Genomic DNA, 72089 nt, shown 5'->3' with positions numbered 1-72089 from the left:
TAATATCTGCAATAGTTAGGCCTTACAAAGGGGGAGGATCCAGCGGCACGTAGGGTGTCGTTCGTTGGCCCTAAGCAGGATGTTCCGAGGATCAACCTCGTGTTGGTTTTTAGGCCTTGTTTAGGATCGGCTTACGATCACCGTGCGTGGCCGCGAGGCCCAACCTCGGAGTAGGATGATCCGATTATGCGGTGAAAACCCCACATCGTCGTAGATCTCATTAGCTTTACCTTGATCAAGCAGGACCACCATATATTCGGACACCCCGTCCGAATCATGGGTGGATCGGCTCTTTGAGCCGATTCACAGGATAACCCGAGAGCCGATCGAGGCTCGTATTTAACGTTTACGTGTGTGCCCCTGCAGAAACTAAGCGAGGCATCATCCACACCTTCCCGACCAGGTATAGGTCAGGTGGCACGCCCTTGTGATAAACATCGGTGCGTGCGACCGGGAGGCTTTGCGGGCCGTCGCTCAGAGGGACTAGGGCCAGCCGCAGCCCTAGTTGTTCCCGGCTCTACGGTGTTGCCCGTCTCTACCCGCCAGTGGGTTTCTGACGTCAACAGACTCAGGCCAGCAAAGTTCTCAAGTGCCACAGAGCCCATAGTAGCAGATGATTGGCTTCGTTCTGTCAGCAAGGACCTAGTCACCTGCGAGTGCACAGAAGCTGAGAAGATAAGGTTCACGGCGCATCTGCTGGAAGGACCTGCTGCTAGGTGGTGGGAAACCTATCAAATCACCCACCCTATTGAGGAATTAGACTGGGATACCTTCAGGGAAGGCTTTCGTACTGCTCATATTTCATCGGGCATTATGAACCTGAAGAGGGATGAGTTCCGCGGTCTGAGACAAGGAGGGAGGACTTTGAAAGAGTACATGGACGACTTCTGCGCCTTGGCAAGGTACGCTCCTGAGGATATTGACACTGATGCCAAAAGGAAGGAGAAGTTTCTTAATGGACTTAAGGGAGAACTGAAGATACCCTTGTCAGTTGCTTATGCACCCAACTACCAGTCCCTATTGGATCAAGCCATCACCCTAGACAACAACATCAAGAAAGAAGAGAATCGCAAGAGGAAATTTAGCAACAACAAGAATCATACTGAGCCATTTCACAAGAAGCACCATTCTTCTGAAGGAAGTGGAAGCCACAGCTCACACAAACATAATGGTCATTTCAGCAAAGGGAATGGCAACCATTACAGCGGTCATAGGCACAACGGTGGATTCAAGGGAAACCATTCAAATGGTAATCACAATGGTGGTAATGGACACCACAATGGAAACAACGGTCAGCACCGTCATAATTCAGGGGACTTGTCCCATATCACCTGCTTCAAGTGTAAGAAGACTGGACACTTTGCAGATAAATGCACTGAGAAAAAGCCTGATGAAGTTATCAAACCCAATCCATTCCAGAAGGGACAGGCGAACCACCTCAATGTGGAGGAAGTGATGAATGAGCCTGATGCTGTCATGGGTATGTTTCCACTCAACTCCTTTACAGCATTAGTTTTATTTGATACTGGTGCATCTCATTCATTCATATCAAGAGCTTTTGTGAATAAAAATGGAGTACCTACTGAAACTATAGGAAAAACAATTAAAGTAAGTTCTGCGGGTGGAGAAATGATAGTCAACTCTGGATGCCCTCAGTTGATCTTAGAAATTGGTCCATATAAGTTTCCAACCCAATTAGTAATCTTGGAATCCCAAGGATTGGATGTTATCCTAGGAATGGACTGGATGACTATCCATAGGGGAGTCATAGACTGTGTTAGTAGATCGATCACACTCACTACTCCTGAAGGAAAAAGGATTCGATTCAAATCCCAATTGAATGTTGGTGATATTAGGCTAAACAATCTTAAGGGGGTTAGCCTAGATCAAGTGCACATAGTAAAGGAATACCCCGATGTCTTTCCTGAGGAGTTACCAGGAATGCCACCGGATAGAGAAGTGGAGTTTCTTATAGAATTGCTTCCGGGCACTGGCCCTATAGCAAAGAGACCCTATCCCATGTCCACTGATGAATTGAAGGAACTCAAGAAACAGCTGAAGGAACAATTAGCAAAGGGTTTCATTAGAGAGAGTTCGTCCCCATGGGGAGCGCCAGTTTTGTTTGTTGAGAAAAAGGACAAGAGTCAACGTCTGGTTATGGATTACCGATCACTGAACGAAGTAACTATCAAGAACAAATATCCTTTACCCAGAATCAATGATTTGTTTGACCAGTTAGAAGGATCTAGTGTGTTCTCCAAGATCGATCTTCGATCTGGATACTTTCAGCTAAAGATTCGGGAACATGATATTCCCAAGACAGCCTTCGTCACTAGATATGGTTCATATGAGTATACGGTGATGCCTTTTGGCTTAACCAACGCTCCATCATACTTCATGAATATGATGAACAAAGTGTTCATGGAATTCCTAGACAAGTTTGTCGTAGTCTTCATTGACGACATACTTATCTATTCCAAGAGCAAAGAAGAACATGAGCAACACCTTCGCCTAATCTTGGAGAAACTTAGAGAACACAAGTTATATGCCAAGTTTAGTAAATGTGAGTTCTGGCTCAGCGAGGTAGGATTTCTTGGACACGTCATATCCAAGGAAGGTATTGCTGTTGATCCGTCCAAGGTAGCTGCAGTGACGGAATGGGCACCTCCGAAGAATGTCGGAGAAATTTGCAGTTTCCTAGGTTTGGCAGGCTACTACAGAAGATTCATTGAGAATTTCTCAAAGATTGCTAAACCGATGACAGAATTGTTGAAGAAAGAGAAGAAGTTTGCTTGGACTGAAACCTGTGAAGCAAGCTTCCAGGAGTTGAAGAAGAGACTAGTGTCTGCACCAATCCTATGCTTACCTGATCTAGAGAAGGAATTTCAGGTCTACTGTGACGCTTCTCGTCAAGGACTAGGAAGTGTGCTGATGCAAGAAGGCAGAGTAGCAGCTTATGCTTCTAGACAACTCAAGAAACATGAAACTAATTATCCCACTCATGATATCGAGTTAGCTTCAGTAGTTCATGCACTAAAGACCTGGAGACATTATTTGATGGGGAAACGATGTGAAATATTCACTGACCACAAGAGTTTGAAATACATCTTCACTCAGAAGGAGTTGAACATGAGACAAAGGAGATGGTTAGAACTTATAAAAGACTATGATCTGAGTTTGCAGTATCACCCTGGAAAAGCAAACGTAGTGGCTGATGCTTTGAGTCGTAAATCTTATGTAAATTGTCTGTCGACAGAAGTTTTGCCTGAAGATTTGTGCAAGGGTTTGAAGGACCTCAGTTTGGAAGTTGTACCAGAAGGTTATGTAGCGTCACTGATAGTGCAACCTACACTGATGGATAAAATAAAAGAAACCCAGAAGGGAGACGAAGACATAGAGAAGATAAAGGAAAACTTGAAGGAAGATAAGGCCAAAGGTTTTAGTGAAGATGAGCAAGGTACTGTTTGGTTCGGAAGACGAATTTGCGTTGCCAATGACCCTGAACTTAGGAAGCTGATATTCCAGGAAGCTCATGAGACTCCATATTCCATTCACCCCGGTAATACCAAGATGTACATGGATTTGAAGGAGAGATTCTGGTGGAACAACATGAAGCGAGACATCGCAGAATATATAGCCAAGTGTGATGTGTGCAACAGAGTAAAGGCTGAGCACCAAAAACCAGCAGGTTTGTTACAACCGTTGAAGATTCCAGACTGGAAATGGGATCAAATTGGTATGGATTTTATTACTGGATTACCCCGGACAAAATCAGGGTATGATTCTATTTGGGTTATAGTGGATCGTCTGACCAAGGTAGCTCACTTTATACCAGTGAAGACAACTTACACCAGTGCTAAGTTAGCAGAAATCTATATGAAGAGAATTATATGCCTTCACGGCGTTCCTAAGAGTATTGTGTCTGATAGAGGTACTCAATTTACTTCGCATTTCTGGAAGCAACTACATGAGTCCTTAGGAACCAGACTGGAGTTCAGCACAGCTTTTCACCCTCAGACAGATGGTCAGACGGAGAGAGTGAATCAGATCTTAGAAGATATGCTCAGAGCTTGTGTTATAGACTATGGATCCAGTTGGGATGATAGTCTGCCCTATGCAGAATTTTCTTACAACAACAGTTACCAAGCTAGTATTGAAATGTCACCGTTTGAAGCTCTGTATGGAAGGAAATGTACCACACCTTTGCTATGGAGTGGAGTAGGAGAAAGAAGTTTCTTTGGACCTGATATTATTCAAGAATCAGAAGACAAAGTTAGGCTGATCAAGGATAGATTGAAGATAGCACAATCCCGACAGAAGAGCTATGCTGATAATAAGCGCAGAGATGTTTCCTACGAGATTGGAGATAGAGTTTATCTTAGAGTGTCACCCCTTCGAGGTGTCAAGAGATTCGGAATTAAGGGAAAGTTAGCTCCCAGATTTATTGGACCTTTCAAGATCTTGTCCCGTAAAGGAGAAGTGGCCTATGAGATTGAACTACCGGAGATTCTTTCAGCAGTGCACAATGTGTTTCATGTCAGTCAGCTAAAGAAATGTCACCCTGATATGTCAGAAACCCCATTGAAGGACACTGTACCCCTCGAGGAAGTTCAACTTGAGAGTGACCTGACTTATGAGGAGAAACCTATCAAGATCTTGGAGAGAGCCGAAAGGAATACTCATACCAAGAGTATCAAGTTTTGTAAGGTACAGTGGAGTCACCATACTGAAGAGGAAGCTACTTGGGAGCGTGAAGAAAATCTTCGAGAAGATCACCCTCACCTATTTGCTAGCCTTTCCGAAGCCCGAGGACGTGCTTCATCTTAAGGGGGTTAGTCTGTAGCATCCCAATATTTTTCAAAATTTAAAAGTGCATGCATTCATACCATCATTGCATATATAAACATCATGTGAAATGACAAACCCTAAAAATACCCCAAAACCCAAATTCTAACTCACATATATGCCATATTGCTTGATTACTAAACTTATTGATTTTATTTTCAAACAAGTCCCAAATACACTTTTTCTTGTCTTGAAACAATATTTTGAATTTTACAAAATTTTAGAAACTGGTTTGAGCTCATTTGGAGCTATGGTTAAAAAGTTATGGCTTGTGCAAATTTCTGAAAGTATTAAAAAAAAAAAACCGAGCCGACCCGGCCGAAATGGGCCGAGTCAGCCCAGCAGCCGAGCCGCCCGGACCGGGCCCCTCCTCCTCTCTTCTCCCGCTGACGCCAGGCCCCACCTGACAGGCGGGCCCCACCCTGTCAGGGGTCGTCTTCAACCTCAGCCCGGACCTCCCGCGTCCGTTACCGAAAACGGCGACGCCGCCGGCCCACTTTCCCCGGCGTTTTCGCTTCACCTCCTGCCCCTTGAGCCCTCCTATAAAAGCCCCTGCGCCCCTCTTCCATCTTCCCCGCTCACCCCTCTCTATAGCGCCGCCAGGCTGCGGCAATTCCTCGCCGGAGCGAGCTCCCGAGCCGCCACCTCCGACCACACGCTGCGGGCATCCGAGGCCACCCCCGGCCACGCCCCCGCCACCATCGCCTCGGCCTCGGCGAGCTGCACCTCGCCCGCTCCTTCGCCGTCGTTGGAACCCACCGTAGCCGCCGTGCCTTCACCGTCCGAGCCGCGCCGCCTCCTTCACATTGCCGGCAGCTCAAGGTGAGGAACCTCCCCTTTTTCTTTTCTTTTATTTTTTATTTCCTTTCCGCACCGTTGGATCTAGATCCAACCATGCACATCAGCCCCCCATACCGAATCGGTGCCAGCGAATAGGAAATCGCCACGCCAGTCAGCGCCCAGTCAAATCTATTTTAAATTCAAATTTAAATTCCAGTTTTGCTGTCCAACTTGTAAAATCCATATAAAATCAACCGTAGGTTCAGATTTAGCAAATTTTATATCGTTGAAAATCTTGCAACCTGTAGAATCCAACCATGTCATAGTACAGCATATGTTCTGTGATGAATTTTGCACCATAATACAAAACAGAGATTTAACCCTTGGGCACTATACAAATTGTGTAAATTAATCCAGTGGGCCAAATTTTACAAATTTGTAGTCTCTGGAATCCTTAGAACTTTTAGAACACTATGGAACCAGAGTTGATCAACTTTGATACGTGCACAAACTTGCTTCTGCAAATATATTCAAATCAGTATACTGACAATAATTCAAATTCTACAAACTATTTTTGAATGATTCCAATTGCTATAGTCTTGTATTACTGTACCCCATGCATAGATGTTTGGTTTAGATTTTTATAAAACATAAACACTACAGCACCAATTTTAATTGATGTTTATGCATTGTTTAAGTGATTAATAGTGCTATAAATGAAAACCAATTAAAACAAATACAACCAGAGGTCTTTACCAACATTAAGAATACCAGAGGACACTAAATATAACATTGTCACATCATACCTATTTGTGAAATTAATTGGTGCATATCATGCATGCATACATGTCTATGTCTGTGCACTTTGAATGTTATGTTTATTTGGATTCTGTTTGTTTGTTTAGATTGTGAAGGAGGTCAGAGCTACACTTGCGATTGTTGCGAGTGTGTTGGTTGCTTTGATCAAGGCAAGTGACATTCAATCCTACCTATTTTATATTATGCATAAGTGTTTTTCAACTAGTATGCATGATAGGTTTTTGTTTTCAAAAGTAAAGTATATGTGCTATGCTTAGATCCTAGTAGTGTGTAGCCACCCCTTAAACACAACCTACTAGGATTGTCAGAAGTGATTTATAAATAATGCCAATGTTGTTTCATTACTCGGTTGTGGGTGTTTAAAAATTTAAAAAAAAAATTAACAACCTTAATGAAACACCTGGGTGGAATTGGAGTGGCTTGGATTATGTTGAGTGGCTACTCGGGGCTGCATACCTGGTGGATTTAACCATGGTATGTGGTGGTGACCCGAGGGTTAGTACACTTGTGGTTTGCCACCCAGGAACAAAGAGATTGCTATGTCTTCCGTGTTTAGTGTACTTCCAGTGCGGCCTTATGATATTATGGGCTCTGTCTTGATTGAGTAAGATGCGAGGGTTCAACTTGTTGCAAGACATTGGCTGGTAGCAGAATTATAGGTGGGAACGAGTCTTGCGTGTATGGTTGCTCTCTCCTTCTGAAAGGTCTCGTCTCATTCTTCTCTCTGGGTAGAATGGGTCGTAAGGTGAAAGTGCACAACCTCTGCAGAGTTAAAAACTAAGATCTTAGCCGTGTCCCCGGTTATGGACAATTTGAGTTTCTAGACAAGGATGTACGGAATAATCTCATCACCTTTTCTGAATGATTAAAACTTGTGTAGAAACAATCTCAGGACTGGATTTTCTCGGGGCTACATACCTGGCGGATTTAACCATGGTATGTGGTGGTGACCTGAGGATTATCCTAGTTGAGTGGCCCCAGGGCTACATACCTGGCGGATTTAACCATGGTATGTGGTGGTGACCTGGAAGTCATCTCAACTTGGTGCTCATGGTGGATTTAACCATGTGCCCCCCTTTTTTGTAAAACCTTTTCAAGAATTACAAAATGTTTTGTTTTGAAAAACATAGGATAAAATTGGCTTTATGCAAATTAGCCTAAACTCCACTAGCCAAATATCATGTAGATAGTCATGCCCAAAACTGCCACCATATAAGTGTCATTTGCCAGTACATCATTGTACTGACCTCCATTCGTGGGGCTGCATATTCAAACGTGCAGGTTCTTCGGAAGATGAGTACTACTAGGATCTCGAGTCTACATTCCAACATGTCTGCCTGTGGCGCATGAAGATAATGGAGGCTCATTGAAGTTTATGTTTCCGCTGTGTTTGCTCAAACTCTATTATGTGAGCTAGTCCAAGTGACTATGCAGTTTGTAAGACTTTGTTTACCTCCTGAGGATCTACGTTGTAATAAATTGATACTATTGCGATGTTTACTATATTTTGTAATGTGTGTGCTATCAGTGATCCCGGGAATAGCACTATACACAGGTATCTTATCTTTATTAAAAGGTAGGGTGCTACAATGATGATGAGAGATGGACCGGGGTTCCCAGCTATCTACACTAGTGGTAACTCTCCAATAACAAGTGTTGGGTGAACAAATTACAGTCGGGCAATTGATAGGATTGAAATAGCATTAAGACAGAACATCAAGATCATTAATCATGTAGGCATGTTTTCCATATATAGTCATACGTGCTCGCAATGAGAAACTTGTACAACATCTTTTGTCCTACCGATCGGTGGCAGCACGGGCCTCTAGGGAATCTATCGGAAATTAAGGCACTCCTTTTAATAGAGCACCGGAGCAAAGCATTAACACTCCGTGAAAACATGTGATCCTCATATCTAAGCCTTCCCCTCCAGTTGTCCCAATTTCGTCACTTTGGGGCCTTTGGTTCCGGACATAGACATGTGCATACAACTTGTAGATACAATCTAAGCAATAAGTATAGAGCTTAAATCTAAGATCATGCCACTCGGGCCCTAGTGACAAGCATTAAACACAACAAGATTGCAGCAACAATAACTTCATAAACTTCGTAGATAGACAATCATAATGTAACAATCCATCGGATCCCGACAAACACAACACCGATTACATCAGATGAATCTCAATCATGTAAGGCAGCTCATGAGATCATTGTATTGACGTACATGGGGAGAGAATACCAATTAGCTACAGCTAGAACCCGTAGTCCATGGGGGAACTACTCACGGAGCATGATGGAGGCGGTGGCGTTGATGGAGATGGCTTCCGGGGGCACTTCCCCGTCCCGGCAGGGTGCCGGAACAGAGACTTCTGTCCCCCGATTTGGAGTTTTGCGATGGTGGCGGCGCCCCTGGAGTCTTTCTGGAGTTTTGTCAATTGGTATCGCGTTTTTAGGTCGGGACGGCTTAAATAGGCGAAGAGGCGGAGTCGGAGGGGCCACGGGGGCTCCTCACACTAGGCCGGCGCGGCCAGGGTGGAGCCCGCGCGGCCCACACGTGTGGGGCCCCCGGGCACCCCTCCGGTCCCCCTCCGACTTTCCGGAAGGTTCCGGGAAAAATAAGATGTTGGGTCTTCGTTTCGTCGAATTCCGAGAATATTGCCCGAACAGCCTTTCTGGAACCAAAAACAACAGAAAACAGCAGCTGGCCCTTCGGCATCTCGTTAATAGGCTAGTTCCGGAAAATGCATAAAAACATTATAAAGTGCAAGCAAAACATGTAAGTATTGTCATAAAATTAGCATGGAACATCAGAAATTATAGGTACGTTGGAGACGTATCAGCATCCCCAAGCTTAGTTCCTGCTCGCCCTCGAGTAGGTAAACGATAAAAAGAGTAATTTCTGTAGTGACATGCTACTTACATAATCTTGATCATACTATTATAAAGCATATGAGATGAATGCAGTGACTCAAGGCAATGATCTATAGTTGCTAACAAATAGATAACATATAGTAAAACTTTTCATGAATAGTACTTTCAAGACAAGCATCAAAAGTCTCGCATAAGAGTTAACTCATAAAGCAATAAATTCAAAGTAAAGGCATTGAAGCAACACGAGAGGAAGATTTAAGTTTCAGCAGTTGCTTTCAACTTTTAACATGCATATCTCATGGATAATTGTCAACACAAAGTAATATGATGAATGCAAATAAGCAAGTATGTAAGAATCAATGCACAGTTGACACAAGTGTTTGCTTCTAAGATGGAAGGAAGTAGGTAAACTGACTCAACATAAAGTAAAAGAAAGTCCATTCGCAGAGGGAAGCAGGGATAAAATCATGTGCTAGAGCTTTTTAAGTTTTGAAATCATATAGAGAGTATAAAAGTAAAGTTTTGAGAGGTGTTTGTTGTTGTCAACGACTGATAGTGGGCACTCTAACTACCTCATCAACCAGACTTTCAAGAGCGGCTCCCATGAAGGACGTTATCTCTACCAGCAAGGTAGATCATCCCTCTTCTCTTTTGTTTACACATGTATTTTAGTTTTATTATTTATGGATGACACTCCCCCCAACCTTTTGCTTACACAAGCCATGGCTAACCGAATCCTCGGGTGCCTTCCAACATTCACATACCATAAAGGAGTGTCTATTTGCAAAATTAAGTTGCTTACTGATAGATCAGGGCAAAACACGTGAAGAGAATTATTAATGCAAGTTAATTAATTGGGGCTGGGAACCCCATTGCCGGCTCTTTTTGCAAAATTATTGGATAAGCGGATGTGCCACTAGTCCATTATGAAAGTCTGTCAAGAGTAAATGACAAGATTGAAAGATAAACACCACATATTTCCTCATGAGCTATAAAACATCAACACAAATTGAGAAGCATTTTGAAGGTTTAAAGGTAGCACATGAAGTATTTACTTGGAATGGCAGGAAATACCACATAGTAGGTAGATATGGTGGACACACATGGCATAGGTTTTGGCTCAAGGTTTTGGATGCACGAGAAGTCCTCTCAGACAAGGCTTTGGCTAGCAAGGTTGTTTGAAGCAAACACAAGTATGAACCGGTACAGCAAAACTTACATAAGAACATATTGCAAGCATTATAAAACTCTACACTGTCTTCCTTGTTGCTCAAACACTTTTACCAGAAAATATCTAGACCTTAGAGAGACCAATCATGCAAGCCAATTTCAACAAGCTCTACGGTATTTCTCCACTAATAGGTTTAAACTACATGATGCAAGAGTTTAATCATGATCTACTTGAGAGCTCAAAACAATTGCCAAGTATCAAATTATCCAAGACAATATGAAGCATTTTCTTTTTCCAACCAAATAGCAATAAATGCAATAGCTTCCAACTTTTATCATTGAACATTAAAAGTAAAATGAAGAACACAAGTGTTCATATGAAAAAGCGGAGCGTGTATCTCTCCCACATAAGGATTGCTAGGATCCAATCTTATTCAAACAAAAACAAAAATAAAAGCACACAGACGCTCCAAGTAAAGCACATAAAATGTGACCGAATAAAAATATAGTTTCAATAGAAGAACCTGATAAGTTGATGAAGAAGGGGATGCCTTGGGCATCCCCAAGCTTAGACGCTTGAGTCTTCTTAAAATATGCAGGGATGAACCACGGGGGCATCCCCAAGCTTAGACTTTTCACTCTTCTTGATCATATATCATCCTCCTCTCTTGACCCTTGAAAACTTCCTTCACACCAAACTTCTCATAAACTTCATTAGAGGGGTTAGTACTCAAAAAACTTTAATCCACCTTGACCCTGTAGTGACACATTGCAAGTACTCAATAAAACATTAGCTACAGCTCTCCACGTCTAGAAAGCCTCACTTAAAGTCCACAAGAGACAATGCAAAAAAACAGAGACAGAATCTGTCAAAACAGAACAGCTAGTAAACACAAATTTTTAAGAGGTACTTCCGTTGCTCAAATCAGAAAACGCAAAACTAATGAAAGTTGCGTACATATCTGAGGATCACTCACGTAAATTGGCAGATTTTTCTGAGTTACCTACAGAGAATCATACCCAGATTCGTGACAGCGAGAAATCTGTTTCTGCGCAGAAATCCAAATCTAGCATCACCCTTCTATTAGAGACTTCACTTGGCACAACATTGCAATAAAATAAAGATAAGGAGAGGTTGCTACAGTAGTAACAACTTCCAAAACACAACAAAACAGTAGCAAAATAAACACATGGGTTATCTCCCAAGAAGTGCTTTCTTTATAGCCATTAAGATGGGCTCAACAGTTTTAATGATGCACTCGCAAGATATAAGAGTTGAAGCAAAGGAGAGCATCAAAAAGCAAATTCAAAACACATTTAAGTCTAACCCACTTCCTATGCATAGGAATCTTGTACACAAATAAATTCATGAAGAACAAAGTGACAAGCATAAGAAGGTAAAACAAGAGTAACTTCAAAATTTTCAGCATATAGAGAGGTATTTTAGTACCATGCAAATTTCTACAACCATATTTTCCTCTCTCATAATAATTTTCAGTAGCTTCATGAACAAACTCAACAACATAACTATCACATAAAGCATGTCTTTCATGATCCATAAACACATAATTTTTATCAAGCTCAGAAATAATAGGATTAAAACTTTCAAACCCACTTTTATCATTAATGTAACAAGATGATTGATCAATCTCAAAAGATATGGGACTCATAGATAAAGTCAAGAACTCTCCAATCCCATTTTCATTAGTAGTACAATTAATAGTATCAAGTAACATAGGACCATCATCTATAGATTTATCATAAAAATTTCCCAAGCAAAACTCTTTAGTACCATTGTTACCACCAGAATTTAGCCAGAGCAGGAGGTGGGCCGTGACCGAAGATGGGCTTAGAAGACATGTATATGAAGTGTCTCTGAACCGGCCTTGTGCGTGAATTTGGGCTAGATTGCCCGTGTATCTGTATATTATGGTAGATTTAGAATTAAGAGATAGAGTATAGCTCGTACACGGTTAGGATTATTCCTAAATTAGAAAGTCCACGGACTATAAATATGTATCTAGGGTTATTGAGAAGGAGGACGATCACGTTCACAACAAACCAATCTAGGCGCATCGCCACCCCTTGTTTCGAGGGTTTCTCCCGGGTAAGCAACATGCTTGCCTAGATCGCATCTTGCGATCTAGGCAGTATCAGTTTATTCGTTATTGGTGTTGCTCGTGCTGAAGCCTTTTTGATGGCGAGCAACACCCTTATCATAGATTTTTTGGGGCTTACGTCGATGTGTTTATGTTATGCTTGCTTAGCTACGTTGCCCCTCAATATCTAGCTGCCCTTACACCTATCTTGGGTGTAAGGGCAGCATCTTGCTTTATCTTTGTTTAGTAGATCCGATCTGTTATAGTCGTTCCTTGTTCTACAAGGATTAGTTTGATACGGGTTGAACGATCCGGTAGTGCGTAAGGTGTGGTTTATTAAGCCCTAAAGGGATTGTTCCGGGGATCACTTCATGTTGGTTTTTAGGCCTCGTTAGGGCTGGTTTTCCATCATCGTACGTGTCTGCTAGGCTCAATTACGCGTAGGATGTTTCGGTTATGCAGTGAAAACCCTAGACTATCGTAGATTAGCTTAGCTCGATATTGATAAAGCATGGTCCCCATGTCATCGTAAATCTAACATGAACCATGGGGCAATCGACTCTTTGAGCCGATCCACAGAACAACTTAAGAGCCGATCGGGGCACGTATTTAATGTTTACGTTTTTGCCATGCAGGAAACTAGATGAAGCAATCCATCACCTTCCTGACCAGGTATAGGTCAGGTGGCACGCCCTCGCAACCGCCAGGACGTGCGCCAGAGGCATTGCGGGCCGTCGCCGAGGGACCGGGATCCACCAGCGAGTCCCGGGAGCCTCCCGGCTCTACGGTGTTGCCCGTCGCTGCTCGCCGGTGGGTTTCGACGGCAACACATTCGGCACGCCCGGTGGGACTCTCTACGAGCAACCACGTCGACATCTGCAGCAACCATGTCCAAATCTGCGGATGAGGTGGTGGGCGAACCGATCACGTACGCAGATCTGCCTGAAGAGCACAAGAAGAAGTATGATGAGATGAAAGCCATCTTGGAAGCCGATCTCATCGGCTCCTTCATGAAGACCCGTTCACATGGCATCAGGTGGAAAGGGTTCTCCCCCGAAGGTGCTCTTGATGAAGTAGACTTGTCTACCCCTTCAGAGGAACGCACCAGAGCTCTGCGCCAGGAACTTAATTACATGGTGGCTCATTCTCTACACCGTCATTCAGAGAGCTTGGTTAACGCCTTTGAGCGCGTTGCGGTTTGTGTGGTACAGGAAATCATGAAGCATCAGTACTCTCCATCAGGACCTACCCTAGGGACTCACCAGGGAGAGATACCGTTCCAAATCAAACCACCGCTACCATTCGCGTTTGCAGCTCCAGAGCCATAGGGTTCACCGGCGTACGTCGTCTACAAGGTGGGAGGCGATCTTGGCGATTGCCAATTCCTGTATGAGCCGCCTAAAGAGATCCCGCATGGATACGTGTGCACATACGTGCCGGACCGCAATACCTTGGCGCGCACGAACCAGGGTGCACCATCAGGGATTCTTGGAGCAGACGCCGATAAACATGCATGGCTAGCTAAATACGCCACAGGAACGAGTCATGAGAGCTCGGTCCCTGGAGCTCATACCATGGAACACATCAGCACCATCTTGAGAGACCAGTTCGGCATCCTGCCGAAGAGGAAGGCAATCGGCTAGTCCAAGCCGTACCCCGATGAGTATGATTTGATCCCGCTGCCACCAAAGTATCGGCTCCCTGAATTCTCAAAGTTCAATGGATCAGACGGATCTAGCTCAATAGAACACGTGAGCCGATATTTGGCACAGTTGGGCATGATTTCAGCATCGGACCTGTTACGTGTAAGGTTTTTTGCACAATCTCTCACGGGACCAGCCTTTGGGTGGTACACCTCATTGCCACCAAACTCAGTCCGGACATGGAAGCAGCTGGAAGAACAGTTTCATGTCCAATACCACTCAGAGGATACCGAGGTTGGCATTGCCGATCTCACGCAAGTGCGGCAGAAGCGGGGAGAAACGGTGTCAGAATACATTCAGCGCTTCAAGGCTGTCAGAAACCGATGTTATTCGATTCGTTGAACTGAGAAAGAAGCAGTCGATCTGGCAGCATCGGGACTCGCAACGCCGATCAAGGATCTGACGTTCCAAGTAGAGTACAGTTCATTGGCGCACATGGTCCAGAAACTAACATCGTATGAACGGCGCCACCCTGAATTGTACCAGGACAAGTTCAAGCGTCCAGTAGGCCTGGTCGAGACAGAGGAAGCTGAAGATTCTGCAGAAGACCTGGAAGTAGCCGTAGCTGAATGGGCTCGGGGGGCAACTCCCGTATCCTGCAAATGGGTAAAACCACAAGGGCCTGCGAAAGGGTTTGACTTCGATGTGACCAAGGCTGAGCAGATATTTGATTTATTGCTGAAGGAAAAACAGCTGAAGTTACCTGAAGGCCATAAAATCCCTACGGCGCAAGAAATCAACAGGAGACCATACTGCAAGTGGCATCAATCATCCACCCATACCACCAACGACTGCAAAGAGTTTCGTCGGCAGATCCAAATGGCAATAGAGCAAGGCCGATTGATCTTTGGACAGTTTACCATGAAGGTGGATACACATCCGTTCCCTGGCATCAACATGGTGGAACTCAACCACCACACGGGGCATCCATCGCGTTTCTCATTTGATATTAACATGGTAGGGCCTGTGCGACACCATGGCAAGGATAAAGAGGAAAGCAGCCATGCCCGTGACAAAGAGAAGGAGGAGGCCGACCAACGTGATCGGCCCCGATATGATGATAGGCGGTACCTCACCGAAGAACAAGTGAGAAGTGTGCGATATCAACGGCCATTTTCTGCACATCTCCTTAACAAGTATGAGCGTCAGTATGACCATCGTCAGCGGTACGACAGAGAAGATGAAAGATATCGTTGGTCTGACATGGACAATGGAAGGTATCGTCGGTATAATAGAGACGACGAAGGACCTGAGCGCCGCGCTAAGGGGAGCTCGAGGGAGCAGGAAGACATGGATAGACACTGGGACTGTCCTTTCTTTAAGCATTGCTGGGATGCAGGAATGAGCCGATTGCCTACAATCGACAATTGCCTAGAGTGCAGACGGCAGAAGAAGGACACACGAGAAGTTTCAGTTTTCAAGCGTCTAGGGCCTCTCCCACCACAGAATAAACGAGCTGAGTCATCTCAAGATGAAGACTTTGAGGAGTCAGAAGATGAAGAAGAGGATAAATACCACCGACCAAGGTGGTGTCCTGATGGACTCAGCCACTCCCAGAAGCGTAGGGTTCAGCGGCTACGTAGCTTGGAGGAAGCCGAGGCGCAATACCTGCACACGTTGAGGAAAGCGTGGCCCGATCTGGCCGTGAAGATTCAGCAAACTTTGGACGAGGAGAATCGTTCACAAAAGAAAGTATGGCGCCCCAAACGAGTAAAAGCCAATGTGGGTACATCGGCTGGCACAAACATGGTGTTCATACTTCCCGTGGAGTTTCGAGCTCCAGAAACTGATGAAGTGCCGATAGCACAGTTGGACTGCGGTCCACGGCCAGTTATCTTTGAAAAGCCACGAGAGAAGGGCTACAAACACTTGAAGGCCCTGTACCTGAAAGGTTATATCAATGGGCAGCCCGTTGGCAGGATGCTGGTTGAGACGGGAGCGGCAGTCAACATAATGCCATACTCCATGTTACGGCGTTTGGGACACTCTAACGCAGATCTGATCAAAACCAACGTCACACTAAGCGACTTCAACGGCCAAGCATCAGAGACGCAAGGCGTTCTGAACGTGGATTTAACCGTAGGCCGAAAGACCATCCCTACATCGTTCTTCATCGTCGACAGCAAAAGCACCTACGCTGTCCTGCTAGGGAGGGATTGGATTCACGCCAACTGCTGCATCCCATCCACAATGCACCAGTGCCTGATACAATGGGATGGAGATGACGTGGAGGTCGTGCATGCAGACGACTCGATCGAGGTCTCAATAGCCGGCATGAACATTTGGGACTCGGAAGGCCAAGGGCCGCTCTCTGGAATCAGCTTGGACGGCTGTGAGCGCATCGAGGTGACAAAAAACGGGGTGAGGCTGGTCTTATCCACCGGCCTGACCGAGTAGCAAGAGCAACATCAACCAACGCACGTGGCAAGGCCGATCCCTGCGATCGGCCCCAAAAAATAAAAAGCGAGGATCTCACCTCAAGCATGTCACGTAGCCGTAGTAGAGAGACTCCCTCCTGTAGTGGAGTGCAGATAAGTTGTGAACCTTCATTGAGCAATACAATCAACATGGAGGCCGATTCCAGCAATCGGCCAAAATTATCCACACCATACGTTTTGCCTGTGTTCAACATCGATCTAGCAGGCGACGGAAAGCTAGGGTATGGGTTTACATCAGCTGATGAGCTAGAAGAGGTCGACATTGGTCCTGGGGATAAGCCACGACCAACATTTATCAGCAAAAAAGTTGGATTCGCATCTAAGGGGCCGGATGATAGCTCTGTTGAAAGAATACCCAGATTGTTTTGCCTGGGACTACACAGAAATGCCCGGGTTAGACAGGAGCATCATTGAACATCGGCTCCCTCTTAAGAAAGGATTTCGGCCGTTCCAACAGCGAGCACGACAGATGAAGGCCGAAATTTTAGAAGAAGTCAGGAAAGAGATCGAGAAGATGTTGAGCGCCGGGTTCATCAGGCCATGCAGGTACGCTGAATGGATATCTAATATCGTACCTGTAGAGAAAAAGGATGGCCGATGGCGTGTCGCATAGATTTTCGGGATCTCAACAGAGCCACTCCAAAGGATGAGTACCCAATGCCGGTAGCCGAGGCATTGATCAATGCGGCCGCTGGGCATAAGGTTTTAAGCTTCATGGATGGCAATGCCGGTTACAACCAAATTTTTATGGCTCCAGAAGATATACACAAGACTGCATTCAGAGTACCAGGTGCGGTAGGCTTGTTTGAATATGTAGTCATGACATTTGGGCTGAAAAATGCCGGTGCAACATACCAAAGAGCCATGAATTACATCTTTCATGATCTGATCGGCAAGTTGGTGGAAATTTACATTGATGACGTGCTGGTCAAGTCTGTCTCAGTCGAAGGACACTTGGGAGATTTGCGACGCATCCTGGACTGAACTAGAAAGTTCGGCCTGAGAATGAATCTAAAGAAGTGTGCTTTTGGTGTGACGGCGGGTCAATTCCTGGGCTTCTTGGTTCATGAACGTGGAATTGAGATCGGCCTGAAAAGTCAGGAGGCAGTGCGAACAATGAAGCCACCTACCACAAAGAAAGAGCTCCAGTGTCTCATCGGCAAAATCAACTTCGTCAGAAGATTTATCTCCAACCTGTCAGGGCGTATCGAGCCATTCATGGGTTTGGTAAAGATTAAAGCTGATGAGGAGTTTCGCTGGGGGGGCAGAGCAACAGCGAGCGTTTGATGAGATTAAAGAATATCTAACGAAGCCACCCGTGTTGGTTCCGCCTCGACAGAGACAGGACCGTTCTTCGTTTACCGTCGATGAGCTGACACTTCCATCGCTGCAGTAGTGGTGCAAGTCTATGATGGTCTGGAGAGAGTCGTTTTCTACCTCAGCAGAAGGATGTTGGATGCAGAGACTAGGTACCCTGAGATCGAGAAATTGTGCCTCTGCCTATTTTTTACCTGCACCAAGCTTCGTCACCTCTTTCTGACGGCAGAAATCATCATCATCTGCAAATCAGACGTCGTCAAACACATGCTGTCGGCTCCTGTGTTGAAAGGCCGACTCGGTAAGTGGATGTTTGCATTATCGGAATTTGATCTCCGGTATCAACCTGCGAAAGCGAGTCAAGGGACGAGCGTTGGCCGATCTTATTGTTGAACGAATCAACACCGATATAGCAGCACTGTCTGTACGTGCATGGGCCATGTTCTTCGACGGATCGGCTTGTGATGAGGGTTGCGGCATCGGCATCCTACTCGTGTCGCCCCGGGGGGCAGCCTATTCCTTCTCCATCAGGCTATCTACTCCTTGCACCAATAATGCCGCTGAGTATGAAGCAATACGCAAGGGGATGGAGTTGCTTATTGAAGCCGGGGCAGAAGAAGTGGAACTATTTGGAGACTCAAAGTTGGTGATCTCCCAGCTCACGGAAGAATACAAGTGTGAGAGCGAGTCGCTCTTCCCGTTATGGATGCATTGCCGCGAGCTGATGACACAGTTTAGGTACATAAACTTCAACTGGGTCCCGAGGTCGCAGAATACTGAGGCGAACGATCTCGCACAGATGGCGCCAGGCTATAAGGATATAGTAGAAGGAGTCGATGTCCAGATACATTTCATGGAGCCAGATGATTGGAGAGCCGATATCTTCAATTACTTGAAAGATTCGGCTCGGGGGGCACCTAAACGGATAAGGTACAAGGCCATGAAGTATGTCCTTATTGGAGATGACATGTTCTACGGGACCTTGGAAGGGTTACTTCTCAAATGTTTGGGAACAGCCGAGGCAAATCGGCTCTTACACGAGGTACATGAAGGCGCTTGTGGAACTCATCAATCGGCTCATAAGATGAAGTGGTTGATCAGGCGATCAGGGTTTTATTGGCCCACCATGCTTGAGGACTGTTTTAATTACTATAAAGGGTGTCAAGCATGTCAGAAGTTTGGGAGCATTCAGATGGTACCTGCGTCAGCAATGAACCCTATCATCAAGCCTTGGCCATTTCGAGGATGGGGCATGGATATGATCGGCAAAATTCATCCTCCATCGAGCAAAGGCCATGAGTGGATTTTGGCCATTACAGATTATTTTACTAAATGGGTGGAGGCCGTCCCTATGAAGTCAGTGGCATCAAAAGATGTCATCAATTTTGTGAAGGAGCATGTCATTCATAGATTCGGGGTTCCCCAGACTATCACGACCGATGGAGGTTCGGTCTTCATTTCTCGCGAGTTTAGAGAGTTCTGCGAAGGCATGGGAATTAAGCTGATCCGATCTTCTCCATACTATGCTCAAGCAAATGGGCAGGCTGAGGCGTCCAACAAAAGCCTTATCAAGCTGATTAAGAGGAAAATCGACGAGTATCCTAGACGTTGGCACGAGGTATTATCGGAGGCTTTGTGGGCTTATCGCATGTCATGTCATGGAGCGGTGAAAACTTCGCCATACCATCTGGTCTACGGACAAGAAGCCGTGTTACCCTGGGAAATCACGGCTGGCTCAAGGCGGATTACGTTTCAGAATTATTTAACAACTGAAGAATATGCTGCCCTGATGAGTGATAGCATTGAGGAAGTCACGGAGCTTAGACTTTGGTCGCTGGAGAAGATTAAAGAGAACAAAGCCAAGGTAGCTCGTGCATATAATAAGAAGGTGAAACCAAAAGAGTTCCACGTTGGCAATCTAGTATGGGAAGCTGTGTTGCCATTGGGGACTAAAGATAAAGTATATGGTAAATGGTCTCCAAATTGGCACGGACCGTACAGAGTCGATCAAGTGTTGAAGGGCAATGCATACATGCTCGAGGAGCTGAGCGGCGAGAAGTTCCCAGTGGCCGTCAATGGCCAGCATCTCAAGAAGTATTTCCCAAGTATAGGGGTGATGGACAGTGGAATATGGGGGCCGGTGCATGAAATCGGCCGGTGAAAAGAAAACATGTGTGTAAAGCAACAGGATGCTAGGTACAGCCGATGCACGGACATCGACTTAAGAACAAAACAGCCGATGCACAACCATCGACTTTAGAGGTACAAAAAACTACGATGCGTTTAATGGTGAAAGACCAATACTTTGCTATCGGTCCTTGGAGCGTTGACCTATTTTGACAATCGGAAGAGTTACTTTGACAATCGGAAGAATCGAGCTGCACAATTGGAAAAGTACTCTTCATTGATCGAAAGGGGGATTTTACAAGAAAGAGCCGATTGCTCTCAAAAGGGTAGTCTGCTCTCAAGGGAGCCGATTGCTACTACTAGTTCTATGCTAGTGGGCCCTAGCCTAGGGGCCATCGCTGCCCTCGTCGTCGCCGTCGTAGCTGTCGTCGGCGTTGCTGCCGGCGGGCTCCTCGTCACTACTGCCGTAGCCCTCGGCAGGGGCCTCTTCCTCGTCGTCATCGTCGTCGTCGTCGTCGGCATCCGACCCGGCGCGGAAGCGCTTCGCCGGCGGCTCGTCGGAGGAGGTGTCATCCTCCTCTTCCTCCTCCTCGTCGGATGAGGAGAAGCCCTCCCAGGAGAAGAGGTCGTCGTCACTCTCCTCCTCCAACCCCCCATCCACAAGGAATTGGAGATTGTCCTCCCCGTCGATCAGGGAGGCGTCATCCTCTGACCTGTCGGTGAAGACCCAATCCCTCTCGTCCCACCATTCTGGGGCGAGGGCTTCGTACGCTGCCATCAGGTCAAATTCCTGCTCCGGTTCGCTGGAGGAGGAGGATTGGAAGGATAGGCCTGAGGAGGCAGAGGAGGAGGAGGAATCCATGGTGGAAGGAGGGCTTTCGAGTACTTCAGAGGATGAGGAGGCGATGAGGAAGCGAACTGCTCGACGTGGCTAAATAAAGGGGATGTAGTGGAGATTTAATGCTGCGGCAATTTCCGAGGACGTGGTGCCAAAAAACTGTCAAATCGTGCAGGGGAGTTGAGAAGGCAAGGCATCATGATGAAAGGATATCGCGACGGTTCCGCTCCGCCACGACATGACCCTACGAAGAAAAACAGAGTGGTTTTGAAATTATCATTGCAAAAACCAGGGGGGCATGTGTTACCACCAGAATTTAGCCAGAGCAGGAGGTGGGCCGTGACCGAAGATGGGCTTAGAAGACATGTATATGAAGTGTCTCTGAACCGGCCTTGTGCGTGAATTTGGGCTAGATTACCCGTGTATCTGTATATTATGCTAGATTTAGAATTAAGAGATAGAGTATAGCTCGTACACGGTTAGGATTATTCCTAAATTAGAAAGTCCACGGACTATAAATATGTATCTAGGGTTATTGAGAAGGAGGACGATCACGTTCACAACAAACCAATCTAGGCGCATCGCCACCCCTTGTTTCGAGGGTTTCTCCCGGGTAAGCAACATGCTGCCTAGATCGCATCTTGCGATCTAGGCAGTATCAGTTTATTCGTTATTGGTGTTGCTCGTGCTGAAGCCTTTTTGATGGCGAGCAACACCCTTATCATATATTTTTTGGGGCTTACGTCGATGTGTTTATGTTATGCTTGCTTAGCTACGTTGCCCCTCAATATCTAGCTGCCCTTACACCTATCTTGGGTGTAAGGGCAGCATCTTGCTTTATCTTTGTTTAGTAGATCCGATCTGTTATAGTCGTTCCTTGTTCTACAAGGATTAGTTTGATATCTGCATGGTTAGGCCTTACAAACGGGTTGAACGATCCGGTAGTGCGTAAGGTGTGGTTTATTAAGCCCTAAAGGGATTGTTCCGGGGATCAACTTCATGTTGGTTTTTAGGCATCGTTAGGGCTGGTTTTCCATCATCGTACGTGTCTGCTAGGCTCGATTACGCGTAGGATGTTCCGGTTATGCAGTGAAAACCCTAGACTATCGTAGATTAGCTTAGCTCGATATTGATAAAGCATGGTCCCCATGTCATCGTAAATCTAACATGAACCATGGGGCAATCGGCTCTTTGAGCCGATCCACAGAACAACTTAAGAGCCGATCGGGGCTCGTATTTAATGTTTACGTGTTTGCCATGCAGGAAACTAGATGAAGCAATCCATCACCTTCCTGACCAGGTATAGGTCAGGTGGCACACCCTCGCAACCGCCAGGACGTGCGCTAGAGGCATTGCGGGCCGTCGCCCGAGGGACCAGGATCCACCAGCAGTCCTGGGAGCCTCCCGGCTCTACGGTGTTGCCCGTCGCTGCTCGCCGGTGGGTTTCTGACAGCAACAACCATGCATTTCGACATCAGGAACAAACAAAGCATTATCATAAGATTTATCAAAATAGCATGGATTATCATAGATAACAGTAGCATAATTATTCTCACAAGTCTTACTCATAGGGAATATTGCAAGAGAATCCACAGGAACATAACATTCATCCTCCTTTGGTAAGCATGGAGGACAATCAAATAGTGTAAGAGATAAAGAGTTACTCTCATTAGAAGGTTGGCATGGGTAGCTAATCCATTCTTCCTCCTTTTGTTCATCACTCTCCTCTTCTTTTTCATCCAATGAGCTTTCGGGTTCATCAATTTCCTCCTCTTTTTCATCCAATGAGCTTTCGGGTTCATCAATTTCTTCTTCCACCGGTTCCTCGCAAATTGTGAGTGCATTCTTGTGCATTAATGAGTCTCTCTTTATAATCAATGATATAAGGATTATCACCGTAGCTTTCTATGCAAAAATTAAGGATAGAAGAGACATAATCTTTAAGGTCCTTACAAACAACACAAGTTTCATAATTTCTAGCAATGAAGGATTCAATCTCAGAAGCTCCCATAAACAAAACAAATTGTTCTACTTCTTCGAACCCAAAATGAATAGAGCTATTCCAATTATAGTTCTTAATTAAAACTTCGTCACTAAAGCCACATTGAAATTTAAGATGTTTAGTATCCTGTTTAGAGCAACAGTTTATATCATGGCGTTTAAGCAAGATTTTAGCAATTGTATTCAATTTTTCTATCACAGCACTCATAACTTTTCCCGTTCTTGATTCTCCATAATTATTATATAATTCAATAAGCTCCAAATAGGTTGTAGGTTCTTCCATAACAACAGTTTTTAATTTTTCGGTTTTTCAAATTTTTATGGATTTTTGGGGTACATGAGGAAGGTAAAACAAAAGAAAAGCAAACTAGACAAAAGTAAACTAAGCAAAATAATACTAGACAGAAATAAACTAAGCACAAATAAACTAGACAAAAGTAAACTAAGCAAAACAAAATAAAATAAAATAGAGAGAGAGGTGGAGTGTACTCCCCAGGTGAACTTATGAGTAGAGCTATGCCTCCCCGGCAACGGCGCCGTGAAAATAGTCTTGATAACCCACAAGTATAGGGGATCGCAACAGTCTTCGAGGGAAGTAAAACCCAAATTTATTGATTCGACACAAGGGGAGGTAAAGAATACTTATAAGCCTTAACAACTGAGTTGTCAATTCAGTTGCACTCGCAAAAGTACTAGCAACAGGGGTGATGTGAAAGCAGCAGTAATATGGGAGCAATAATAAAAGTAACACAGCAGCAGTAACAGTAGTATGAGAGCAATGGCACCAGAAAATAGTTGATACTACTTCCAATGACATGTAGAACAAGTATATGATGATGAGAGATGGACCGGGGTTCCCAGCTATCTACACTAGTGGTAACTCTCCAATAACAAGTGTTGGGTGAACAAATTACAGTCGGGCAATTGATAGGATTGAAATAGCATTAAGACAGAACATCAAGATCATTAATCATGTAGGCATGTTTTCCATATATAGTCATACGTGCTCGCAATGAGAAACTTGTACAACATCTTTTGTCCTACCAGCCGGTGGCAGCCGGGCCTCTAGGGAATCTCTGGAAATTAAGGCACTCCTTTTAATAGAGCACCGGAGCAAAGCATTAACACTCCGTGAAAACATGTGATCCTCATATCTAAGCCTTCCCTCCAGCTTGTCCCAATTTCGTCACTTTGGGGTCTTTGGTTCCGGACATAGACATGTGCATACAACTTGTAGATACAATCTAAGCAATAAGTATAGAGCTTAAATCTAAGATCATGCCACTCGGGCCCTAGTGGCAAGCATTAAACACAACAAGATTGCAGCAACAATAACTTCATAAACTTTGTAGATAGACAATCATAATGTAACAATCCATCGGATCTCGACAAACACAACACCGATTACATCAGATGAATCTCAATCATGTAAGGCAGCTCATGAGATCATTGTATTGAAGTACATGGGGAGAGAATACCAACTAGCTACAGCTAGAACCCGTAGTCCATGGGGGAACTACTCACGGAGCATGATGGAGGTGGTGGCGTTGATGGAGATGGCTTCCGGGGGCACTTCCCCGTCCCGGCAGGGTGCCGGAACAGAGACTTCTGTCCCCCGAATTGGAGTTTCGCGATGGTGGCGGCGCCCCTGGAGTCTTTCTGGAGTTTCGTCAATTGGTATCGCGTTTTTAGGTCGGGACGGCTTAAATAGGCGAAGAGGCGGAGTCGGCGGGGCCACGGGGGTTCCTCACACTATGCCGGCGCGGCCAGGGTGGAGCCCGCACGGCCCACATGTGTGGGCCCACAGGGCACCCCTCCGGTCCCCCTCTGACTTTCTGGAAGGTTCCGGGAAAAATAACATGTTGGGTCTTCGTTTCGTCGAATTCCGAGAATATTGCCCGAACAGCCTTTCTGGAACCAAAAACAACAGAAAACAACAACTGGCCCTTCGGCATCTCGTTAATAGGTTAGTTCCGGAAAATGCATAAAAACATTATAAAGTGCAAGCAAAACATGTAAGTATTGTCATAAAACAAGCATGGAACATCAGAAATTATAGGTACGTTGGAGACGTATCAGCATCCCCAAGCTTAGTTCCTGCTCGCCCTCGAGTAGGTAAACAATAAAAAGAGTAATTTCTGTAGTGACATGCTACTTACATAATCTTGATCATACTATTATAAAGCATATGAGATGAATGCAGTGACTCAAGGCAATGATCTATAGTTGCTAACAAATAGATAACATATAGCAAAACTTGTCATGAATAGTACTTTCAAGACAAGCATCAAAAGTCTCGCATAAGAGTTAACTCATAAAGCAATAAATTCAAAGTAAAGGCATTGAAGCAACACGAGAGGAAGATTTAAGTTTCAGCGAGCTTGCTTTCAACTTTTAACATGCATATCTCATGGATAATTGTCAACACAAAGTAATATGATGAATGCAAATAAGCAAGTATGTAAGAATAAATGCACATTTGACACAAGTGTTTGCTTCTAAGATGGAAGGAAGTAGGTAAACTAACTCAACATAAAGTAAAAGAAAGGCCATTCGCAGAGGGAGGCAGGGATTAAATCATGTGCTAGAGCTTTTTAAGTTTTGAAATCATATAGAGAGTATAAAAGTAAAGTTTTGAGAGGTGTTTGTTGTTGTCAACGACTGATAGTGGGCACTCTAACTACCTCATCAACCAGACTTTCAAGAGCGGCTCCCATGAAGGACGTTATCTCTACCAACCAAGGTAGATCATCCCTCTTCTCTTTTGTTTACACATGTATTTTAGTTTTATTATTTATGGATGACACTCCCCCAACCTTTTGCTTACACAAGCCATGGCTAACCGAATCCTCGGGTGCCTTCCAACATTCACATACCATGAAGGAGTGTCTATTTGCAAAATTAAGTTGCTTACCGATAGATCGGGGCAAAACACGTGAAGAGAATTATTAATGCAAGTTAATTAATTGGGGTCGGGAACCCCATTGCCGACTCTTTTTGCAAAATTATTGGATAAGCGGATGTGCCACTAGTCCATTATGAAAGTCTGTCAAGAGTAAATGACAAGATTGAAAGATAAACACCACATATTTCCTCATGAGCTATAAAACATCAACACAAATTGAGAAGCATTTTGAAGGTTTAAAGGTAGCACATGAAGTATTTACTTGGAATGGCAGGAAATACCACATAGTAGGTAGATATGGTGGACACACATGGCATAGGTTTTGGCTCAAGGTTTTGAATGCACGAGAAGCATTTCCTCTCAGTACAAGGCTTTGGCTAGCGAGGTTGTTTGAAGCAAACACAAGTATGAACCGGTACAGCAAAACTTACATAAGAACATATTGCAAGCATTATAAAACTCTACACTGTCTTCCTTGTTGCTCAAACACTTTTACCAGAAAATATCTAGACCTTAGAGAGACCAATCATGCAAGCCAATTTCAACAAGCTCTACGGAGCATGATGGAGGCGGTGGCGTTGATGGAGATGGCTTCCGGGGGCACTTCCCCGTCCCGGCAGGGTGCCGGAACAGAGACTTCTGTCCCCCGAATTGGAGTTTCGCGATGGTGGCGGCGCCCCTGGAGTCTTTCTGGAGTTTCGTCAATTGGTATCACGTTTTTAGGTCAGGGCGGCTTAAATAGGCGAAGAGGCGGAGTCGGAGGGGCCACGGGGGCTCCTCACACTAGGCCGGCGCGACCAGGGTGGAGCCCGCGCGGCCCACACGTGTGGGGCCCCTGTGGCACCCCTCCGGTCCCCTCTCGACTTTCTGGAAGGTTCCGGGAAAAATAAGATGTTGGGTCTTCGTTTCGCCGAATTCCGAGAATATTGCCCGAACAGCCTTTCTGGAACCAAAAACAACAGAAAACAGCAACTTGCCCTTCGGCATCTCGTTAATAGGTTAGTTCTGGAAAATGCATAAAAACATTATAAAGTGCAAGCAAAACATGTAAGTATTGTCATAAAACAAGCATGGAACATCAGAAATTATAGGTACGTTGGAGACGTATCACCGCTAACTAAAGCCATGATCCATGGTGGAAGTTTCAGTTTGGACAATCAATCCTCAATCTCTTATGAGAATATTATCTGTTGTTGAATGCTTATGCATTAAAGAGGAGTCCATTATCCGTTGTCTATGTTGTCCCGGTATGGATGTCTAAGTTGAGAATAATCAAAAACGAGAAATCAAATGCGATCTTTCTCCTTAGACCTTTGTACAGGCGGCATAGAGGTACCCCTTTGTGACACTTGGTTGAAACATATGTTATGAAATGATAATCCATGTAAATCCAAGCTAATTAGGACAAGATGCGAGCACTATTGGTAATCTATGCATGAGGCTTGAAACTTATAAGATGTCTTATACATAACACATATGATTTATTACTACCGTTGACAAAATTGTTTCTATGTTTTCAAAATGAAAAGCTCTAGCACAAAAATAGTAATCCATGCTTCCCTCTGCGAAGGGTCTTTCTTCTACTTTATTGTTGAGTCATTTTACCTACTTCTTTCTATCTTAGAAGCAAACACTTGTGTAAACTGTGTGCATTGATTTTTACATGTTTACCTATTGCACTTGTTATATTACTTTGTGTTGACAATTATCCATGAGATAAACATGTTGAAGTTGAAAGCAACTGCTGGAACTTATATCTTCCTTTGTGTTGCTTCAAAGCTTTCTACTAATAATTTATTGCTTTATGAGTTAACTCTTATGCAAGTCTTATTGATGCTTGTCTTGAAAGTACTATTCATGAAAAGTCTTTGCTATATGATTTAGTTGTTTATTCATTGTCTTTACCATTGCTTCGAATCGCTGCATTCATCTCATATGCTTTACATTAGTATTGATCAAGATTATGATAGCATGTCACTTCAGAAATTATCCTTGTTATCGTTTACCTACTCGAGGGCGAGTAGGAACTAAGCTTGGGGATGCTTGATACGTCTCAAACGTATCTATAATTTCTTATGTTCCATGCTACTTTTATGATGATACTCACATGTTTTATACACACTTTATGTCATTATTATGCATTTTCCCGGCACTAACCTATTGACGAGATGCCGAAGAGCCGCTGTCGTTTTCTGCTCGTTTTTGGTTTCAGAAATCCTACAAAGGAAATATTCTCGGAATTGGACGAAATCAACGCCCAGGGTCTTATTTTTCCACGAAGCATCCAGAAGACCGAAAGGGATACGAAGTGGGGCGACGAGGCGCCGCCACCATAGGGCCGCATGACCATAGGGGGGCCCGCGCCGCCCTATGGTGTGGGCCCCTCGCGCCGCCTCCAACCCTGCCCTTCCGCCTACTTAAAGCCCTCGTCGCGAAAACCCCTGTACCGAGAGCCACGATACGGAAAACCTTCCAGAGACGCCGCCGCCGCCAATCCCATCTCGGGGGATTCAGGAGATCGCCTCCGGCACCCAGCCGGGGAGGGGAATCATCTCCCGGAGGACTCTTCATCACCATGATCGCCTCCGGATTGATGTGTGAGTAGTTCACCCCTGGACTATGGGTCCATAGCAGTAGCTAGATGGTTGTCTTCTCCTCATTGTGCTATCATGTTAGATCTTGTGAGCTGCATATCATGATCAAGATCATCTATTTGTAATGCTACATGTTGTGTTTGTTGGGATCCGATGAATATGGAATAGTATGTCAAGTTGATTATCAATCTATCATATATATGTTGTTTATGTTCTTGCATGCTCTCCGTTGCTAGTAGAGGCTCTGCCAAGTTGATACTTGTGACTCCAAGAGGGAGTATTTATGCTCGATAATGGGTTCATGCCTCCATTGAATCTGGGACGAGTGACGAAAAGTTCTAAGGTTGTGGATGTGCTGTTGCCACTAGGGATAAAACATCAATGCTTTGTCTAAGGATATTTGTGTTGATTACATTACGCACCATACTTAATGCAATTGTCTGTTGTTTGCAACTTAATACTGGAAGGGGTTCGGATGATAACCTGAAGGTGGACTTTTTAGGCATAGATGCATGCTGGATAGCGGTCTATGTACTTTGTCGTAAGGGATTTCTATTTTCGTGCCCTCGGGTCCTTAGTTGTGCTCAGTTTTCCCCAGCTCCTTAGTTTTTCCTCAGTTTTCCCCAAGACCTTGTCTGAAACCCGCAGAAGGAGCTCGGACGGAAGGGATCCGTTAAGTTGGCCGTTCCGTGCTGATGAGTGGGGTCGTGTCGTTTGTGGGGTCGCGTCGTGTGGGGCTGGTAGGAAAGAACCGCGTGGGACAGGACGAGACCATGTTTGTGTGGCTGTAGCGTGTGGGGCCATAGCGTGTGGGGCCGTAGCGTGTGGAGCCGTGTGGGTCCGGGACGTGGGCACGAGTGGTTTCTGTCTCTTTCGCCCGGATTAGCAGTTTTCAATGTACCTTTTTCCTCTCTCTCGCTCGATCTCATTCATATTTGATAGCCCAAATTGATAGCAAATCTAGAGCAGCTTCTCCTTCTGTTTTTTAACGACATTCATTTCTTTATGCCTTCGTTTTTACCCAATCGGTAGGAAATCTAGGGCACAAATCCAGAAAAAATATAGGATAAGCTGCATACGAGCAGCCAACATAGCATAGATATATTCACGACGGATCCAACAGTAGTACCGATAGAACCCTACAACATAAGCTACATTTTACATGAATTTAAGCTGCTCTACGTGATAGAGCAGTCACATACGAGAGTGCGAGAGGCATGTTCAACGCCTCCAGGTTGCGCCTGTGACTCGCTTGGAGGTTGCGGAGGTGAATCCCAAGTGCTTTGTGTTTGGCCATGAACGCATGCACGTTCACCGTCGTTCCAACTCTAGCGCCACATCTGCCAATGGATTCAGCATGGTTCACCAGGCAGTTGAAGTCGGTGGCGCGGAGCTTCCTGTTGCAGAAGGGGCATGATACGTCCAATTTGCATCACTATTTTATATCATAATTTGTTGTTATTCATTGATATATTTCATATTTGGAGATAATACTTATGTTATTTCATCTATTTTGCATGTTTCATGATTATTGGAGGATCGCGCACCGGAGACAGGATTCTGCTGGAAAAAGCACCGTCAGAATACAATATTTCGGAAGATCAACAGTTGACGGAAATTATACGAAAATTCCTATTTTTCCAGATGACGAAGGGAGCCAGAAGGGGGAGCTGAGGAGGGCCGCCATGGGCCCCCCTCACAGGCCGGCGCGGGCCCTGCCCTGGCCGCGCCGCCCTGTGAGGAGGGGGCCCACAGCCCCCTCTCGCCTCCTTTTCTTCGCGCACGCCTTCGTCCCGAAAACCTAAGCCAGAGGGGTACGTCGAAAAGAGCCACAGCCGCCTCTGCGGGGCGGAGATCACCAGAGAGAAAAGAGCTCTCCGGTGGGCAGGCTGAGATCTGCCTGGGAAATTCCCTCCCGGAGGGGGAAATCGACGCCATCGTCACCGTCATCGAGCTGGACATCATCTCCATCACCATCACCATCATCTTCATCATCATCACCGCCGTCTCCACCGCTGCACACCGTCACCGCTGTAACAATTTGGGTTTGATCTTGATTGTTTGATAGGGGAAACTCTCCCGGTGTTGATTTCTACTTGTTATTGATGCTATTGAGTGGAACCGTTGAACCAAGGTTTATGTTCAGATTGTTATTCATTATCATATCACCTCTGATCATGTTCCATATGATGTCTCGTGAGTAGTTCGTTTAGTTCTTGAGGACATGGGTGAAGTCTAAATGTTAGTAGTGAAGTATGGTTGAGTAATATTCAATGTTATGATATTTAAGTTGTGGTGTTATTCTTCTAGTGGTGTCGTGTGAACGTCGACTACACGACACTTCACTTTTATGGGCCTAGGGGAATGCATCTTGTACTCGTTTGCCAATTGCGGGGTTGCCGGAGTGACAGAAACCCGAGCCCCCGTTGGTATATCGATGCAGGGAGGGATAGCAGGATCTCGCAGTTTAAGGTCGTGGTTAGATTTATCTTAATTACTTTCTTGTAGTTGCGAATGCTTGCAAGGGGTATAATCACAAGTATGTATTAGTCCTAGGAAGGGCGGTACATTAGCATAGGTTCACCCACACAACACTTATCAAAACAATGAAGATTAATTAGCCGTATGTAGCGAAAGCACTAGACTAAAATCCCGTGTGTCCTCGAGAACGTTTGGTCATTATAAGTAAACAAACCGGCTTGTCCTTTGTGCTAAAAAGGATTGGGCCACTCGCTGCAATTATTATTCTCGCACTTTACTTACTCGTACTTTATTCATCTGTTACATCAAAACCCCCTGAATACTTGTCTGTGAGCATTTACAGTGAATCCTTCATCGAAACTGCCTGTCAACACCTTCTGCTCCTCGTTGGGATCGACATTCTTACTTATCGAAGATACTACGATACACCCCCTATACTTGTGGGTTATCAAGACTATTTTCTGGCGCCGTTGCCGGGGAGTGAAGCGCTATTGGTAAGTGGAATTGGTAAGGGAAATTTCTACTGTTTGTGCTGATTTTATTTCTGCTTGCTGCTATAATTCATTATGGAGAGATCTTCTCTTGAGTGTTTATTTGGGAAATCTACTACTACTGCAAAGGTAGTGGATGAGGCGCCGGTAAGGAAGAAATACCATACAAAATACCTATGAAAATTATTGAACGTGTAGTGGGTAACCGTTATACAGGGGATGGAACTGTCCACCCTGGAGATCATTTACTGTTCTTACATGAATTATGCGGTTTATTCAAGTGTGCAGGTATTGCTATGGATGAAGTGAGGAAGAAACTATTCTCTATATCGCTGTCTGGTAAAGCGGCGCATTGGTATAAATTACTGTTAATGGGGATTCTCTTGAATGGAATGATATTGTGCCCCAACTTTATTCTAAGTTCTATCCTCCAAGTGAGATTCACAAAGATCGGAATCGCATATATAATTTTTGGCCTCATGAAGGAGAGAGTATTGCCCAAGCGTGGGGGAGATTGAAGTCTTTAATGCTCAAATGCCCCATTCATGAGCTTCCTGGTAATATTATTATTGATAATTTCTATGCAAGACTTTCTTTTCAAGACAAGACCTTGCTCGGATACTTCTTGTTCTGGATCATTTACACGCAACAAGGAAGAGTTTAAAAGGGACCTTCTTAATCGGATCCAAGAAAATACTCGAAGGATGGGAGAACGACAAGGATAGAGAATCAGGTATAAATTATGATTATAAATGCATTGAAGCTTTTATGGATACTCGATAAATTTTGTAATATGAGTGCTACTTATGGTCTTGATTCTCAAGTTGCTGCAAATCTTTATAAGGCTTTTGCTTCTCATTATGAATTGCCTAAGAAGAACTTTGATAAGTATCATGAACCGTATAAAGATAAAATTGATTCATCTATAAATAAATGTGTTGTAGTTGAAACCGTTGATCATGTTATTCCCGAAGCTTATATTGAAAAAACTCCTTTCCCCGCTAAAATGAAGGAGTACTCGTTATAAATAGTGCGGTTCATAAAAGTGAAAAGAAACCTGTAGAACCTGAAGAACAAATAAAAGTTGAACCTGCTGTTGCATTTATTAAAGATCTTGTGACTGAAAATGTAGAGGATGGTCATATTATTTTCTGTGAAGATGCCTCTAATATTGTTTCGCATCCTAATAAGTCTAGGAAATCTAGTGTTCCTATGCTATCTGTTAGAATTGGTGATCATTGTTATTATGGTTTATGTGATATTGGTGCAAGTATTAGTGCTATTCCTTATGAGTTTTACACGGAGATTATGCACGAAATTGGTTCTTGTGAACTTGAAGATATTGATGTGGTTATTCGGCTGGCTAATAGAGAAACTATCTCTCCAATTGGTATTATTCGAGATGTGGAAGTTCTATGTGGTAAGATTAAATATCCCGCCGACTTTTTGGTACTTGGTTCTCGCTGCTAGTAAATATTGTCCTATCATTTTTGGTAGACCTTTTCTAAATACTTGTGGAGCTATTATAGATTGCAAGAAAGAGAAAATTTTGACTAAATTTGCTGGTGAATCTTATGAGTTTAACTTCTCTAAATTTACCAAAACTCCTTATAAAATTGATTCGCCTAATAGTGATTTTAAAGTTGAGCAAGTGTGCATCTATTGCTCTTGCTCCTAGTAATCCTTTGAAGCAACATTTGGAGAATAGTGAGAGTGAAGTTTTCAGGGAAGAAAGAGACGAACTTGATGAAATTTTCCTTTGTCAACCTATTCTTAAGCATGATTTACCAGTGGAAGATCTGGGTACAACACCACCACCAAAGGAAGATCCTGTCTTTGATTTAAAACCATTACCTGATAATCTTAAATATGCTCATATTGATGATAAGAAAATATATCCTGTTATTATTAGTTCTAAGCTTTCGGAGTTTGAAGAAGAAAGGTTATTGGAAATATTGAAGAAACACCGAGGTGCTATTGGCTACACTCTTGATGACTTGAAGGGGATTTCTCCCTCTATTTGCCAACACGCCATTAATATGGAAGATGATGCGAAGCCTGTTGTTGAACCTCAGCGTCGTCTAATTCCTAAGATGAAGGATGTGGTAAGAAATGAGGTATTAAGACTCCTTGAAGCTGGTATTATATATCCTATTGCTGATAGTAGATGGGTTAGTGTTATCACCAGAATTTGACCGGATCAGAGGTGGGCCGCGATTGAAGATGGGCTTGAAGAATATACATGGAAGAAATACATGAATCAGCCTTATGTGCAAAGTTTGGGCTAGTTTGCCCGTGTATCTGTAATATAGTAGGATACTTGTCGGTTAGATAGAGTTTGGCTCGTGCCCGGTTGGGATTATTCCCACGTTAGAAAGTCTACGGACTATAAATATGTATCGAGGGTTTATGGAATAAACAACAATCACGTTCATCACAAACCAATCTAGGCGCATCGCCAACTCCCTTGTCTCGAGGGTTTCTTCCGGGTAAGCATCATGCTGCCTAGATTGCATCTTGCGATCTAGGCAGCGCACATTTATTCGTTATCCATGCGTTGCTCGTGCTGAAGCCTTGTTGATGGCGAGCAACGTAGTTATCATAGATGTATTAGGGTTAGCATTGTTTCATCGTATCATACGCTTCCGTCCATGCAACCCTTAGACATCTAGCCGCCCTTACACCTATCATGGGTGTAAGGGCGGCACCCCGCTTGATCGATATTTAGTAGATTCGATCCGTTATGATTGCTCCTTGTTCTTCAAGGATTAGTTTAATATCTACATAGTTAGGCCTTACAAACGGGTTGAAGGATCCAGTGGCGCGTAGGGTGTAGTTTGCTAGCCCTAGACAAGGATGTTCCGGGGATCAACTTCATGTTGGTTTTTAGGCCTTGTCTAGGGTCGGTTTACGATCACCGTGCGTGGCCGCCAGGCTCAATCACGAGTAGGATGTTCCGATTATGTGGTGAAAACCCTAAATCGTAGTAGGTCGTTTTAGCTTTATTTTGATCAAGCAGGACCACCATGTGACCGTATACCTCATACGGATAATGGGTGGATCGGCTCCTTGAGCCGATTCACGAGATAACCCGAGAGCCGATCGAGGCTCGTATTTAATGTTTACGTGTATGCCATGCAGGAAACTAAGCGAGGCAAATCCATCACCTTCCCGACCGGGTATAGGTCGGTGGCACGCCCTTGCACCAGCATCGGACGTGCGTGCCGAGTCTTTGCGGGCCGTCGCTCGAGGGACCAGGGCCAGCCGCAGTCTTGGAAGCCTCCCGGCTCTACTGTGTTGCCCGTCGCTGCTCGCCGGTGGGTTTCTGACCGCAACACATTCTGGCACGCCCGGTGGGACCATCTTCGACATCAACTGCGTCGCCATCTACATCTGTGATGGCGGAAGGTACTCCGGTCACGTACGAGGATCTGACTGATGATCTCAAGAAGAAGTATGACGAGGTCAACGCTATCCTCGAAGCCGACCTCATCGGCTCTTTCCAGAGAACCCGCTCACACGGCATCAGGTGGAAGGGGTTCTCGCCTGAAGGCGCGCTCGATGGAGTGGACCTGTCTACCCCTTCGGAAGAACGCACCAGGTCTCCGCGTCGGGAGATTAATTTCATGGTGGCTCATTCGCTGCACCGCCATTCCGAGAGCCTCGGTGAACACTTTGGAGCGTGTCGCCCTTCGGGTGATCCAGGAAATCATGAGCCATCGCATTCTCCGTCGGGACCAGCTCTAGGGACTCACCAAGGAGAGATTCCACTCCGAGCCCCGACCACCGCCGCCGTTCGCGTTGGCAGCACCGCAGGTGCCGAGTTCACCGGCATACGTCGTCTACAAGATCGGTGGTGACCCTAGTGATTACCAGTTCTTGTATGAGGCGCCTAAGGAGATCCCTCACGGATACACGTGCACATACGTGCCGGACTCGCGGCAGTCTGGGTTCTCTCAAACCGGACCGCAACAAGCAGGGACTTCTAGAACAGACAGGAGGAACTTCGGAACGGATCTTGAGAAGCGTGACGTGGCTAGCTAAGTATGCCACTCCGACGAACCTCCAGAGCTCAACTCCTGCAGTTTGCTCAGAGCTTGAGAAGCAAGCGTGGCTGGCTAAGTATACCACTCCAGCGAATCTTCAGAGTTCGACTCCTGCAGCCATCACCGCGGATCAGATCAGTACAATCTTAAGAGACCAGTTCGGCATGGTGCCGAAAAGGAGGGCAATCGGCTATTCCAAGCCGTACCCCAACGAGTACGATTTGATCCCACTACCACCCAAATATCGGCTCCCCGAATTCTCCAAGTTTAGTGGGTCAGATGGCTCCAGCTCAATCGAGCATGTGGGCCGATATTTGGCGCAGCTGGGCACGATCTCAGCATCAGATGAACTACGTGTGAGGTTCTTCGCACTATCCCTCACAGGATCGGCTTTTGGGTGGTACACATCGTTGCCACCAGACTCAATCCGGACTTGGAAGCAGGTGGAAGAACAGTTCCACCTACAGTATCATTCAGAATCTTCCGAGCCTGGCATTGCCGATCTGGCACAAGTGCGACAGAAGCGCGGAGAAACGGTGTCAGAATACATCCAGCGCTTCAGGACTGTTAGGAACCGATGCTATTCGGCTCGTGTGACCGAAAAGAAGCAGATCGAGTTGGCGGTGGTGGGTCTTGCATCACCGATCAAGGATGTGGCCTCCCAAGCGCAGTACCCTTCACCGGCGCATATGGTGCGTAAGCCGTCGTTATATGAACAGCGCCACCCGGAGGTATACCGGGATAAATTCAAGCGTGCGGTGGTCCCGGTTGAGGCGGATGAAGATGAAGGCTCTGCGGGAGATCAAGAGGTAGCAATGGCTGAATGGACTCGGGGGCAAGCCCCGTGTCCTGCAAGTGGGTTAAGCCACAAGGTCCTCCAAGAGGGTTTGAGTTCGACGTGACTAAAGCTGAGCAAATTTTCGACCTCTTACTTAAGGAGAAGCAGCTAAAGTTACCCGAAGGCCACAAAATCCCCACGGCACAGGAGCTGAACGGAAAGCCATACTGCAAGTGGCATAACACGTTCACCCATACCACCAACGACCGCAGGGTGTGGCGTCGCGAGATCCAAATGGCGATAGAACAAGGGCGGTTAATTTTTAGCCAGTACACCATGAAAGTCGACACGCACCCCTTCCCCGCCGTTAACATGGTGGAGTGCACTTACCCTGGGAGGTGCTAGCCAGGTTTCTCGTTCAGCATCAACATGGTAGGACCTGGGCACCACTCTGGTAAGGACGGAGACGAGGGCAGCTGCTCTCATAACAAGGACAAAGAGGAAGCCGCTCCACGCGATCGGCTCTGGCACGATGGCAAGCGCTACGTCACAGAGGAAGAAGTGAAGAATGTGCGATATCAGCGACCTCTCTCTGATCACCTCCTCAACAAATACGTGAGTCAATACGACCAACACCGGCGATATGACGACGACGACGAAAGAGATCGTCTGGCTAGCAGAGACGCCAGGAGAGACCGCCGGCATGATCGCGACGAGGAGAGATATGAGCGCCATGCCAAGGAGAAGTCAAGGGAACAAGACGACGTGGATAGGCACTGGGACTGTCCTTTCTTCAGACACTGCTGGGATTCAGGAATGAGCCGATTGCCTACAATCGGCAACCGCCCGTAATGTAAAGAGAAGAAGAAGGGTGCAGGAGACGTGTCGCATTCAAACGTCTAGGGCCGCTCCCATCTCAGAACAAGTACGCCGAGTCCTCTCGGGTGGAAGATCTCGATGAATTAGAAGACGACGATGAAGAAGAAGAAGATAAGTACCACCGGCCAAGGTGGTGCCCTGATGGACTCAGCCGTTCCCAAAAGCGTAGGGTTCAGCGGCTACGTGGTTTGGAGGAAGCTGAAAGGTTATACCTGCACACGTTAAGGAAGGCGCGGCTCGATCCGGCCGCGAAAATTCAGCGAACTCCGGACGGAGAAGGTCGACCACAAAAGAAAGAGTGGCGTCCCAAACAAAGGAAAGCCGATGATGAGACATCGGCTGGCACAAACATGGTGTTCATCCTTCCAAGCGGAGTTTTGTGCTCTAGGATTGGACGGAGCGCCCGTGGCACAACTTGACTGCGGCCCACGGCCGGTTATCTTTGAGAAGCCACGAGAAAGAAGCTACAAACACCGAAGGCCCCGTACCTACGAGGTTATATCAATGGGCGGTCCGTCAACAAGATGCTGGTGGACACCGGAGCGGCAGTCAACATTATGCCATACTCCATGCTACGTCGGTTGGGACGCTCTAGTTCGGATCTGATCAAGACCAACGTTACACTGAGCGATTTCAACGGCCAAGCATCTGAAGCGCAAGGTGTTCTGAACGTGGATCTGACCGTAGGAAGAAAAACCATCCCTACGACGTTTTTCATTGTTGACAGCAAGAGCACCTATGCTGTCCTGCTAGGGAGAGATTGGATCCACGCCAACTGTTGCATTCCATCCACGATGCACCAATGTTTAATACAGTGAGATCGAGATGAAGTAGAGGTCGTCCACGCAGATGACTCAGCCGAGATTTCAACGGCTGGCATGAACGTTTGGGAGACGGCAGGCCAAGAGCCACTCTCAGGCATCACTTTGGACGACTGCGAGCGCATCGACGTGACGAGAAACGGGGTGAGGCTGGTCTTATCCACCGGCCTGTCCGTGTAACAAGAGCAAAACCTATGGACAAACGTGGCGAGGCCGATCCTTGGGATCGGCCCCAAAGATCTATGGACGAACATTGCAAAACCTTCATTGAGCGATTCAATCAACATGGAGGCCGATTCCAGCAATCGGCCAAAATTATCCTCACCATACGTTCTGCCTGTATTGAACGTCAATCTCACGGGCAACGGGTTCACGTCGGCTGACGAGCTGGAAGAAGTCAACATTGATCATGACGGGGCCGATGTCCAAATACAGTGCTTTGGCTAACTACAGAGCCGATATCTGCAGTTACCTGACAGATTCGGCTCGGGGGGCACCTAATCAGAGGAACATGTGCGATACATGTGCAGGAAAATATTGGGGCCGATAGAAAATCGGCCAGTAAAAAAAAATCATCACAGCCGAGCCGATGCACAGCCATCGACTTTAGAATTACAAGCACAAACTGCCATATGCGCAGGCCCTACTGAAGGAAAGTGTCTAAGGCGTGGAATACATCAGCACGGACGTGATCCACCTCTGCGATCTCAGCCTTGTCGTCATCATCCTTGCCAACTGGCCAGAGCTTCAACTGCAGCGTCACTGGGACGTGGAGGGCATCAGAACTTCCTCGACATCCCCACTAGAAGTTTCATCAGTCTGCAAAGAAGAATGGTGAGCCGATCTGGGCAGCAAAGCGTAAGAGCCGAGCCAGGAGGAGTTTGAGAGCTGTTACGTTTGAAGCTTCTTGGTTCGAGGAAGGGGTTCGCTGATCCTTCCGAGCCCTCTTGGTGCATTGACTCTTGGTGCTTAAGCTTCCTTGCCATGTTTTGATGGGAGCTTGAAGGGCAGCAGGTTCGGGGCTGACCTTTTCTTGGGAGCCGATGGTGGTACATCCGGCTGTTTTGCGTGGTAGTGTCCTCGCAGGTGCCCAAGCTTGAGCCTCGTCGGCCGGACCGCGTCTCCTCACCGGTATTATCTTCGCAGAGGTCCGCAAGAGTAGGATTAAGGGACACTGACAGGCTGTAAGTTTTCCTGGCAGCTACTTGTCTCACTACTGTTCTCGCCCTGACCGAGGCTCGGGGGGCAGCTGACCCTGAAGAATCTGTACTCTTAGAAGCCGATTGGGGTGTCATCGGCTGGCCCTGCATCATAACCTTCTTCAAAGATGGTGAGTTCTTGCAGAAGAGGATCACTGGAGCTGGTGGGAGGAATTTAAGGGCTCCCTTGAAGGAATATCTTCCACATTATCCACCAGATCTCAAAATCATCAGTTGAAGGATAGATTGTGAAGGACCGATGCGTTGCCATCGGCTCATTGAGCATTGGCTAAGTGGGAAATCGGCTAAATTAGCATAAAGGAAATCGGCAAAATCAAAGTAAAGGAAATTCTTCATTGATAATGGGATTCTTTACATAAAGAGCTGATTGCTCTCAAAAGGAAGTGCCAGGGGATACATTGCCCCATCTACTACTGCTGATCCTATGCTAAAGGTCCTATCTATGGGCCGTCATCGCCCTCGTCGTCGCCGTCGTCGCCGCGCCGTCGGCGCTACTACCAGCCGGGTTCGTCGTCGCTGCCGCCGCGGCCGCCGGCAGGGCCCTCGTTGTCCTCGTCTTCCTCGTCAGCGTCGTCGTCGCTGTCGAAGTCGCTGAGGTTCCCCGGCCAGGGGCAGAAGCGCTTGGCCGGCGGTTCATCGGAGGAGGCGTCGTCCTCTTCCTCCTCCTCCTCCTCCCCTTCCTCCTCCTCGGAGGAGGCGAAGTCATCCCAGGAGAGGCGGTCGTCATCGCTCTCCTCCTCCGTTTCCCCGTCGGCAAGGAAGCGGAGGTCACTTTCCCCGTCGGTCGAGGACTGGTCGTCCTCAGACCAGACGGAGAAGTCGTGACTGGACTCGTCCCCGTCTTCGATGGCGCGGCGAATGTTGGCCTCGTGGGCCTCCTCCGGGTCCCACTCCGGCGTCGGCTCGCGGGAGGAGGAGGACTGGGTGGAAAGACCCGACGAGACAGAGGAGGAAGAAGACATGGTGGCAGAGGAGGGCTTTTGGAGTGCTAATGCGAAGGGGATAAAGAGGTGAAACTGCAGGCTGCGGTTAAAATAGAGGGATATAGTGGAGATTCAATGCCACAGCAGTTTCCGAGGAAGTGGTGCCCAAAGAAAAAAAATTGCCGTGTCACGCGGAGAAGTTGAGAAGGCAAGGCATCATGATGATGGGTATCGCGACGGTTCTCCTCTCGCCACGACATGACCCGGCGAAGGAAAAGCGCAGTGATTTTGGAATTGTCATTTCCAAAACCAGGGGGCATGTGTTATCACCAGAATTTGACCGGATCAGAGGTGGGCCGCGATTGAAGATGGGCTTGAAGAATATACATGGAAGAAATACATGAATCGGCCTTATGTGCAAAGTTTGGGCTAGTTTGCCCGTGTATCTGTAATATAGTAGGATACGTGTCGGTTAGATAGAGTTTGGCTCGTGCCCGGTTGGGATTATTCCCACGTTAGAAAGTCTACGGACTATAAATATGTATCGAGGGTTTATGGAATAAACAACAATCACGTTCATCACAAACCAATCTAGGCGCATCGCCAACTCCCTTGTCTCGAGGGTTTCTTCCGGGTAAGCATCATGCTGCCTAGATCGCATCTTGCGATCTAGGCAGCGCACGTTTATTCGTTATCCATGTGTTGCTCGTGCTGAAGCCTTGTTGATGGCGAGCAACGTAGTTATCATAGATGTATTAGGGTTAGCATTGTTTCATCGTATCATACGCTTCCGTCCATGCAACCCTTAGACATCTAGCTGCCCTTACACCTATCATGGGTGTAAGGGCGGCACCCCGCTTGATCGATATTTAGTAGATCCGATCCGTTATGATTGCTCCTTGTTCTTCAAGGATTAGTTTAATATCTACATAGTTAGGCCTTACAAACGGGTTGAAGGATCCAAGGGCGCGTAGGGTGTAGTTTGCTAGCCCTAGACAGGATGTTCCGGGATCAACTTCATGTTGGTTTTTAGGCCTTGTCTAGGGTCGGTTTACGATCACCGTGCGTGGCCGCCGTGCTCAATCACGAGTAGGATGTTCCGATTATGTGGTGAAAACCCTAAATCGTAGTAGGTCGTTTTAGCTTTATTTTGATCAAGCAGGACCACCATGTGACCGTATACCTCATACGGATAATGGGTGGATCGGCTCCTTGAGCCGATTCACAGGATAACCTGAGAGCCGATCGAGGCTCGTATTTAATGTTTACGTGTATGCCATGCAGGAAACTAAGCGAGGCAAATCCATCACCTTCCTGACCAGGTATAGGTCAGGTGGCACGCCCTTGCACCAGCATCGGACGTGCGTGCCGAGTCTTTCCGGGCCGTCGCTCGGAGGGACCAGGGCCAGCCGCAGTCTTGGAAGCCTCCCGGCTCTACTGTGTTGCCCGTCGCTGCTCGCCGGTGGGTTTCTGACCGCAACAGTTAGTCCTGTGCATTGTGTTCCTAAGAAAGGAGGAATGACTGTTGTGCCTAATGATAATGATGAGCTCATCCCTCAAATAGTAGTTGTAGGTTATAGAATGTGCATTGATTATCGAAAAGTTAATAAGGTTACTAAGAAAGATCATTACCCTTTACCATTTATTGATCAAATGCTAGAAAGGTTATCTAAAAATACTCATTTTTGCTTTCTTGATGGTTATTCCGGGTTTTCACAAATTGTCGTTAAAACTAAAGATCAAGAGAAAACCACTTTCACTTGTCCCTATGGAACTTATGCTTATAGGCGTATGCCTTTTGGTTTATGTAATGCTCCTGCTACTTTTCAAAGATGCATGTCTGCTATTTTTCATGGCTTTTGTGAGAGTATTGTAGAGGTATTCATGGACGATTTTTCCGTCTATGGAAATTCTTTTGATAATTGCTTGCGGAATCTTGATAAAGTTTTGCAGAGATGTGAAGAAACTAACCTTGTTCTTAATTGGGAGAAATGCCACTTTATGGTTAATGAAGGAATAGTATTGGGACATAAAATTTCCGAGAGAGGTATTGAAGTTGATAGAGCTAAAGTTGAAGCAATTGAGAAGATGCCCTATCCTAGGGATGTTAAAGGTATTCGTAGTGTTCTTGGTCATGCTGGGGTTTTATAGGAGATTTATTAAAGACTTCTCCAAGATTTCAAAGCCTCTTACTAATCTTCTTCAAAAATATGTACCTTTTGTTTTTGATGATGATTGTAAGGAAGCTTTTGAAACTCTAAAGAAAGCCTTAACAACTGCTCCTATAGTTGAACCTCCTGATTGGAACTTACCATTTGAAATTATATGCGATGCTAGTGATTTTGCTGTAGGCGTTGTTCTTGGACAGCGAGTAGATAAAAAACTGAATGTTATTCATTATGCTAGCAAAACTCTTGATGCTGCTCAAAGAAATTATGCTACAACTGAAAAAGAACTCGTTAGCTGTAGTCTTTGCTTGTGATAAGTTTAGATCTTATATTGTTGATTCAAAAGTTACAATTCATACCGATCATGCTGCAATTAGATATCTTATGACAAAAAAAGATGCTAAGCCAAGGCTTATTAGATGGGTACTTCTTTTGCAAGAATTTGATTTACATATTGTAGATAGGAAAGGTGCTCGATAATCCCGTTGCCGATAATTTGTCTAGATTGGAAAATATTGCTTATGATCCTCGTTCTCGTTAATGATAGTTTTCCAAATGAACAATTGGTCTGTAATAAAGGTGAGCTCGCGAGACAATCCTTGGTATGCTGATTATGCTAACTTTATTGTTTCCAAGTACTTGCCTCCAACCTTTTCAGCTCAGCAAAGGAGGAAATTCTTTTATGACTTGAGGCATTATTTTTGGGATGACCCACACTTATATAAAGAAGGAGTGGATGGTATTCTGCGAAGGTGTGTTCCCGAATATGAACAACAAGAGATATTGAGTAAATGTCATGGTAGTGCTTATGGAGGACATCACGCCGGAGATAGAACCGCGCAAAAGGTTCTACAATCAGGTTTTTATTGGCCAACTCTCTTCAAAGATGCAAGGAAGTTTATTTTATCTTGTGATGAATGTCAAAGGGTTGGTAATATCTCCGGACGCAATGAAATGCCTATGAATTATACTCTTGTTATTGAACCATTTGATTGTTGGGGATTTGACTTCATGGGACCTTTTCCCTCTTCGAAGGTAACACTCATATACTTGTTGCTCGTTGATTATGTTACTAAATGGGTGGAAGCCATACCTACAAAAAGTGTTGATGGTGAGACCTCTTTAAGAATGCTTTTAGACATTATTTTTCCTAGATTTGGAGTTCCTAGATATATTATGACAGATGGAGGTTCTCATTTTATTCATGGTGGTTTTAGAAAGACTCTTGCTAAATATGGTATTAATCATAGAATTGCTTCCGCTTATCATCCTCAAACTAGTGGGCAAGTAGAACTATCAAATAGAGAAATTAAATCTATCTTGCAAAAGACTCGTTAATAAAACCAGAAAGAATTGGGCTAGTAAATTGAAGGAAGCACTATGGGCTTATAGAACTGCTTATAAAAACCCCATGGGAATGTCACCTTATAAAATGGTTTATGGAAAAGCTTGTCATTTACCTTTAGAACTAGAGCACAAAGCTTATTGGGCTGTTAGAGAACTAAATAAAGATCCTAAACTAGCCGGTAATAAGAGGTTGCTGCAATTAAGTTCTCTAGATGAATGGAGAAGTGAAGCTTATGAAAATGCTAAACTCTTCAAAGAGAAAGTTAAGAAATGGCATGATAGAAGGATTATCAAAAGAGAGTTTAATATTGGGGATAAAGTCCTATTGTATCGGTCTCGTCTCAGATACTTTGCAGGGAAATTACTCTCGAAATGGGAAGGACCATATGTTGTTGAGGAGGTGTATCGTTCAGGAGCAATTAAAATTAGTTCTCTCCAAGGCAATGCCATGCAAGTGGTGAATGGACAAAGACTCAAGCATTATATCTCAGGTGATTCTTATAATGTAGATGTTGATGTTATTCGAGTGGAAACACCGGAGGCTTTCATCAAAGGTCAAATTGACAGTCCGCCAGAACCCGACTTTGAATAGGTAGCACTACAGGTAATAAAAAGTTCGCGATTTACTTTCCGAACAATGTTTTTGCTGTTTTTGGAAAATATGAAAAATTACGAGATCGAAACGGAGTGGAGGAGATGCACGAGGGCGTGCCCCCATAGGCCGGCGCGGGCCCCAGCCTGGCCGCGCCGCCCTATGAGTACACCGCCTCGTCGCCCCTCTCCGACTCTGGTTCGACCTGGTACTTTCCGTTTGTTGTGAAATTTTTTACTATATAATCCCCCGGACCCCTGGAGGTCCGTATATCGTTTTCTCGACGTGTTTTGTTTCGAGCTGTTTCTGCCAGGATCTATTTTCAATCTAGGAGCACCATGGTCTCCAACAACAAGGACAAGGAGCCTTCGGAGGAAGGTATCCAAGACCCCGAGTTGAAGGAAGAAGTCAAGGGGGATGAAGAGGAAGTCGAAGAAGTTCCGCGAGTACGCTCGCGCACCACCATTGCAAGCATCAGAGTGGTGTCAAACCCGTTCAATGCCAAGAAGAGTGCACGGATTAGCACCGGAGGAGGAGTTCCACGTCATTACCTAGCTCCAAAGATATCTTCTTCAGGCACTTACCATCCCTTCCGCAATCTAATCTACAATAATCAAATTGAAAGGACTCCCAAGGCAGCATTGCCTAGCAATTGGAATATAGATCGTTCTAACACTGCAGGAAGGACGAAGCCTGAAGCTGAAGGGTGGGGAAATAACTCCAAGAATTGGGACTCGCCGTCGGACATACTTCTTAATCGCGTCGAGCACAATTCGGAGATGATCCACAACCTCATGTACAAGATTGATGAGCTTCAGGAGCTTGTGGAGAAGCTTGTGAGGAATTCATCACCGCCACCGCCAAAGGAGTAATTCATCATCGGTATTGGCATCCCCTTGGTTTGTTCCAAGCTTGGGGAGTGCCGCGGTATCACATCATCACTACCTTTTTACTTTTTACTATCAAGTAGTGTCATATCTTTACTATTAAATTGCAATAGGTGACTGCCTGGTGTCACAAATGGGCCAAAGATTTGGGCCTAAATCAACGTCTCTCTCCAACTAAAACTTAGGTCGCTATCGCACATAAAGTAGAATCGCATAATCTCTTCGGGTTAAGTGTGTTTCCGTCCGATCGTACCTCTTCGCGAGCAGCGCCTAGCCTGATTCTGTTTCGCGAGTCCTTTTTTTTTGTTTCAGGCAATATAGTCCTTCTCCATTACGAGTCGTGGGAAGTAGTGCCAAGTTAGGAGTTATAATCTATCTTGTACGGCAAGATGTAACTGGATATAAATATATACGAGAAGGCCGCCGGGACAAACGTGCGACAAGCTATGATCAAGATCGAAGGTGAAGCAACAAGCCAAACCTCGTGTTAGGGGCCAACGCCATGGGCGACCTTTCAGCGCGACTACTTCTTTGAGGGTCGCCACCGGGAAACTAAGCTGGGGATTAATTAATTAAGGAGTTGGGGGAAGTGGTGATCGATGAGGGAGGACATTGGCATGGATATGCGGCGGTGGTCCAGCCTGGCCATCCTCAACGACGGCCTCGGGCCACGTGGGTGCGGATGTTGACCATGCCTATGTAGAGCTTGTCGCCAGGAGCGGTACGTGGCGGAGTCGGCGGAGCGATCAACGATTATGGAGCCGGCCGGGCTGATCCAGTGCTCCGGTGGGCGGCCGGTGCAGACACGCCCGAGATGAAGAGCACCGGCACCATCGACGACAAGGAAGGAGTCTCGTCGGACCAGCAACTGCTCATCTTCGTCTTGCACAAAACGCCAGATCTCCTTATCTGTGCGGCGACGTGTGGGAACTTGGCTACCAGCGGTCGGCGAGTCGTTGAAGCCTTGAAAGGCGAGTCGACGGACTGAAGGGAGAAGACTACCATGATTAACTAAATCAACTATGATTGGATCCACACTGCATATCACGAAAATCCGTTGTGGCTCGCCTCAAGCAGCACTTGGCATGGCGTCCCATGGTCCATGGAGGAGAACGACGGATGCAGCTCGCATCGCCGGCCAGCCGGAACCCTGAAGGAACAACGCGCGCGATCGATGGGGAGTTGGAGACTGGGCCAGTGTTTCTCTCCTTCGCAAGCTAGAGAATTCGGGGATCAGTTGGGATCTGCGACAATATTTTTTTCGGGAGAATTGATCAAGAAGACGATGAAGATCGAGTATGGTAGTGGATGAAAACTGAAGGGTGGCTGTCTCTTGCAGCATGCGTTTGCAGGAGCAGCACAAGTGAGCTAAAGCTTCATGTCGAGATTTTTGGTTCATTTTCTCAGCTGTTTGTGCTGCACTTATAGAATCATTATTACTCTACAATACAAGGATGTAAAATCGTTATGCTGCACTGCACTGATTTTGTAATGTCAGTTCAGCTAAGTAGAGATATTCATCCCTTACAAAAAAATTCAACGATGTATTTAATGGTGGCCAGAGTTGTTCAGAGTTGCATTCAACATGTTACTTCCGGAAGCAAAAACTGTAATATGCTGAACATGCAACGATTTCTCACTATTTTTTTTTCCTTCTGTCGCATCATATGACCCTGCTGAATAGCGTGGATCAAAGAGCCATCATTTTGAGGTTGTACTTAATGATATTGAGTAAGTACATAATCATTACTTCAAAGCATTAAATTACTAACAGTAATATTGTAGAAGTGTAAGAAAATATACTCTGAACAACTCTGAATTACTCGGATAGTGCCATGCTCAAGTTCAAATGGTATAACGGTAATTTGTAGTGTGGAAGATACATAATCCAGAATTTGAAACTGGTTTTAAGCTTATTTCCTTTTCTCTTCTTTGGAAGTTCTATATGTATATTTTATTTTTCTGAACCGGTTTCTTCACGGTGCTATATATGACGTCACAAATGAGTAGATCATTTTATGTATACATGCCAACATCAAGAAAGATCACCATCTCTTGAATATGGGTGGATAATAACCGTAGCAATGCACGTGACCAACCAACATCTTCAAGAAGGAATGGACAACAAAGATACTTTTGGGCCTTTTTTTCCATTGGAATCAAGGATTTGGGATGGGAAACAAACCAGTCGTGGGATATTCTTGCGTTTGCTCCGTAGCGAAGCACGGGTTTTGTCCTAGTCATGAGTAGGGAAGTTATCATATAAGATGGGTTGCAGTATGGAAGTATCTCTCCTTTAGTTGGTTGTCTATGTATCCCTTGGTGTGAGTTATCGTTATGAAATATTAATGAGAAGTCTTATCATTTACATATTGCACATCTTATTTTAGTTTGCAATTTCTAGTATATGATTGATCTTGATTTTAGTATTGGTACCACTTTGGGAGCATTGAGTAAATCTATTTGGTTTTGGCAAACTTAGCATTGGTCAATAGTAACAACACCTTGAGGTTTAAGTAGAAAAGAGAAATACATATAGTTGTTTCATTGTCTTCCTTTCTTGTTAGCTCATAGCTTATTATTCTGAAGTTAAAATTGTTTGTGCTTGCAAGAAAGATGCATGATTATGTCTATCACATGTATATTTGTTTGTTTCCCTCAACTCTTATGCTTGCTAATTAACCTTGCTAGCCAAAGACCTGTACTGAGAGGGAATGCTTCTCGTACATCCAAACCTGAACCCAAACCTATGCCATTTGTGTCCACCATATCTACCTACTGCATGGTATTTTCTGCCATTCCAAGTAAGTACTTCATGTGCTACCTTTAAACAATTCAAAATTTATTACTTCTTATTTGTGTCAATGTTTTATAGCTCATGAGGAAGTATGTGGTGTTTTATCTTTCAGTCTTGTTAGGCAGCTTCCACTAATGGACTAGTGGCTTCATCCACTTATCCCATAATTTTGCGAAAAGAGCTGGCAACGGGGTTCCCAGCCCCAATTAATCAACTCTCATTAATAATTCTCTTCACATGTTTTGCCCTGATTCATCAGTGAGCAACTTAATTTTGCAATAGACACTCCTCCATGGTATCAGATTGTTGGGAGGCACCCGAGGATTCGGTTAGCCATGGCTTGTGTAAGCAAAGGTTGGGGGGAGTGTCATCCTTAAATAAACTAAAGTACATGTGTAAACAAAAGAGAAGAGGGATGATCTACCTTGCTGGTAGAGATAACGTCCTTCATGGGAGCCGCTCTTTGGAGGTCTGTTTGGCAAGCAGTCGTTGACAACAACAAACACCTCTCAAAACTTTACTTTTATTCTCTTTATATGATTTCAAAACTGAAAAAGCTCTAGCACATGATTTAATCCCTGCTTCCCTCTGCGAAGGGCCTGTCTTTTACTTTATGTTGAGTGATACGTCTCCAACGTATCGATAATTTCTTGTGTTCCATGCCACATTATTGATGTTATCTACATGTTATATGCACACTTTATGTCATATTCGTGCATTTTCTGGAACTAACCTATTAACAAGATGCCGAAGTGCCAGTTCCCGTTTTCTTGCTGTTTTTGGTTTCAGAAATCCTAGTAACGAAATATTCTCGGAATCGGACGAAATCAACGCCAAAGATCTTAGAATCCCCGGAAGCATCCAGAACACACCAGAGAGGTCAGAGGGGGGCCACAGGCCCACCAAACCATAGGCTGGCGCGGCCAGAGGGGGGGTCGCGCCGCCCTATGGTGTGGCCCCCCTGTCAGCCCTCCCGCGCCGCCTCTTCGCCTATATAAAGCCCCCGGATCGAAAACCCCGAGGCGAAGAACCACGATACGGAAAACCTTCCGGAGCCGCCGCCATCGCGAAGCCAAGATCCGGGGGACAGGAGTCTCTCGTTCCGGCACCCTGCCGGAGCGGGGAAGTGCCCCCGGAAGGCTTCTCCATCGACACCGCTGCCATCTCCACCGCCATCTTCATCACCGCTGCTGCTCCCATGAGGAGGGAGTAGTTCTCCATCGAGGCTCGGGGCTGTACCGGTAGCTATGTGGTTCATCTCTCTCCTATGTAGTTCAATACAATAATCTCATGAGCTGCCTTACATGATTGAGATTCATATGATGATGCTTGTAATCTAGATGTCATTATGCTAGTCAAGTGAGTTTTACTTATGTGATCTCCGGAGACTCCTTGTCCCACGTGTGTAAAGGTGACAGTGTGTGCACCGTGTGGGTCTTTTAGGCCATATTTCACAGAATACTTATTCACTGTTGAATGGCGTAGTGAAGTGCTTATTTATATCTCTTTATGATTGCAGCATGTTTTGTATCACAATTTATCTATGTGCTACTCTAGTGATTTGTTATTAAAGTAGTTTATTCCTCCCGCATGTGTGCAAAGGTGACAAGTGCGTGCACCGTGTTAGTACTTGGTTTATGCTATGATCATGATCTCTTGTAGATTGCGAAGTTAACTATTGCTATGATAATATTGATGTGATCTATTCCTCCTACATATGCATGAAGGTGACAAGTGTGCATGCTATGCTAGTACTTGGTTTAGTCTATTGATCTATCTTACACTAAAGGTTACTAAAATATGAGCATTATTGTGGAGCTTGTTAACTCCGGCATTGAGGGTTCGTGTAATCCTACGCAATGTGTTCATCATCCAACAAAAGTGTAGAGTATGCATTTATCTATTCTGTTATGTGATCAATGTTGAGAGTGTCCACTAGTGAAAGTGTAATCCCTAGGCCTTGTTCCTAAATATCGCTATCGCTGCTTGTTTACTCGTTTCTATCGCGTTACTACTCGCTGCGTTACTACCGCTGCGTTACTATCGCTTGTTTACTCGTCCCGGGCAAAGCACTTTTCTCGGTGTCGTTGCCGTTGCTACTACTTATTCATACCACCCGTATTTCACTATCTCTTCGCCGAACTAGTGCACCTATTAGGTGTGTTGGGGACACAAGAGACTTCTTGCTTTGTGGTTGCAGTGGTTGCATGAGAGGGATATCTTTGACCTCTTCCTCCCCGAGTTCGATAAACCTTGGGTATCCACTTAAGGGAAACTTGCTGCTGTTCTACAAACCTCTGCTCTTGGAGGCCCAACACTGTCTACAAGAATAGAAGCTCCCGTAGACATCAAGCTATTTTCTGGCGCCGTTGCCGGGGAGGAAAGGTAAAAAGGCTCTCATACTACGGTCCCAGGTAAAGTATTTTTCTGGCGCCGTTGCCGGGGAGGAAAGGTAAAAGGTACTCACACTCCGGACCTCGGCTACCAAGCTATTTTCGGTCATCGTAAGTACTCGAAGCTATTTCCTTTAGATCCTGCAATTGCAACTTTTTGTTTCTTGTTTACACTAGTTAGGCATAATGGAAAACAACAAAAAAATTGGTGAGCTTTTTAATCTTTTTCCTGATTTAGAATTGTTTGATGCGAGAATTAAAAAACCTATGGAACCTTATTTGCATCCTAGTAGCGATGTTATTAGTATGAATGCAATTACTGCTAATGCTATGAAGAAGTCTAAGCTTGGGGAAGCTAGTTTTTGTGGTCTTTTTAGCTTCCCATCCTTAGGGGAGAAAATTTGTTCTGATAATGCTTTATCTCCCATATGCGATAACTCTAATAATGCTTCTGATATTTTAAATCCACCTGCTGAAAGTATTCCGTATAAAATACCCATGAAAATTATTGAACGTGTTATGGACAACCACTATAAAGGGGATGGAACCGTCCATCCTAGAGATCATTTACTCGTTTTTGCACGAATTATGTGGGTTATTCAAGTGTGCAGGTATCTCTATGGATGAAGTGAGGAAGAAGCTATTCTCTCGTTTCACTGTCTCGGTAAAGCAGATGCATTGGTATAAATTGTTGGAGAATAGGCATTCTCTTGGTTGGGAGGAAATTGCATCTCTCTTCTATTCTAAATTTTATCCTCCGCATGAAGTGCATATTGATAGGAATTATATTTATAACTTTTATCCTCGTGATGGAGAGAGTATTTCTCAAGCGTGGGGAGATTGAAATCACTAATGCTCAAATGTCCCATTCATGAGCTCCCCCGTAATGTTATTGTTAACAATTTTTATGCGAGGCTTTCAGGACAACACAAGGACTATCTCGGACGCGTGTTCGGAGGGATCTTTCACAAGCAAGGAGGTTGAAGCTAGGTGGGACCTCCTTGATCGGATTGAGGACAACGCTCGAAGGATGGGAGAACAATGAAGGTAAAGAGTCGGTATAAATTATGATTATGAATGCATTGAAGCTTTTATGGATACCGATAAATTTCGAAATATGAGTGCTACTTATGGTCTTGACTCTCAGGTTGCTGCAAATCTTTATAAAGCCTTTGCTTCTCATTTCGAATTGCCTAAAAATAATAAGTATCATGAACCTTTTAAAGAGGCTTGCATGAAGAATGAAATTGTTGTTAATTATTGCAATAAGCATGCTCAAACTCCTAAGAATGCTATTTCCTATAAGCATGTTAACTTTTGTGGAATAAATAGACCTTGTGGAATTAATCAAATCAAAGATGAATATTGTATCCATCATGCTAATGAAAAAACTAGAAAGTGGTTTAGGGCTCTAGATGATCTTGGTAAAAAAGTTTGTGCCCTCTATCCTTTTATTTGTGAAGTTTGCCATGAAGTGGGTCATTTTAATTTTCAATGCTCCTCCAATGATAATTTGAACCCAATGAGTGCTGCAAATTTGTATTGTGATGATGAAATTACTCCTAATCAGCATGATGAACTTACTTTATTTTTGGGGTGTGAAGAACTGTCGAGAAAAATCTCTTTGTTACATATGAGTGATCTTGATATTGATGATGTCCTGCATGGGTGTTTTTCTTATTGCATTGATAATAGCCATACAAATACTTACATACAAAATATTTTAGAAGATGACACCTTGCCAAAATATGATAGGACCGCCGTGTGTTTTCAACTAATTAACGAAAAGGAGGGATCCTCCCAAGTTTCTTCTATTGTTTCGAAAGTAAATCAGGTTATGCGGACAAGCCACCCTTCAAGCCTCTTCTTCCCGAAGAAGGGAACGAGGAGAAGGAAGAGAAAAAGAAGAAGAAGGGAATGAAGAAGAAGAAGAAGAAGAAGGGGAATAAAAAGAAAGAGGTAACATCATATCCCCGCGTATATGAGATAACAATAGGTAACCGTAAGTATGTTGCTCCTAATGATTATTGTGATAATGAATCTGAATATGATGATCTTCCTATGCCCTTTACATACATTAGCAATCATGATTTGAATGAGCACACTACTTTTGATATTGCAAATCTCCGGGAAACTAATTCCGAAAATGATGATGATAATAATTGCCATAGTGCCGATACTATCCATGCTTCCTCCCATAATGATATAGAAAGCTCTAAGCTTGGGGAAGAGGTGTTTGCAAATCCTTTAGCTACTGGTCATTATGTTCTTGATACATCTTCTTCTAATAACAATAATGGTGTGGACACAAATAAACCGATTGTGAAGGATAACTATTCTATTTCTTATGATGACACTATGCCTCCGATCTCTAATGATTATTATAAAGAATGCTATGATATAGGTTCTAACTATCCTTATGAAACTTGTCATAGTCATGATTGGATTACCAAAAACAATCCCCTTAATAGGCAACTTGTTTACCATGTTCAAATTCTTGATAATAATCTTGCTCCAATTACTATTAATGAGAATAACTCTTCTTATGCCAAATTTAATGATACTTCTATGCATATGAACCATGATAAGAATGTTTTAAGTGATGGGTATATTGTGGATTTCATCAATGATGCTACTGAAAGTTATTATGAGAGAGGGAAATATGGTTATATGCATCTTAATAATATTAAGTTTCCCTCTTTATGTTGAGAATCTTGAAGTTACACTTGTTTTATCTTCCTATGCTTGTCACTTTGCTCTTCATGAACTTGTTTATTTACGAGATTCCTATGCATAGGAAGCATGTTAGACTTAAATGTGTTTTGAATTTGCCTCTTGATGCTCTCTTTTGCTCCGAATACAATTTCTTGCGAGTGCATCATTAAAACTCGCCGAGCCCATCTTAACGGCTATAAAGAAAGAACTTCTTGGGAGATAACCCATGTGTTATTTTGCTACAGTACTTTGTTTTATATTTGTGTCTTGGAAGTTGTTTACTACTGTAGCAACCTCTCCTTATCTTAGTTTTGTGTTTTGTTGTGCCAAGTAAAGTCTTTGATAGTAAAGTAAGTACTAGATTTGGATTACTGCGCAGAAACAGATTTCTTTGCTGTCACGAATCTGGGTCTAATTCTCTGTAGGTAAATCAGAAAATTATGCCAATTTACGTGAGTGATCCTCAGATATGTACGCAACTTTCATTCAATTTGAGCATTTTCATTTGAGCAAGTCTGGTGGCCTAATAAAATCCATCTTTGCGGACTGTTCTGTTTTGACAGATTCTGCCTTTTATTTCGCATTGCCTCTTCTGCTATGTTGGATGAATTTCTTTGATCCATTAATGTCCAAGTAGCTTTATGCAATGTCCAGAAGTGTTAAGAATGATTGTGTCACCTCTGAACATGTTAATTTTTATTGTCCACTAACCCTCTAATGAGTTGTTTCGAGTTTGGTGTGGAGGAAGTTTTCAAGGGTCAAGAGAGGAGGATGATATACTACGATCAAGAAGAGTGAAAAGTCTAAGCTTGGGGATGCCCCGGTAGTTCATCCCTGCATATATCAAGAAGACTCAAGCGTCTAAGCTTGGGGATGCCCAAGGCATCCCCTTCTTCATCGATAAATTATCAGGTTCCTTCTCTTGAAACTATATTTTTATTCGGTCACATCTTATGTAATTTACTTGGAGCGTCTGTGTGCTTTTGTTTTTGTTTGTGTTTGAATAAATTGGATTACATCATGCTTGTGTGGGAGAGAGACACGCTCCGCTGGTTCATATGAACACATGTGTTCTTAGCTCATAATATTCATGGCGAAGTTTCCTCTTCGTTAAATTGTTATATGGTTGGAATTGGAAAATGATACATGTAGTAATTACTATAATGTCTTGGGTAATGTGATACTTGGCAATTTTTGTGCTCATGTTTAAGCTCTTGCATCATATACTTTGCACCTATTAGTGAAGAATACATAGAGCATGCTAAAATTTGGTTTGCATAATTGGTCTCTCTAAAGTCTAGATAATTTCTAGTATTTAGTTTTGAACAACAAGGAAGACGGTGTAGAGTCTTATAATGTTTTCAATATGTCTTTTATGTGAGTTTTGCTGCACTCAGCTCATCCTTGTGTTTGTTTCAAATAAGCCTTGCTAGCCTAAACCTTGTATCGAGAGGGAATACTTCTCATGCATCCAAAATACTTGAGCCAACCACTATGCCATTTGTGTCCACCATACCTACCTATACTACATGGTATTTTCCCGCCATTCCAAAGTAAATTGCTTGAGTGCTACCTTTAAAATTCCATCATTCACCTTTGCAATATATAGCTCATGGGACAAATAGCTTAAAAACTATTGTGGTATTGAATATGTAATTATGCACTTTATCTCTTATTAAGTTGCTTGTTGTGCGATAACCATGTTTATCGGGGAACGCCATCAACTCATTGTTGAATTTCATGTGAGTTGCTATGCATGTCCGTCTTGTCCGAAGTAAGGGCGATCTACACCGAGTTGAATGGTTTGAGCATGCATATTGTGAGAGAAGAACATTGGGCCGCTAACTAAAGCCATGATTCATGGTGGAAGTTTCAGTTTTGGACAAACATCCTCAAATCTCTAATGAGAAAAAATTAATTGTTGTCAAATGCTTAAAGCATTAAAAGAGGAGTCCATTATCTGTTGTCTATGTTGTCCCGGTATGGATGTCTAAGTTGAGAATAATCAAAAGCGAGAAATCCAAATGCGAGCTTTCTCCTTAGACCTTTGTACAAACGGCATAGAGGTACCCCTTTGTGAAACTTGGTTAAAGCATATGTATTGCGGTGATAATCCAGGTAGTCCAAGCTGATTAGGACAAGGTGCGGGCACTATTGGTACACTATGCATGAGGCTTGCAACTTATAAGATATAATTTACATGATACATATGCTTTATTACTACCGTTGACAAAATTGTTTCATGTTTTCAAAATCAAAGCTCTAGCACAAATATAGCAATCGATGCTTTTCCTCTATGGAGGACCATTCTTTTACTTTCATTGTTGAGTCAGCTCACCTATTTCTCTCCACCTCAAGAAGCAAACACTTGTGTGAACTGTGCATTGATTCCTACATACTTGCTTATTGCATTTGTTATATTGCTTTGCATTGACAATTATCCATGAGATATACATGTTATAAGTTGAAAGCAACCGCTGAAACTTCATCTTCCTTTGTGTTGCTTCAATACCTTTACTTTGAATTATTACTTTATGAGTTAACTCTTATGCAAGACTTATTGATGCTTGTCTTGAAGTGCTATTCATGAAAAGTCTTTGCTTTATGATTCAGCTTGTTTACCCATGTCATATACATTGTTTTGATCGCCGCATTCACTACATATGCTTTACAAATAGTATGATCAAGTTTATGATGGCATGTCACTCCGTAAATTATCTTTGTTATCGTTTTACCTGCTCGGGACGAGCAGAACTAAGCTTGGGGATGCTGATACGTCTCCAACGTATCGATAATTTCTTGTGTTCCATGCCACATTATTGATGTTATCTACATGTTATATGCACACTTTATGTCATATTCGTGCATTTCGGAACTAACCTATTAACAAGATGCCGAAGTGCCAGCTCTCGTTTTCTCGCTGTTTTTGGTTTCGTAAATCCTAGTAACGAAATATTCTCGAATCGGACGAAATCAACGCCAAAGATCTTAGAATCCCCGAAGCATCCAGAACACACCGGAGAGGTCGGAGGGGGCCACAGGCCCACCAAACCATAGGCCGGCGCGGCCGTAGGGGGGCCGCGCCGCCCTATGGTGTGGCCCCCCGTCAGCCCTCTCCGCGCCGCCTCTTCGCCTATATAAAGCCCCCGGATCGAAAACCCCGAGGCGAAGAACCACGATACGGAAAACCTTCCGGAGCCGCCGCCATCGCGAAGCCAAGATCCGGGGGACAGAGTCTCCGTTCCGCACCCCGCCGGAGCGGGGAAGTGCCCCCGAAGGCTTCTCCATCGACACCGCTGCCATCTCCACCGCCATCTTCATCACCGCTGCTGCTCCCATGAGGAGGGAGTAGTTCTCCATCGAGGCTCGGGGCTGTACCGGTAGATATGTGGTTCATCTCTCTCCTATGTAGTTCAATACAATAATCTCATGAGCTGCCTTACATGATTGAGATTCATATGATGATGCTTGTAATCTAGATGTCATTATGCTAGTCAAGTGAGTTTTACTTATGTGATCTCCTGGAGACTCCTTGTCCCACGTGTGTAAAGGTGACAAGTGTGTGCACCGTGTGGGTCTTTTAGGCCATATTTCACGTAATACTTATTCACCGTTGAATGGCGTAGTGAAGTGCTTATTTATATCTCTTTATGATTGCAGCATGTTTTGTATCACAATTTATCTATGTGCTACTCTAGTGATTTGTTATTAAAGTAGTTTATTCCTCCCGCATGTGTGCAAAGGTGACAATGCGTGCACCGTGTTAGTACTTGGTTTATGCTATGATCATGATCTCTTGTAGATTGCGAAGTTAACTATTGCTATGATAATATTGATGTGATCTATTCCTCCTACATACGCATGAAGGTGACGAGTGTGCATGCTATGCTAGTACTTGGTTTAGTCTATTGATCTATCTTACACTAAAGGTTACTAAAATATGAGCATTATTGTGGAGCTTGTTAACTCCGGCATTGAGGGTTCGTGTAATCCTACGCAATGTGTTCATCATCCAACAAAAGTGTAGAGTATGCATTTATCTATTCTCGTTATGTGATCAATGTTGAGAGTGTCCACTAGTGAAAGTGTAATCCCTAGGCCTTGTTCCTAAATATCGCTATCGCTGCTTGTTTATCGTTTTACTCGCGTTACTACCGCTGCGTTACTACCGCTGCGTTACTACCGCTTGTTTATCGTCCCGGGCAAAGCACTTTTCGGTGTCGTTGCCGTTGCTACTACTTATTCATACCACCTGTATTTCACTATCTCTTCGCCGAACTAGTGCACCTATTAGGTGTGTTGGGGACACAAGAGACTTCTTGCTTTGTGGTTGCAGGGTTGCATGAGAGGGATATCTTTGACCTCTTCCTCCCTGAGTTCAATAAACCTTGGGTATCCACTTAAGGGAAACTTGCTGCTGTTCTACAAACCTCTGCTCTTGGAGGCCCACACTGTCTACAAGAATAGAAGCTCCCGTAGACATCATTGAGTCAGTAAACCTATTTCCCTCCATCTCAAGCAAGCATTTGAGTTATTGTGATCAAACCATTATATTGTGATTTGCTTCATCATGTCTTTACTCTTCTTTGTTTAGTACAAGTTTTATCTGAATGAATATAGCTTTGAAAGTTATCAATGATCAATATGATTGAGTATGCAGGATGAACCACATAAGCTTTAACATGAGAGCACTGCTCAATAGATAAGTATAATCTGTTAACTGTTCTCTGACCAAGAACGAAGTTTGCCATCACCAACTATGATTTCTTATGCACCTTTATTTGTGATTACCTTATACTTGTTTCAAGTTGAATTATATGAGGAAGTTGTTTACTAGAATGTCTTGTGTGAATGAATATGATGCTTCTTGTCCGTATTTTATTTATCGACTCTTCACTCCATAAACATGTGGTCCCGTTTACCGAGTTCCGTTTCGCTTGGGGACAAGCGAAGTCTAAGCTTGGGGGGGAGTTGATACGTCCAATTTGCATCACTATTTTATATCATAATTTGATGTTATTCATTGATATATTTCATATTTGGAGATAATACTTATGTTATTTCATCTATTTTGCATGTTTCATGATTATTGGAGGATCGCGCACCGGAGCCAGGATTCTGGCTGGAAAAAGCACCGTCAGAATGCAATATTTCAGAAGATCAACAGTTGACGGAAATTATACGAAAAGTCCTATTTTTCCAGATGACGAAGGGAGCCAGAAGGGGGAGCCGAGGAGGGCCGCCATGGGCCCCCCTCACAGGCCGGCGCGGGCCCTGCCCTGGCCGCGCCGCCCTGTGAGGAGGGGGCCCACAACCCCCTCTCGCCTCCTTTTCTTCGCGCACGCCTTCGTCCCGAAAACCTAAGCTGGAGGGGTACGTCGAAAAGAGCCACAGCCGCCTCTGCGGGGCGGAGAACACCAGAGAGAAAAGAGCTCTCCGGCAGGCTGAGATCTGCCGGGGAAATTCCCTCCCGGAGGGGGAAATCAACGCCATCGTCACCGTCATCGAGCTGGACATCATCTCCATCACCATCACCATCATCTTCATCATCATCACCGCCGTCTCCACCGCTGCACACCGTAACCGCTGTAACAATTTGGGTTTGATCTTGATTGTTTGATAGGGGAAACTCTCCCGGTGTTGATTTCTACTTGTTATTGATGCTATTGAGTGGAACCGTTGAACCAAGGTTTATGTTCAGATTGTTATTCATTATCATATCACCTCTGATCATGTTCCATATGATGTCTCGTGAGTAGTTCGTTTAGTTCTTGAGGACATGGGTGAAGTCTAAATGTTAGTAGTGAAGTATGGTTGAGTAATATTCAATGTTATGATATTTAAGTTGTAGTGTTATTCTTCTAGTGGTGTCGTGTGAACATCGACTACACGACACTTCAACTTTATGGGCCTAGGGGAATGCATCTTGTACTCGTTTGCCAATTGCGGGGTTGCCGGAGTGACGTAAACCCGAGCCCCGTTGGTATATCGATGCAGGAGGGATAGCAGGATCTCGTAGTTTAAGGTCGTGGTTAGATTTATCTTAATTACTTTCTTGTAGTTGCGGATGCTTGCAAGGGGTATAATCACAAGTATGTATTAGTCCTAGGAAGGGCGGTACATTAGCATAGGTTCACCCACACAACACTTATCAAAACAATGAAGATTAATTAGTCGTATGTAGCGAAAGCACTAGACTAAAATCCCGTGTGTCCTCAAGAACGTTTGGTCATTATAAGTAAACAAACCGGCTTGTCCTTTGTGCTAAAAAGGATTGGGCCACTCGCTGCAATTATTATTCTCGCACTTTACTTACTCGTACTTTATTCATCCGTTACATCAAAAACCCCTGAATACTTGTCTGTGAGCATTTACAGTGAATCCTTCATCGAAACCGCTTGTCAACACCTTCTCGCTCCTCGTTGGGATCGACATTCTTACTTATCGAAGATACTACGATACACCCCCTATACTTGTGGGTCATCGTGGCACTTGTAAATGCCTCGAGCAAAGGGGCCATCGTAATGGCCGGACCGCAGCCTCTCCGAGGACGTGACGAGTCTTGGTGTGGAAGGACTCGTCGTCCACCGTCGACGTCCGCCGCTCTCGCACCCGTCACGTAGCACCAAAGATCGTGCAAAAACACGGAGTCAATTGCAACGATGATGGAACAGAGAGTGAACAAAGATCATGCATGATAATATGGGCTCGAAAAAAGAGGTAGCCTCGCTACATTGGACACACTTATATCCAGGATTTGAGTCAAGAAACCAAAGATCATGCACAACAAATTTGTACACACCAATTGTTTACTCGACCAAACCTCGAATCAATTTGTGCCCAAATATTCATCATCATCGGCACAAATCTTAAACAAAGGCAAATCACAAGCACTAATAACGCAAGATCTAACACAAAAGGATTGAACTAGGAACAGACGCACCCTAATAACGCTAGATCTAACACAAATGGATTGAACTAGGAACAGACGAACCCTAATAACGCTAGATCTAACACAAAAGGATTGAAATGGGATAAGAACAAGGGAGCAAAGGGTTACCTCCGGCTCGTCGTCGACGATGCCGGTGTCGTAGGGGTTCTCCGGCGCGTCGTACGGCACCGGTTCGTACGGGTCCCAAGCGACGGGGCCCGGACGGTGGCGGCGGCCGATGCGCCGGCGGCCGATGCGCCGGCTGCTACGTTGGAAGCAGCGACGAGTGGGCCCGGACGGGGGCAACGGGCCGATGCGCCGGCGGCTGATGCGCCGGCTGCTACGTTGGAAGCAGCGACAGGGGCCTGGACGGGGGCAGCGGCCGATGCGCCGGCGGCTGATGCACCGACAATGGGCATCTCATTCTTCTCCATCGCCGGCGGTTTTCTTCGGGGTTTTTTCTTTGGTTGTAGAGAAGATGGTGGGACAGGAGAGGCGGTTGCAGTGAAAACGTGCGTCGAGGGAGAGGAAAAGGGCTCTATAAAGACGAAGGTGGCGTGTACCGCAACACGCGTCCGCTATGCACGGCTGCAGCGTGCACCGCGACACGAGTCTAACCCCGGGACGTTTGGTGTACTCGGTTATAACCTCGGGCCTTATACAGAAATTTTATCTCGTACTCGCTTTCCCCTCGAGTACTTAGACCGGCAAGTGCAATATACTCAGTTTTACCCTCAAGTAGCTAGTCAACGAGAGTCAACATATGAGATTAACATATCTAATTGAGGCATTTCATGCGCAAAAAATTCAAAAAAATAAAAACATAGTGGCACCTACTCATGGAGTCTTCCTACGCAACCCGCCACCAAGAAAACCTTAACAAACATATATAAATCAAGTTTTACCACAAATTGCCACTTCTCAGAATCACTAGTGTAGCTATGAAGATGCATGGTTTTCCACTCAAACCCCTTTGCAAAACATCTTCCCCAAAAACATAGTTTGTCTAAATGATGCCATAATTGTCACACTCATGTATATTTGAATTGCAAATAATTTGATGTAGCCCAATATGAATTATATTGTACAAAACACGCATTTTTCATTTTGTAATTCTTTTTGTTTGAATCCCTTAGTCTATTTACTATTTATGTGCCCTTGGATTGTTAGTACTACTCAGTTTTGCCCTCAAGTTCGTCACAAATGCTCTCGAAGCCCAAATTTATCCCGATTGGTTGAGCCGTTGTCACACGGATCGACTCCACGAACCGTTGATCAACCGATCTAACGGCGATATACCCCTCCCCGTCTCTTCGTGGCCACCCCTCTCTCTCTCTTCGTGGCCACCCCTCTCTCTCTCTCGGTGGATGCATTATTGTCACCCCTCTAACAATTATCAACTATCTTTCGCTTTCCTTTTTCTTTTAGGGGATATAGTTTTGGCATATAGTTTTAGTAATTTGAAACGGCCCAAAAGTGGTATAATTTTGGTATAAACATGAGGCATACATATTTGCAAATTTCGGTGAATGCATTATTTTCACCCCTCTAACAATTATCAACTATCTTTCGCTTTCCTTTTTCTTTTAGGGGATATAGTTTTGGCATATAGTTTCGGTAATTTGAAATGGCCCAAAAGTGGTATAATTTCGGTATAAACATGAGGCATACATATTTGCGGATTTTGGTGAATGCATTATTGTCACCCTCTAACAATTATCAACTATCTTTCGCTTTCCTTTTTCTTTTAGGGGATATAGTTTTGGCATATTGTTTCGGTAATTTGAAACGGCCCAAAAGTGGTATAATTTCGGTATAAACATGAGGCATACATATTTGCGGATTTCGGTGAATGCATTATTGTCACCCCTCTAACAATTATCAACTATCTTTCGCTTTCCTTTTTCTTTTAGGGGATATAGTTTTGGCATATAGTTTCGGTAATTTGAAACGGCACACACTAATATAGTTCGGTGAGCAATGATAAGAATCCCTTGTATAAACATGAGGCATACATAAAGCATTCCAATATAGTTGGTAATTTCGGTGAATGCACACACTAACTATGAAAACAACTACGGAGTACAAGTACATGTAACTGAATAATGAATTTGTAACAAGGTATCCCTTGTAACAACTTCTAGCGCCTGGTGAGCAATGATAAGAATCCGATCGCAATTATACAACAGAAAAAACAACCAGCCATCAGATTAGCTTGCTTCTTCAACTCGATCAGCTGCCTTAACTGCTTGTTCATTTTCTTCAGTTCTCCCTTCACTTCCACCAGTCCTACATTGGGAGCGTTAGGCATAATCGGAACGGCTCCTCTCTCCGCCACATTCTCTACAGCAAGTCCTCCCCCCCTCCCAAATTGCGCTCCCCAATAGCGCCAATTGATTCCTGCAATTGAAGCCTCTGAACGTACACATCGATCCACTCGAAACGCCTACATTTCTTCAGGATCTGAAAACAACAACGGGAACCCTAAATCCCAAATTCGAGGGAATAGCAAGAAAATCGAGAGAAAACAGAGAAATTGGAGCGAGATCTAACCTTATCCCCCTCTCTATATGGCAAGCTCTCGCATGCAAGGAACTCACGTCCACGGTTGCCGTTCTCGTCCGTCTTACGGATCGACCGCTTCGAGGCTCCTGGCGTGGGCAGTCAGGGCATCTTGTCAAAGGCACGGGTCCATACTACGGCCATGAAGAACGGGAGGTCGAAGAGAAACTAGACATCACCCGCCTGCCGGAGAAGGGCTACCGCTGGCGGAGAAGAAGAACAATGGGGCGCGGGGAAAGAAAGGGGAAGCAATGGCACGGGCACGGGCGCGGGGCTGGCTCGGGCTCCCATTTTGCAACGGTCACCTGGGTAAGCTGTGGGTCCGGCGCACTTAACGTGGACAAGTTGTGGGTCCCACGATGATCCGGATAAGTGAAGACGTGTCCATCGCGGGGCACCAACAGCGGCCCCACTTGCCGGCACCAACCAACATCAACTAAACGGGATTCCTTCCGTCCGAGCTCCTTCTGCGGGTTTCAGACAAGGTTTTGGGGAAAACTGAGGAAAAACTAAGGGGCTGGGGAAAACTGAGCACAACTAAGGAGCCAGGGGCACGAAAATAGAAATCCCTTGTCGTAATGCCCTAATTAAATCTCATAGTAGTCATCGTGATATATGTATGTGCATTGTTATGCCTTCTCTATTTGTCAATTGCCCAACTATAATTTGTTCACCCAATGTGGTGACCCGGCATACCACTGCATGGTGTAGTATGCAAGTCTGATATAACACCAATGAAACACCGTTCCACTAGTATTATATCGCTCAGAGTGGTACAACAGAAACATATGCGGGTCCAAGGCATGTCTATAGAATTACAACATTGACTCTTTACAAAAGATCTTCACAACCTCCTACTTTACAATGAGGTAAAACTGCAAATAAACTCCAGAAGATCGACTCGTAGTCTAATCCTAACACGAACTCTGTTTGAGGAGTATATAATTAGCTACAGAGGCTATGAATAGATTCTAGCTAAATAGGAGCTAGGTTTAGGAAGCTAGTTCCCTTCTACTACTTAATCTAGGTTTTCTCCATGGTAGTTGCGGTGTTTGACTCTTTCGGCAGGTTCCTGTTCCCTTGAAGTATTTGTAGACTCCTCGGTCTTCGAGTTGCACGGTAGATCCTCCTTCGATGCCTCCATATCTAAGCGAGGGATTTAAGAGTGGGATGAGTACGAGCGTACTCAACAAGTTCATTATAGGAAAGAGGTGTTTAATGCACTAGCTACGGCATTAGACCAGAAAGTCTAATACCAATGCGAGGCTTTCATAACCATTTCTTCAAAAGGTTGCTTTTATTCGGAAGAACTATGTCCGTCGACCTTCACCGGTTTACTAGAACTTCATGGAGCTCCTTTCCGGCCGCGTTCGCAGTTCCATATCCCGGAACGAGTGACAGGTCACGGTTCTTTACACTCTGCAGAGGTGTGTTGCTTTACCCATAAGAGATCTTAACCTTGGTGCCAACCGAGCTTAAGTTCTCGTCCACACTTCCTTTGGTGTGAGGCCCGGTATAAGGTCATAGCCAATCATATTCCTCCGCTGCCTCATACACCCACCCGTTGTTGCAAACTCCGACCCTGGGTCCTCGTCGGTCCACTTACACCCCTTAGGGACGGACCCCGACCACGACAACAGTTCAGGTCTCTACCATGAACTCCTTCGCCGGCAGCTGCAACCCATCATAGACCGCAATTACCGTGGGGACTTTATCGGGACCCCCACCCTACCACTTGTCCTCTCTTGGATCAAGGGTACCACTTGTCCTCTCTTGGATCAAGGGTCTACGGTAAAGCGCATCCGTTGATGTACAAGAGGTGGAAATACAATTGACTATTCCGTCCCACTCCGGATCTTATGGTTAACACGGGTATTACGGCACAAGAATCACTGGCGACATTTGTTGTTTAATCCTAGATGGATATAAACCCTTGCAATGGAACCTCCACCATATCAACACAATCCATGGTTCCATTGCCCACCACATAGTCATATTCATAGTTATGAAAGTAGTGGTTTTGGTTTTTATGCAATAGTGATAACCATAGTACTTTGCAAGTAATTTGATAGAAATACTCAAATGACATGAGCAAGTGATGAACTTGCCTTTCTTGACTGCAAGATTATGCAGTCAAAGTCTTCGATACGTAATAACTCCAAGTTCTGAAATAACATCATCGTCCGGTAAGGACGATGTTTAAAAGATTGGCAAGGATGCAATAATGCATAAGTATGAGGTGCAATCGCTCTAAACGTGACCTAACCCCGATGATTTAGGATTAGTGAGTTGTAAGGATTAGTTTCAAGGTGTGTTGCACTTTTAGAGTGATTCACACACAAGGTTCTTATTCAGGTTTGTGTTGTTTTAGAATCTTTAGCAAGTGGTAAAATACATAGTAACAATCATACACGACAAGAAATAGTAGTTGTATAATAAGTAAAGAGCAGTTGTCAATTTTAAGTCCTATAGTGCATGGTTGATGATTACTTGATATATACTTTAAAAGAATAACTTTTGAAGAACATATTCTTTAATAAAGAACAAGTATGATAATTAGGTTGGTGGGGTTCTATAGTTGACTATGGGTCCAAGTAGCTTCTGGAATAAGGATTAGATGGATCTCAACCATGTTGGTTTTATCATAAGCTAGAAGTTGTAAGGGTTGAGCTAAGCCTAAGCATCTTAAGCAATTAATTACACAGGGGTGCTATTAAGATTGGTTATACCTTACTGGTGATAGCTGGCTATTGTCTATAGGTCCTATTAGGCAGGGTTGGTGATGATTCTCTGTTTACTTCAAAAGAATAACTTTTGAAGAACATACTTCTTAAGTAATAAGAAGTATTGCAATTAGGGTTGAGGTGGTCTAGGTTTTACTATTGGATCTATTCAAGTAAGGAATAATTGGCTCCTAAATAGGATGGTTCATAATTATCCAACACTAGTAGGGTTTAGTGGAATATAGTTAGGTAATGCACAATATTTGGCATAGTTGTTATTGGAGTCCATCACAATGGTGTGATGCTAAGCATGGATAATTAAGGATGATGGTTTTGGTAATAATAATTAAGGTTTGCACTTGGTTGATCCTACATTATCATCTAGGTTTTATTAGGATGAATTCATGGTATATCAACTTATAAGTACTATGGCTTCTATTAATTTATGGGAACAGGAATAAGTACTTAGTTGCTAATTGTGGGTCTATAATTCAAAAGGAAATAACATGATCATAAGTTATAACCTAGGGTTTAGGTTTAGAAGCAAATTAGGGTTCATATGGATTAATGGAGCTAGAGTTCCTAATTAGATTAGGGTTTTAGGGTTTCACATGAAATGATAAGTTTGTAATTTCATTCTATAAAGAATTAAGGTTTCCTAATTACCATATAGTTCTTAGGTTAATAACTTCATTATAAAGTTGAAGTTATTAATAATTTTGAAATAAAAACAATATTGGGTTTGGCATTTTATTATTTTTAAAGAATTAATAATTAAGATAATTATTAATCGGGGTTTAAATTCCAATAGCAAGGGTTTATTAGGTTAGCAAAGAAATAAAATTTGTATTACATGATATTTTAATACAAAGTGATATTTACTATTTTCTTGATGGAGAAAAAAATAGAAACAAGAAAATTATATTTTTAGTATTTAAGTCTTAACAATTTAAGATTTAAAATTGGTCTTCTGAAATTTAAAGGAAAATTTCATATTATTGTTATTTTAATTCTAAAGTATTTGTTGCTGTTTTTGTTTTGTTTATAATTTTCCTCATGTTCAGAAGTTATTTTTATTTAGCTTTTTCATAACTTTATTTATTTAAAGAATTGTGCTAAAAAGGAAAATAGCCAAATGGCTAGAGCTCAATTGGTCCAACCGGACCAAGTTGATTTGGCCCAAATGGCCCGCTCGGTCGGTTGGGCTCGAGTCAAACTCGACCCGACCCAACCCCTCTCCCTCACGCTCTCGTCGTCCTCTCATCCTCTCGTTCTCTCACGCACGCATACACTCCCGAGCTCTCCATGGCCCGGTCGCACCGCCGCTTTCTCCCGGCCGTCTCCGGCCCTCTCCGACGCCGCCGCGAGGCGGATCTGCTCCGCCTCCTCATGCTCTTCGAAACCCTCTCTTCGATTTGATTTCCATGGCCCCAGTTGCTCGCCCACGACCCTGGAAACCCTAGTGGTCACCGGTAGTTCTACCGTTGTCTGCTGCTGCTCTGGCCGTCGCCGATCTCCTCCTACGACGCTGCTCCCCGGCGTGGCTTCGCCCCAGACCCCCTGCCATTTACCGCTGCCTCGGCGCCGCCCCTTCCCCACACGCGTGCCTCACGGCAACCCTAGCCCACGGATGGCTCGGTCGCCGGCGTGTTTCCACAGCCACCGCGGCGAGACTGCGGTCATGACGGTGAATTGGTGGTGTGGTGTTGCGGTGCTATTGTACTGGTGGAGCGGTGTGGTGTTGGTGGTGACTACTGCATCCTCGACGCCGGCCGGACGGCGTCTACGACAGCAACCCCGGCGTCAACCGCTGCGACTATTCCTCTACTATAATGTGAGCTATATGACTATATCATTCCCTCTCCTCTGCCTCTGTTTAATGTGCTGCAAAATTTACAATAGCTTGATTTCTTTGATATATAGCTTGGACTAGTGAGCTTATATGCATCTCTAGTGGCTTTACTGTTATGGAATCTCTAGATTATGTGCATACATATGATTGGCCTGGAACATATTGTTGGATTGCTGTTGGACTTATCTGTTTGCTTAATGTGAGCTGGCTCTGACTATTCTTGTGATTGTGAGGTGTGGCTTCTGCTATTTTACTCTTACTGTCCAAACTGAATGTTAAATTCAGTTGAGGTGGTTTAATGTTATGCCTCTATTTGGATGATTAATCATCCAGGCATGTGTGGCTGGTTGTATTTATTTTACTGATGAAACTGAATATACTCTACAACATGCACTATTTAGTTGATGCTTTGTTTGGTGGTTTGACTATGATAAATTGATGCCCCATTTCATTCATGGTTGAATTTGAGCAATGAATTAGAAGCACTATTGTCTGGAGGATTTATTTGTTGGATTTTGGTGAGCTTATGGTATGTTTATTATGCTCGATTGATGGGAATACTTGCTCGGATAATGTGCATACATGACCAGATCTTGTGGTTATGTGGATGGCTTGCTTATACTTAAGCTGATGATTTTGTAGCTGTCCAATATGACAGTGAATATATGATAGCAATGATTCCTAGTTGAATTAACTAGGAAAATGATTTAAATTTATTTGGTGAGATTTGCAAGTGTGGCTAGTGGTTAGTTTGAATGGTTGCTGGATATGCAAGCTAGGAAATTAGCTTGATGTGCTTGTGTTGGGCAATTTGATGGTTTCTGCTGCTTTTAGATCTGCTGCTATGATGCCTCCCTAGTGGAGTGTACATAGCAGTAGATCAAGACAGCATGATCTGCTGCTATGTGTCCCTGACAAATTTTCTGTGATCTAATACTGATAAGAACAGATGCTTGTGCTTTATCTCTTGACCCCGCTCTGTGATGCAAAGGTCGAGGCACAAATTTGTAATAAGAACAGATACTATTTGTGACTTTCTATTCTCTATGATGATTTTGCATAGCACCACTATGCAAGGCTGAGAGAAAAATCCATCTCTCCATCCTCCTAGATGAAATCCTAGTTGAAGGGTGGTTTGATGGAGTGTTGTGTATTCTTCTATTTATTTCCCCTGATCCTAGTTGTGCAAGCTAGTATGCTGAGATGCTTACATTAAATCAGTGGATCAACCTGTTGTAGCAAAGTGGAATAGCTGGTGATGTTGATCTTGATCTACTGCTTGTTTGACTGCACCTCCTCCTAGCTCCTGCTTGATCCTATTCTGGGATACCCCCATACTGGTCCTTGGTTGGATGAACTGGGATATTTCCTGAGATGGTTTGATGGTATGGATAAAGAACAGCTATTGTTTCTTGTGTTCTTGATCTGGTCGATGAACCCTGTGCTAAGGAGCTGTGTGCTCCAAGGGATGCCTCTTTTATTGATGACCTGGGGCTGTGCTTGGCCTTGTACTACTGCCTATGTGCTCTGTGCGTGAGACAACACATAGCATGCATGTGTGACAGTGCTACTTGCGTGTGTGGTGCAAGTCTCCACCTGGTACATCCCCTCATGTGGATGAGCATGGACCGAGAAAGATCTTCTCATTTTCTTCCCTTTTCTTTCTAACCTGGCCACTTGGCTTTACTTTTCTTTTTGTTTTCTTTGTTTGTTTTGCAGGTGCTCAAGCTAAACAATAAATGCTGAAGATAGCAATCTTCAAGATTTAGTTTAGGATCTGATTGGCTTTTATTATCTCTGTACTTGTATCTTATATTCATTTTTTTTTCTATTCTTTTGTAAAGACATTGTATAAATGTGTGCCAATCAATAAAGCTCTAATTTCCTTGTTAGTAATTGTATTTATTTGTGAATGGTGATACTTTGATAATTGTGGCAAGATTACTCATATGAGTATTTATTATTTGTAATATTTAGTTCCTATTTTTATTTATTTATCTTTATACCCTATTGTTTAATCATAACTTGTATTATGGAACATTGTTCTATATGATAATATTGGAAATTTGAGTTTTCCCCATTTTGGGATTCCAAGAATTCTATGGTTCTTAATAGTTTAATTCCTTAATTTAGTATTATTAAGTACCACGAGAAATATAAATTACTCTTTTAAATTCAAATTCCAATATGAAGTTCAATTTAACTTTTGATGATTATCAAGTTGAAGTATTGGTCTTACCCATCTTTGATATTTCAATTGTGCTTAAAAGCTTAAGCTTGTCGAGATTTATCGCACTCACATCGATGACTAACTCAATTCCACCGATGCAAGAGAAACCTCGATTACTTTGCCAGTTTTAAACGAAAGCGCGAAAATTTCCCGGATTTTCTATGCATGAATGCAATGCACACATCTGTTTCCTCTATTTTTGTAACCCCATATGCTGGGATATTACAGTCTCTACCCCTTAAACTAAACTTCGTCCTCGAAGTTTGAACTCTCTCACGTTTCCGGAGTGTGGATCTGACTTGTGCAGACTATATCTTTTCTCGAACTCCATATTGATCTTGATGGATATATTTGAATATATCCCTTGTCCAGATTCTTCCTGGAATCCGTTAGCGTTTGCCTCTGAACAATGGCTTCTTCCTTTGATTCCATGATTTCTTTCAATACTATAATCTTGTTTCCTTTCTCATTGAAGATTCAATGATTGGGACTTCTTCTGGTGCTGCTAGTCTTAACTGAAGACTAATTTAACAACATACTCCTAATTGGTAAGTAGGTCTTTGTTTCCCTTACTACCAAAAGTGCAATAATGGTATTTTGTAAGGTACTCACCATGGAAATGGTCTTGAGTATTTATTTCCCTAAGAATGGATTAGACTCATTTAGTCCCTCCAATCATGATTTATAGTTGATACCTATAACTATTTTGGTTTATTTAGGTTCCATGAAAGAAATCATTCTATTTGTCTGGTTCTGGTATGGTCAATTTCCTTCGGTCTTTGGCCTTCTTGAGCTGTATTTGATCTCTAATATTTCCTTCGTCCAACTTCTTTATCTTTGACTTACTTGAGCTTTCGTACTTCTGAGTAGATATTACTCACTTTCTCAAGTTATAGTCCAATTATTACTTCCTCGAGGTAGGAACCTCGGCTTTTGGTCTGACATCCTTCTGAAAGTAGTGTTCAACAATCTTATGAAAATAAGATCGAACTTCCTCTCAGTTCAAACCTTCTTCTCTATTTTGCTCAAAGTATTGAGTCATTGTACATCCAACTCAATCTTTACTCTACCCCTTAGAGTTTACTTATGTTCTTCGACTCCTTTTCTTCCAACTATTGAGCTTATGATTAGAATATTAGTCTGGGTCTAGCTTATGGTTTGTACTTATTCTAAGGTCTCGCGAAGAATGTTTGTGGTGTATCCACTTATTTGTGGACATCCAATGTGAATCCTTTGACTAAATGTTTATAGATCTAGCTATTTGGCTGACAAGATTTTTATTTGTTCACAAACTTTTGTTACAACTAATTAAATCATGGTCTATTTGTAATACCAACTGATACCAGCTGTGGTTATTATACCAACTGTGGCTATTTGATATCTAAAATGGATTCTAATATAGGTTCTGATCAACTGGACGAGACATCTTCTATTTTATCTCGCAGTATTGATATTATACCAATTGTGGTCTTCTGATATCAAATATGGTCTTCTTATGTCTGCTATGATTTCATATATCACCTTCCTTTATTCAAGGTTTATTTTGCAAGAAAACCACTAGCTGACACTATGATTATAGTATCCTAAGTGATTTCCCATGCATTCCCTCTTCTATGTTGACTATGGATCTGCTTCAGCTTCACCATAATCACCATATTTCTTACCTTCATGCTTCTCATGTACTAAAGTACTCCTCTGTTGAGGTAAAGCATGAATGTTGATTAGCACTTCCTTCAGAGTATTGTGGTTGCTTCCCACAACTTTGTTTCCTTTATCTGATGAACCTTCATCTTGTCTTCAAAATATACAGAATTCATCACTTCCTCACACGAATACCATTACCCTCTAGATCTATAGCTTTAAGTAAGAACTTGATATAGCAACATGCATTTGCATACCAAAGTCAAACTTCATGTATAGATCTAGTCAAACAATGAAAATCCAATAAAATCAGAGAAGATTCAGCTTTGTGCATATAATACACACCATCATAAGCCTGAATAAAATAGTTGAGTAAGACATCTCTAAACATCAGGCTCTGATGTGTAGTATATAACACCACATAATATAGGTTTATATCGTGATACTTAGCACGAATATAGGGAATTCTACTATTTGTCTCAACCTTTACCTTAATTGCACATTTGCAATGAGATAAACTTGAAACAAAAGTGGTCTAGGATAGTTAAGGTTAACCTAATTTTCTTTGGAAGTACTACTTAACTTTCATTATGTTGAGGACTACTTCATATGGTATATCTAGATTCTAACATTGCTACTCTAAACACATAACTATGAAAATATAGCTCCTATACTTCCAAGTGTTTCTATCATAAAACTATGATCATGATGTGCTTGGCACACTTCCCATTGTTTCGGAACACAATTCTTACACTATTGTTTAGCACTTGACTTCTTATTGTACTTCTCCTAAATATTTATGATGTTCTATTCCATCACATAACGATTCTCAGGTGAATCATATATGATTAACAACTCTACCCTATAGACATATTTTATTCCTATCTCTCTTCCTTACCTCCCATGATTGACTCATCATGGTCTATACTACCTCATATAACTCATATTTTTATCACTTACTATCAGTTGTTTTACAAGTTTAGATAATTTTTTACTTACTCATTACTTAACTTGGTCTACATCTTCTATTAGGATATCTTAATTATCTTTGTCACTTAACATTACTCCTAGTACAGGTCTGAGTAATTCTTATTTAACTATAACA

This window comes from Lolium rigidum, chromosome 6 (genome assembly GCF_022539505.1).
Source record: "Lolium rigidum isolate FL_2022 chromosome 6, APGP_CSIRO_Lrig_0.1, whole genome shotgun sequence".
Lineage (NCBI taxonomy): Eukaryota > Viridiplantae > Streptophyta > Magnoliopsida > Poales > Poaceae > Lolium > Lolium rigidum.
The sequence above is the reverse complement of the archived record's forward strand: the minus strand, read 5'-3'. Positions refer to the sequence as shown.